Source organism: Loxodonta africana, chromosome 3 (genome assembly GCF_030014295.1).
Source record: "Loxodonta africana isolate mLoxAfr1 chromosome 3, mLoxAfr1.hap2, whole genome shotgun sequence".
In the NCBI taxonomy this organism is placed as follows: Eukaryota; Metazoa; Chordata; class Mammalia; order Proboscidea; family Elephantidae; genus Loxodonta; species Loxodonta africana.
Genome location: NC_087344.1, coordinates 157482044 through 157553924, shown reverse-complemented (window position 1 = coordinate 157553924; position 71881 = coordinate 157482044). Strand labels below are relative to the sequence as shown.

At 45.2% G+C, this 71881-nt stretch overlaps 1 protein-coding gene and 1 pseudogene across 1 annotated transcript; both read left to right on the top strand.

Annotated features, from left to right (window-relative positions):
* The first annotated feature begins 23383 nt into the window (after positions 1-23383).
* Positions 23384-24431, top strand: LOC100657349 (acyl-CoA-binding protein-like; annotated as a pseudogene).
* Positions 24432-28410: 3979 nt separating this feature from the next.
* TENT5C (terminal nucleotidyltransferase 5C) lies at positions 28411-56976 on the top strand. Its single transcript, XM_003409616.4, has 2 exons — positions 28411-28526; positions 51389-56976. The coding sequence occupies exon 2, from the start codon at positions 51415-51417 to the stop codon at positions 52588-52590; it is 1176 nt and encodes a 391-aa protein (XP_003409664.1). The 5' UTR covers positions 28411-28526; positions 51389-51414; the 3' UTR covers positions 52591-56976.
* Positions 56977-71881: the final 14905 nt, after the last annotated feature.

The window sequence follows — 71881 nt, the reverse complement described above, 5'->3', positions numbered from 1 at the left end:
TTGAATTTTGCTCTACATTTTTCTCCAGCTCTGTGCAGAACCCTCTATTGTGATCCTTGTCAGAGCAGTCAGTGGTGGTAGCTGGGCACCATCTAGTTGTGCTGGACTCAGCCTGGTGGAGTCTGAGGTACTTGTGGTCCACTAGTCCTTTGGACGAATATTTCCCGTCTTTGGTTTTCTTGGTTCTCCCTTGCTCCAGACAGGGTGGGACCAGTGGAGTATCTCACATGGCCACTCACGTGCTTTTAAGACTCCAGACACCACTCACCAAAGTAGAATGTAGAATGTTTTCTTTATAAACTATATTATGCCAGTTGAGCTAAATGTTCCCTGAGACCATGGCCCCCAGCCCTCAGCCCAGTAACTTGATCCCTCAGGGAGTTTGCATGTGTCTATGAAGCTTCTATGACCTTGCTTCTTCAAGTTGTGCGGACTTTCCCAGTATTGTGTACTGTCTTTCCCTTCATCATAGTTGTCACTTATCTATCGCCTAGTTAGCATTTTTCCCTCCCACCCCTACCCTCCTTAGTAGCCATCAAAGATTGTTTCAGTGTTTAAACCTTTTCATGAGTTTTTATAATAGTGGTCTCATACAGTATTTATCTTTTTGTGATTGACCTATTTCACTCAGCATAATGCCCTCTAAATTCATCCATGTTGTGGGATGTTCCACAGAGTCATTATGGTTCTTTATTGTTGCACAGTATTCCATTGTGTGTATGTACCATAGTTTGTTTATCCTTTCATCTGTTCATGGGCATCTAGGTTGTTTCCATCTTTTTGCTATTGTGAATAATGCTGCAATGAACATGGGTGTGCATATGTCTATTTGTGTGATGGCTTTTATTTCTCTAGGATATATTCCTAGGAGTGGAATTGCTGGATCGTATTGTATTTCTATTTCTGGCTTTTTAAGGAAGCACGATATTCTTTTCCAAAATGTTTGTTCCATTTTGCATTTCCGCCAGCAGTGCACAAGAATTCCAATCTCCCCCCCACCGCAGCCTCTCCAATATTTGTCATTTTCTGTTTTTTTGATTCCTGCTAGTAGTGTCGGGGGGAGATGGTATCTTACTGTAATTTTGATTTAAATTTCTCTAATGGGTTTTTTAATGGCTAGTGATGGTGAGTATTTCCTCGTGTCTGTTAGCCACCTGAATGTCTTCTTTGGTGAAGTGTCTGTGCATGTCCTTTGTCCATTTTTTCATTGGATTATTTCTTTTTGTTGTGGAAGTGTTGGATTTTCCTGTAGATTTTAGAGATTAGAACTTTGTCAGATTTATCATAGCCCCAAATTTTTCCCAGTCTGTAATTTTTCTTTTTACTCTTTTGGTGAAGTCTTTTGATGAGTATAAGTGTTTAATTTTTAGAAGATCCCAGTTATATAGCTTATCTTCTGATGTTTGCGTATCTTTAGTTATCATTTGTATCCTATTTATGCCATGTATTAGGGTCTCTATTGTGGACTCTGTTTTTTTCTTCTATGATCTTTATAGTTTTGGGTTTTATATTTAGGTCTTTGATCCATTTTGAATTAGTTTTTGTGTGTGGTGTAAGGTATGGATCCTGTTTCATTTTTTTATGGGTGGACATCCAGTTTTGCCAGTACCACTTGTTAAAAAGACGGTCTTTTCCACATTTAATGCACTTTGGGCCTTTGTTGAAGTTCAGGTGACTATAGGTGGATGGATTTACATCTGTGTTCTCGATTCTGTTCCATTATTCAATGTGTCTGTCATTATATCAGGACCAGGCTGTTTTGACTACTGTAGCTGTAAAGTAGGTTCTGAGGTCTGATACTGCGAGTCCTCCTACTTTATTACTTCTTCTTCAATCGCTAACACGCACCTTTTCTGATTTTAAACCATGCAGTATTCCCTTGTTCCATTCTAAAGACTGCATCTTAGTCTATGTACAGGTTCCTCATGAGCACAATTAAGTGTTCTGGAATTCCCATTCTTTGCAATATTATCCATAATGTGTTATGACCCACATAGCCGAATGTTTTCCAGACTAAGACAGGGTAGGAAGAAGGGCTTAGCAATGTACTTTTGAAAAAAAACTGGTCACAGAAAACCTTATGGATAGCAGTGGAACACTGTCTGATATAGTGCTGGAAGATGAGCCTCTTGGTTGGAAGGCACTCAGAATACGACTGGGGAAGAGCTGCCTCCTCAAAGTAGAGTTGTGGTATTTCTTTTATAGCAGCACTAGATAACTAAGACAGCCTTCTATGCCAGGAATGACAAATTGAAGAGAAACAATGTTACATTCATCACCGAAAGGAACATTTCAAGATCTACTCTGAAGTACGATATTGCCAGAGATACAATTTTTGTAAGTAAAAGTCACCCTTTTTGAGTGTACGTCTTGATGAGTTTGGACCAGTATGTACAATTGCATAACCACCACCACCACAATCAAGATATAGAACATCTTCACCAGTCCAAGAAGTTCCCTCAGGTATTTACACGGTTTGCTCCTCAACTCCTTCAGATCTTTGTTTATATCACCACTGGCATTTCCCTCGTTCCTGTTTTATTTTTCTCCTTAGCACTTACCATTTCCAAACATCTTATAAACTCTCCACCCAAAACTAATGATGCAAACAGGTAATGCATTCGGGTCCCCCCAGAGGTGCCAGGGAAGAAAGGCCTGACAATCTACTGCCCCCAAAAATCGGCCATTGAAATCCCGACAGAACACAGTTTTACTGAGTGGCCACAAGGGTCTATGGAGCACAGTTTTACTGAGTGGCCACGAGGGTCTATGGAGCACAGTTTTGCTGAGTGGCCACGATGGTTACCATGACTTCAGGTTGACTGGATGGCAACTGGTTTGGGTTTTTTTGGTACCCAAAACATGAACACCATGAAAGCAGTGGTTTTTGTCTATTTTGTGTGCTGTTGATCCCTGGTGCTTCATGATGGGCTCACAGTTAAGCACCTGAAAGAAAGAGAACAGCAATGTGGGGGCAGTGGCTGTGGGAACACTGAGGGGTGCCTGTACCTCACTCACCTGGGGGAGTACATGGAGAAGAGACCTCAGAGAAGAATGAAGGATGCATCTGGGAGCTGAGGTTTGGTGGGATGTGGGCACAGGGGAGTGGTGAGTGTGGCTGGAGCAAAGGCCAGATCTGGTCTTCTGAGCTGTGAGAGTTTCCTTACATTTAACTCCCTGCCTTGTTCCCCAAAGCCACCTCCTTTAGAGGAGGAGCGATATGGGAGAGCTTTATTACATGGGCGTCTGATCTGTGTGCTAACAGGGACTATCTGGGTGCATCTTGATGGCAAGGCTTGAAGAAGGACAGCCCCAGAGGCTGGATACTAGGAGGAAGGGTGACAGTGGTTGAGAGTGAGCCTTGGCGTGGTGGGTCAGACAGGATGGGACTCAAGTGAGGGCAGACAGTTGGTGACAGTGGTGATGATAGAAAGCATGTGGAGGGTCAGTCGTCTGGGGTCCGGGAGGCCAGGGCAGCAGGCAGTGAACTGACAGACTTGGAGCTGCTGCCCACCTGCAGGTGCTGCCATGCATGAGGGTCCCAATGGAGTTGGGCTGGGCTGGGGCAATGCAGGATTTCCTTTGGACATAGAGTTTCAGTGCTGGTGAGATCCCTAGCTTGTAAGCATCGCCCCTGGGCTGTCCTTTCTCCCAGAGACCCATGGAGTATGGGTCATACCTGGCTGGTTTTCTCCTCCAGGGCCTCTCTTCTGTCTGCCCCTAGCCTGCAAGTGCTCACCTCTCAGCTCTGGCCAAGCTCTGCTTTTCCACTATTCATACTGCTGGCACTTCAGATCTCCACTCTTCCTTCCGGGAGGTCTTTCTCGCTGCAAGGGTGCTAGTGAGTGGCTTCTGAGTCTCTTGGAGGCTTCCTGCTGACTCAACCTTCCCAAGGGCTGTATGTCCTGACAGCCTCCATGAGGTTGTGTGATGTTTGGGACCTTGATGTTTATCTTGCTGTCCATCTTAGATGCCTAGCCTCACGGTACACTTGGGCTGGGGATTAGATTTGCCTTGCCAGGGAGGCAGGAAGGATTAATCAAAAAGTTCTTTTTTTTTCCCCTTTCAGCAAACCTTAGCTAAGCCTTCACCAAGTGCCAAGTCCTGTGACAGGAGCTGGAGATATGGAGATGGTTAAGACACACTACACTCCTTGCCATGAATAGAGCAAGGGAAGACAACACGTAAGCCAATAACACAACACAGAGAAATACATAGGTACAGAGGCAAAGGGTGTGATAGTCTATGGGAAGGAGTGTTCACCGGAGACCTCCTGGAGGAGGTAAGATTCGAGCTGGGTTTTGAAAGACAAATAGGAGTTCACTCATGGCACGTAGTAGTGAAGGTTGGCAGCACATTGCAGGAAGAAGAAATAGCCTTTGCAGGGCCTGGGAGGATTGAAGGTACCTGATCGTTGATAAAGCCTTTGCTAGTTTGCTGGGATGGACAAAAGCAGCTCCTGGGAGCAAAGCATTCATCTTAGAGAACAGCCCTGGGCACTGACTACTTTGCAGCCTCAAACTATGCCTGCTTGACATTCCTTGGAGTTCCTCAGTTTACCATCCTTTTCCCAAGTCCTTCTCTTCTCTTTCCCTTGATCTCCTCTGCCTCTGTCTAAGTTTGCTGCTTTTGTGGGTGCAAGGAAGAAGCCTTGGTGACACAGTGGTTAAGCACTCAGCTGCTAACTGAAAGGTCAGCTGTTTAAATCCACCAGCCACTCCTCAGGAGAAAGTTGTGGCAGTCCGCTCCTGTAAAGACTACAATATTATCAACTGGCACAACATAGTTAACAAATAAAATGTTCTACACTTTGCTTTGGTGAGTAGCGTGTGAGGTCTTAAAAGCTTGTGAGTGGCCATCTAGGATACTCCACTGGTCTCACCCTGTCTGGAGCAAGGGAGAATGAAGAAAGCCAAAGACACAAGGGAAGATTAGTCTATAAGGACTAATGGACCACAACCGCCACGGCCTCCACCAGACTGAATCCAGCACAACTAGATGGTGCCCAGCTACCACCACCAACTGTTCTGATAGGGATCAGAAGAGAGGGTCCTAGACAGAGCTGGAGAAAAATGTAGAACAAAATTCTAACTTAAAATAAATAAATAAATAAGACCAGACTTATTGGTCTGGCAGAGACTGGAGAAACCCCAAGAGTATGGCCCCTGAATACTGTTTTAGTTCAACACTGAAGTCACTTCTGAGGCTTACGCTTCAGCCAAAGATAAAATAAAGAAAAAAAAAAAGAAAAAGATTGCAGCTTTGGCAACCATATGGGGTAGCTCTACTCTGTCCTATAGGGTTGCTATGAGTTGGAAATTGATTCAATGGGCAACGCATGAGTACAAGGCATTATGGGACTTTCTCAGCCACACAACAGGGCCTGCAGCTGGGAAGAGGCTCCAGTAGATGACACTGAGAGGTGGATGAGATGTAGGTTAAGGATCCCAGGAGGCAGTCAATGCTTAGAGGTCTGTGGGTGCAGGATCCCAGCCGTAAGGAAGGAAAGCAAGCTCCCTCCCTGCTATCTGATCATTAAGTGGGGCCTCAGACAGGGCTGTACCTCAGAGAGGCCTTTGAGCACCAGGAGGGTGACCGGTCAGTGTAAGAAATGAAGGCATCGGCTAGGGATGCCTGGCCCTGGGGGTAGCCTGGAGCTTAGGGCACAATCTGGGAGGCTGGCGCTGGATGGCGAGACTGAACCTGTTGCTAGAGGTTCTCCCCTGACATAATCAGCTGAGAACCTGGGTGAGGCAGGGACAGGTAGGAGGGGAAACAAGCTCAATCATCTCATGGAGGGGGTGTATTACACGGGGTAGTGAGTAAGAGGGGAAGTCACCTCAGTCACTGCCCAGTTACTTCCTGGTGAAGGGTAACATGGCTCAGGTGGGACATGGCCACTCACCCTCCTTAGTGGGGAGGTGTGGCCCCTACATTGTGAACCACCTCCAAGGGGCCGGCTGTGTGCCTGCTTCTCCTGTTCCACTTACCACAGACATACCACTTTCCGTCTGGGGGCCCCAGCTTTCTCCTGGCTGAGAGGCTGGTCACCACCCAGTTGGCATCCCTTGCTGGCTCTTGAGACAAATATCTGAAGGGCCTCTCCCTGGTCAATCAACTTCGGCTGTGTGGCAGATCTTTATGAAACAAATTATGGTGACCTCTGGGTAAGGAACCACACTTTCATACATCTCCTCAAATGGGTGTTGAAGCCTCGACGGGTGTGACAAGGCTAAAGTTTCACATTAATTGTTGTTGTTAGCTGCCATCAAGTCAGACTCTGACTCATGGTGATCCCCTGTACAGTAGACTGAACTACTACATGGTCCTGTGCCATCCCTATGATCTGTTGTAAATTGGACTGTTGTGATCCATAGAGTTTTCACTGGCTGACTTTCAGAAGTCACTTGCCAGGCCTTTCTTTCTAGTCTGTCTTAGTCTGGAAGCCCCAATGAAATCTGTTCAGCATCATAGCAACACGCAGACCTCCACTGATGGACGAGTGGTGTCTGTGCATGAGATACACTGGGGCAGGAGTGGAATCTGGGTCTCCTGCATAAAAACAAAAAACAAAAACCCATTGCCGTTGAGTCTGACTCATAACAACCCTAGAGAAGAGAGTATATCTGCCCCATAGGGTTTCCAAGGCTGTAATCTTTATCGAAGCAGATTGCCACGCATCTCTCCTGCAGAGCAGCTGGTGGGTGCAAACCACTGACCTTTTGGTTAGCAGCTGAGTGTTTAACCACTTCATCACCAGGACACCTTATTAATAAAAAAACTAGAAACACTTAATATTAATTTGGAGTTTTCCATGTACCAGGCACTGTGCTACATGTTTTGAAGACATTGCCTCACTGAGGCTTCCTACCAGCTCTTTGTGGTAGATGTTGTCATCATCCCTATTTTATGGATGAGAAACCAAGGAAGGCATTGGGAAGTTAAGCAACATGTTCAAGGCCACACAAGCTCTGCTTCTCACCACTGCACAAAGCAGCCTCTGACTTGGAGACTGCGGAAACAGAGCCCTGTCTACACTTTCTACTCACCCTGCCTACGCTTTCTATCCACCCTGCCCGCCTTCTCCCCTGTCCCATCTGTATCCCCTTCTGCCCTCCCTCTACTCCCTGTTTTCACTCCAGCAGTTTGGTGATGGGGCGGACTGGGTCATTGTTTGGTGGGTGGGTGGGTGGGGAGAAGAGTTCTGCTCTGAGCTAAGCCCTCTTGGTTCTCCCCTCTCCCCTCCCCCAACCAAGCATCAGTGGGGCCTGGGCATCTGTAAACTGGGTTGGGCCTCCTGGGGCTGAGAAGCCTCCCAGGGCTGAGTCACAGAGGATTTCCTTGGGATTAGTGATCCTCTGAGTCCCAGGGTACCTGGTTGTGGTTGAGGCTGTCGGCTCTTCTAGCCAAGCATTAATCCTAGTGAAATACTTGGTATTTCCAGTCATTCCGGCTGGAATTAAACTTAAATTAAGTCCAAAAAAGTACAGCCAGGAGAATGTAAGGAACTCGCCAAAGAAACCAGGCATGCGGCCTGCTCACATCTCAGGAACTGTGGGCCTTCGCACCCTGTGCCCGCAACGCAGAGAAGGGGGACAAGGGACAGAACAGTCTGCTGCACTCCCAGGCATCCTTCCCACCTGACCCCACCTCCCTGGGGTGCAGCCATAATCTGTCTCGTGGTCAGATAACAGACATCTAGCCTGGGATGTCAGAAGACCTGGACTCCAGTCTTGACTCTGCTGTCGTTATTAGTCCCTTTGCCCAGGGTCACACAATTATAGTTGGTGGCAAAGAAGCAGCACAACTAACTTAGTGTTTAGGAGTGTGGGCCCTGGAGCCAGTGTGCCTAAACCTGACTCCAGTGCCCACTGTGTGGCCACTCACTGTGACCCCTCTGTGCTCTTCAGTTTCCTTGTGGGAATGAGAATAGGTACCTCACTGGATGGTTGCATTAAATGGCTAATACAAGTAAAGAGCTTAGAACCGTGGGGGGCATACAGTAAGCCCCACTGTGTGGTAGCTATTATTATTCTCTGGCCCTCAGTTTCCTCACCTATAAGATAGGGGCTGGGTGCGGGACTTGACCACCATGGACACTCTTCATGCTGGTCTTCTCGGGTGGTGGGTGCCGCATGGAGTCCACAGTGGACAAGGCCCTGCATTCAGGAGGACACTCCTTCCTACACAAGGAGGTGTGCAGAGTAAGGCCCGGGAGACATACCCCTCCCCATTCCACCTCCCTTTCCCCAAAAGGCAGTGCAGGTGGTGAAGGAACCCAGGCCTGGTGGTCAGACAAGCACGTGAGTCCTGGCTCTACCAGGGGAGGAGCTGGCTAGACAGGCAGCATTGCGTTTTCCATGAGCCACACTCCGACCCAATGGTTGTGCATATGTGGAGGGTGTATATGTGTGTGTATATGTCGAGTGTGCATGTGTGCGTGTGAATATGTATGCATGTGTGAACATGTGTGTGAGTGTATGTGTGTGTTGGGACTGGATGCTGGGCCCAGAGAACCAGCCCATCTTGGCTGTTTGTGAGAGTGCAGATGGGACTGTGCCCCACCCCCTCATCTCACACTTGGGATAAGTTGTTTGAGTGGGCAGTGGAAGTAACCCAAATGGAAAAAGGAGGGATGGAGAAGATGAGAGTGGAAAGTGATAGAGAAAAACAAGTGTTTTGACCAAAGAAATCCAACAAGATTCGGAATGGACAATCTGAGGAATGAAGAATGGTCAGTCGCTCTGTGGGAGACATTATACTCCAAGCTCTGGGGTTATTATATCCCCCATTTTACAGCAAGGAAACTAAAGTTGTTAGTGGTGGGGCCAGGATTCACTTGCTTGTCTGGACACCAGACCTGGGCTCCTTCACCATGTGCACCGCTTCTTGGAGAATGGGAGGCAGGAATAGGGATGGGTATGTCAGCTGGCCCTCACTCTGCACAGCTCCTTGTGTAGGAAGGAGAAGATTGGCCAGGCAATGGGGGATGTCCGAGGAGGCAACTGGCCAGTCTGTGGCCATCCAATGTTTTCTACCTGACTGAGAAGGCTTCTGCTCCAAGGTGGGATGTCGTCAGCATCAGATACTGAAGAGGGAGACTCCAAAGTGCTGGCTGACAATACCCATGCCTGCTGTAGAGGAGGAACTACCCAGAAGAGAGCCCCAGAGCCTCTAGGAACCAGGAAGGAAGTGTATGGACAGAAAAGGGCCTCAGCCTAGACACCAAAACCAAAAATCCATTGCCGTCAAGTTGTTTCCAACTCATAGTGGTCTTATAGGGCAGAGCAGAACTGCCCCATAGGGTTTCCAAGGAGCGGCTGGTAGATTTGAACTTCCAACCTTTTGTTTAGCAGCCAAGCTCTTAGCCACTGTGCTACCAGGGCTCCAAGTATATTTATATTCCAGTTCGAAGAGGTGTATCTTTGGGCAAGCCAAGTCATCTTTCTGAGCCTACTTTGCTCACCTGTCAAATGGGTCCTCCTTCCTGCCTATCCTACCTTGTGGGAAGAGGCAGTGTGGTATACATAACAGTGTAGCTTTTGACACCGCAGAAATAAGCCCCAGCCCCAACCCTTGGCAGCTGCGTGATTTAGAGCAAGTCATTTAACCTCTTAGCCTTCATTTTTTTCTTATATGTCTCTACCCTGTAAGATCGTTGTGGGGACTAACTCAAATGCTGCTAATAAAACTCTTAGAATGGCACCTGGTACACAGAAAGAGGCTTAGTGAATATAAATTACTATTGATATCGCTATTGTTTTATTATGTTGTTACAAGAACAAAATGAACTTGCACAGAGGAGACTACAAAGCTGTTAGAAAGATCTGCCAGAAGGGAGGTAGATTGTATTATTATTTGCAATTATACATGTCCTCCTCCCCTATGAGAGCAACACACATTCCCATGCAGTTGACTTTGAATTTGACCATGTGGCATGCTTCAGCCCATGGAATGTGAATGGGTATGATGCACAGCAGGTCTTAGCAAAAGCTGTGAAATACATCAAGAGAGTTTCCACCATCACAGTTGCTTTTCCCTCTGCCATAAGAATGATCTGACCGAAAAGGGACAGTTCCTTCAGCTTTGGTTCTAGGATAAGAAGTCATGGGTCAGAGCCACAGGAGCCATAGCTGACCCACAGCCCCTGATGTGTGACAGGAGCGGAAAGTTAATGTTCACTGTTGTAAGCCACAGAGATTTTGGGGTTGCTTGTTACCACAGCCAAACTGACACATATTGACAGTATTAAGAACAAACATCTTCAAGGAGGTATCCTATGACTTACTGGAGAGAAGGGGAGGCAGGTCTTGGAAGCCGAAGTCAAGGAAGGGATTGGAGTAGACAGAAAACACAAACACAATAAAATTAGAAACACAAAGAAACTCTCAACATTGTCTGTACTTTATCTTGGTAAGTCATTGTAATAATTAGCAGGCCTCTGGCAGCTAGCTATCTTTCCTCCCACAGGGTCTCTTCACCCCCACCCTTGTCCCAGGAGCTCCTCTCTCACTCCTGGCCTTGATTTCTAGGTCGTTCTTGTTGAGAAAGGCCAAAAAGCCCTTTGCATTGGCTTCTTTTTTGTTTGCTTTCACTTGTGCCATCCTGTTGTGGACAAGAAGGAAGCACGCCAACATCAGCACCCGCCACAGACCAAGGGAAACATTTCCCGGTCCCGGTTGGATGTGGTCCCCTTCCTGTGGGTCTTCTTTCCAGAGCCAGGTTGGTAAACTTGGGGAGCAAATGGCTCATTACCACACTCTGTCCAGCCCAGAAGAGGTTTTTCTTAGAGAGGACTAAAGAGAGAGGGGCTGAGGATCCTGCTGTACTGCCTAACCTCTGAGGGTCACAAATTACCACAAAGGTGCTGCCAGATGCTGCCATCTTGCTTTTTGGGAGAGGGGCTACACATAGATTTAGACTTCACTGGGCCTGGAATGTTTTCCACTCAGAGTGCTTTCCATCCAGGAGGCAAATAAAACATCTGGGTCCCACAGTTCCCTTTTTCCCTGCCAGCCACCCCACTCCCAGGATTCCAGGCATTTATTCCATGGTTTATCCATTTTCTTTCCATACCATCTAGCTGAGCTTTGGCTGCTTTAATCTTCCCTCCCATCCAGGGAGCCGCTCACAGCCTCTCTCCCCTTGTGTCTGCTCCTGGCCCTGACAGGAATTTTCCTGTGGTTTTTGTTGGTCTCCAATCCTGTAATTTACCACCCAGCGCTTACAGGCTTTTGTTGCACTGAAGACTTTCCTAGCAAATCTTGGTCCAGTGTGGAGAAAACTGTGGTGAAGCTGCCTCTGTAGCCTAACAGCACCCCAGTGGCTGGCAGCTCATGGCAGCTTGCACCTTGTCAAGGTGCTTTCAGGGTGCAAGGGCCAGAGGCACACTAGGATAGCCTCAGGTGTTGCCAGCATGTTATGCAGAACTGGAAGAAGCTTGGAAGCCACCTCAGCAGATGTTGTGGAAAACTCCCACCTGGTTCTTCACCCTTCAGCACACAGCAGTCTGTGGGACCTCAGAAGCCACCATTCTCTCTGCTCTGGTATCTTTTTCATCCTTGTGACTAAGTTTCTCTCTGCTGCTGCTTCATACCTGCCACCACCAGTTCCCCTCTCCTCATTTATTTCTGCTTGCTCATGACACCTAGTGCTTTGTGGCCTCTGCTTACAACTGCCTCTCGTGGTGTCTCTCAGCCTCTGCTCTACTCCACTGACTGGGACCATCTCTGTGTGGCTACTACAGAAACTCCTCCAGAGTGAATGTGATTGGGGCAGTTGTTTCTCTCTGGCGTCTCATTCTAGATGGACAGATTTTTGTCTCAGGCCACCTCACAGGTCTCTGGTGTCCTGATGACCAGCCTATAGACGACTCAATAAGTCATGGCCAGCATTGCATGGGTGCATGACCCAAAGCATGGCTCCAGTGGATGTATCTTCACATGGTGTCTTCCCCCGCGCAACTCTGTTTCGTATCTGTGCTCCTCTTTTATAAGACACAACTCAGAAGAGATGAGGACCCTCCCTACTTTGGTGTGACCTTATTAGCTTAGCTAATAACATCTTTGAAGGTCACATTCATAGGAACAGGGATTAGGAATTCAACATAAGTTTTGGGGGGACATAATTGAATCCATAATATCCTTCTAACTCTCTGGTTCTCTCCCTGTGACCCTACAGATGCAGAGAGGAATGAGACAGCAGCTCTCGGTCTGGTGGAGAGATCAGACTCTAGGAACAGTTCAATCATAACAGCAGTGTTTGTTAAATCAGATTGTGTCACTCCTTTGCTTAAATTCCTCCAGTGGTTTCCATTATGTACCAAGAGCCACATCAAGCCTGCGTGTGGTTTGCAAATGCCTGTATCACCCAGCCCCTGCTGACTTCTTCAATCTTCTCTCAAGCCACACTCCCCCTTGCCCACCCTACTCCAACAACCCTGGTGTTTCAGTTCCTCACAGTGAACCAAACTCTATCTCCTCAGTTAATTTACAAGCTCCATAATTGATCCCCATGGAGCCTGCCTGAGGTGATGCTTAGCAAGTGTGGGAGATCAGTAGGTATTTTCAAGTGGCTGAGTGGACCCTGTACGAGTTGATATGCCTGGAGGTAAGAAGTCATTAGGCACATGTGGGGCACAGGGAGGAGGTGGGCATGACCAGGTTGAAGTGTCAGAAGACAGTGTTGGGAAACCAGGCTGGGTCAGACAGTGGAGGCTTTGAATGCCAGACCTGAAGTCTGGCCCTGATCCTGTAACCTGCAGCAAGGGGCTAGAATGTCTAGAACGTGTTCAGGAGCATGAATGATTCAGGAGGAGGCCACTGGCAGCTGCTGGTGGAACAGATTGGAGTGTGAGGAATGTGGAAGCTGGAATACAGGTCGAGAGGCTTTGGAAGTACTCTAGGCCAGGCAAAGTAAGAATGTGGACTAGGGTGGGGGCTGTGAGAATGGACAGGTATGGAGTCCTGGTGGAGGAGGGGGACCAGTAGAACTTGCTGGTGGAGAGGAGAAGGAATCAAGGGCGATGATTGATACACGGAACCCAAGGAAGACAGAGACTTAGGGCCTTAGAGTCTCCCCATGGGTGCCAAACCCTGGTCTCTAGAGGGTAGGGGAAGTGCAAGACCCCAGGCCCTGGAGTAGGGGACAGATTATCAGACCAGGAACACAGGATGGCGGCCATTTCCATGCAGAGTGGGCTTTACCATCCAACAGACCTGGCTCAGTTCCCATCCCAGTCACTTACTAGCTTGCTGAATTTGATTACTTAATATCTCTGTGCCTCAGTTTCCTTAATTATCACAAGGGAAAAATAATGGTCCTACCTCATGGGGTAGTTGTGGTGATTGCCTAAGATAGTGCAGGTAAAGAGCCCAGCACAATGCCAACTTACAGCAGTCCTTGGTTACATAGTAACAATTCTTTTGTAATTCATACCATTTAAAATAATAGTATATGAATTACACAGACTTAGAAGGACTCCTGGAGTCCTGGTGGTAAAGTGATTAACAGCTCAGCTGCTAACCAAAAGGTCAGCACTTTGAATCTACGAGCTGCTCCTTGGAAACCCTATGGGGCAGTTCTGCTCTGTCCTATAGGGTTGCTATGAGTTGGAATCAACTCGACAGCAATGGTTTTTTGTTTTGTTTTTAAGGACTCATGCTTGGGAATTTATGGAAAAGAGCCCAATTTGCTGAATGAGAACTCCCAAATGAGTGTGAGCTGGGACTTGGGAACACTCTGGGGCCTGTGACTGGGTTATCAAGAAGGTCACTAAGGCCTCTCAGACCAGCATGGCTGAAGGACCGGGGTAGACCAAGCCTGCTGGTGGTACACTCGACTCAGCTGAGAGGAACTGGGGACAGAGGTGACAGAATTGGCATGGGGAGCTGCTGCGAAGGCCTGTGCTCTGATTCAGGTCTCCCTGTTCCTGGGTAATGCTTCTGACAAAACATGATGGGAAGCGGCAGTTTAGGCCACTGCCCACAGCGTGGACTCAGTTGGGCTGAAGACTCTAGTGACCCTGGTGCTCCATGTCTGCAGGCTGTGCAGTGGTTCAGCCATGCTGAATGACTCAGGTGGCAGTTTTTAACAACGGGAGACACGTTTCAGGCTCTCCAGTAAGTGGAACATTTCTCATACCTCTGCAGAGCGTCTCTGCTGCGTTCTGATTTCTAGAACATGGGGCTTGCCTTGCAGCGGGTGCTGAATCCCATTACATTTCATTTGTATGACGCCAGCGTTTGGAAAGGGAGTGACACCTCTGACTCAGAACGGAGGGCAAGCCTGGGCCCTGCTGTTTACAAGCAGCAACTCAGCTTCTCTGGGCTTCTGTCTGCTCCTGTGAAAAACAGGGCTAATGCTTGTCAGGCCTTTATCCAAAAGCTCAGTAAACATACGCTATTTATTAAAATTAATTTAAAAGCTTTCACGCTTTTTATCACATTTCACAATAAAGCTGTGATATGGACAAGGCAGTTATTTTATCCACATCTGACAGAGGAAACAAAGGTTCAGAGAGGTTATGTAACTGGCTCGATGGCATGCAAGCCCAGGTCTTTGCAGAAGTTTGTGTTCTATCCCCTAGGGCAAAGTTTCCCAAAGTGCCCCTCCGGCTGCCTAAGACTGATTTAGAAGGTATGTAGTGGGTCCAGGAGTTGATCTTTTTAACAAGCACCCCAGGTGATTCTTACCGTGGCCACTTGATGAGCATCTACAGAGCTGGTAGGCCGGAGGACAGAGGCTCTGCCCATAGCCTGCGGCTCCTAGCTGAAGCTGATACACCAAGTCCCTCAGGAAAAAAGGAACAAAACAGGTCGTGCTGTGTAAACAGTGGAAAGTTCTCAAAAGAGAAGTCTGCTGCCTTCCAGGCCACAGCATTAAGCTCTAAGAAAGGAGGTGGAAAGGGGTGTGCCCAGAGCTGACCAGGAGGTGTCTGGGGAACGCCCTATGCCTTCACAAAGGCATTGCTCTTCAATGGAGTGCCAGCTCTGCAGCCACACGGCCTGGGTTCACATCCTGGCTCCTGGGCTCACTAGCCGTGTAGCTTTAACAAGTGATTAAGTCTTTCTTGACTCAGTTTTTTTTGTTGTTGTTGTTTCCATATGAAATGATAGCGACTACCTGCAGGAAATAGCCCTTTGGTACAGCTCCCAGCACATAGTGAGCACTCAATAATTGTCATTTGCTGTTATTAATAATGGAAACCCTGGTGTGCTAAGGCTGCTAACCAAAAGGTCAGCAGTTCAAATCCATCAGGTACTCACTGGAAACTCTATGGGGCAGTTCTACTCTGTCCTATTGGAATTCACTCGATGGCAATGGGTTTTTACTTTTTGCTTTTTTTTAGGTTTGGTTATTAGTAGGGGTTCAGATAACTAATGTGCTCAGCTACTAATTCAAAGGTTGGAGATTCGAGTCCACCCAGAGGTGCCTTGGAGGAAAGGCCTGGTGATCTATTTCCAAAGAACCAGCCATTGAAAACTCTACGGAGCACAGTTCTACCATGACACACATGGGTTCCCCATGAGTTGGAGTTGACTTAGTAGGAACCGGTGGTTTATTATTACTGTCGCTACCATCAACTCTGGCGACCTTTCCTTGTTTTCAATCACTATTTCTCAATAGCTTATGGCCAGCAAGAAACCGGCACAAGAAAGAGTGTGGAGAGGAGGCAAACCCAACAGAAGAGTCAGGCCAGTTTTGATCGAAAAGTCCTATACACACTCCCTCAGAGGCTCTTGTCACATCAGGGGGAGGCCAAAGACTCCAGGACGACAAAGCTAGCATGCCAAAGAACTGTTTGTTCTAGAAGCCCACAGCTTCTCATACATGTTTTAGCCAATTCAACTGTATTTTCTGATACTTAGCAACCAAGGGCATCTGATATAGTTAAACATCTGATATAGTTATTTTTTCCAATTCAAATAATGTCACAGAGAAAAGTAGGACTGTCAGGTTGACCAAAGTGTCAAATCTGATGGTTTAAGGACAAGCCTGGTTTCACATCATCTTCCCTCAAGTCAACTGTCCAAATGATTGGCCCAAAGTCATCCTATCCCACTTCCCACACAGGATTTCCTATAATGGTTTTGTTTTTTCTTTCCAAATAAAACTCACCCTCTTTGTGTTACTGCACAGTGACCAAGCAATGGAAATTTCAGCTTCAACAATTGAAGTTTCTCAAATGGCAAGGAAAACTGAGCCTGGAAGGGAAGCATGATTGTGGAGATGGCACAGGACCGAGCACCATTTTGTTCTGGTGTACATGGGGTCACCATGAGCCGGAGCTGACTTAACAGCAGCAAACAACAGCGACAACAAGGGAAGCACCACACACATCACAATGATCACTGAAGCTCCAGTTCCCTGGAGCAGGTTGAAGGGCAGGGCCTACCTATTACCATGCTTTGATTCTGCATAGTGGTTGGGAGGATGGACTCTGAGATCACACTAAAAAAAAAAGATCACACTAGCTGGGTTTAAATTCCAACTCCAAAGAGCTTTTGTTTATGCGAGGCATATCTACTGATATTTATTACATTAGAAATGCAAACTGAGAAGGTAATAATACATGAGAATACACAGCACACATTGTCCATTAGTCTTGGAGTGATGTCATCATTATACATCATGTAACCTCTGGAACACTCCATCGTACGCTCACGAGAGAATGAGAATTAAAAATGCTAATAACGACTTAGTATTATTAAGGATGTAGTTTTGGTCCTGGACTCACTGTAGTAGAACAGACTCTGAAAACATAGGCTTTGGAATCCAACTGCCTGGATTCAAATTCTGGCTTCATTGCTTAGTAGTGTGTGTCCCAGAGTAAGTTACTTAAACTTCCTGTGCCTCAGTTTCTTCAGCTACAAAAAGGGGATAATCATAATGATCTACCTCACAGGGTTGTTGGGAGATTAAGTAATATAAATACCTATTAAGCACATAGAACAGAGCTGGTATATATAGTAAACATTACCTATTATTAATAAATATCAATTATTACAAGCCTATAATCCTACCTATTATTAATAAATCACTATTATTAGAATTCTGTGCCTTCCTCATGCACCTGCCCATGGAGGCTGGCATTGTCCTAGTTTCCTAGGGCTGCTGTAACAGAAATCCCACAAGTGGATGGCTTCAAGACAGAAATTTATTTTCTCACAGTTCTGGAGGATGAAAGTCCAAATCAGGGTTTAGCCAGGTGGATTCCTTCCTTGTTGGTAGCCCTAGGCTTTCCTTGGTTCCTTCTCAATCTTCACACAGCATTTGTCTTCTCCCCAGCGTGTGCGTGCGTGTGTGTGCGTGTCCATGTGTGTATGTGTATGTGTCTAATCTGTTCTTTTTTGAATAACCCAGAAGTAATTAGATTTAGAACCCATCATAATTGAAGTATGTTATTAATTAATATAACAAAAAAACCCTATTTCCAAACAGAATTACATACACAGGCATAGAGGTTAAGATTCTAACACATTTTTTGGGGGGGAGATTAATCCATAACAGGTGTTGTACCCCTAAGCCCTCTATGAGGCTGTAATCCCTGGAGGTCAAGGGCTATGCCAATCTTCTTTGATTCCTCCTTGGTGTCCAGCACTGTGTCTTACATCATAAGAGGGGCCCAAGTTAGTTTACTGATTAACCTATTCTGCTTCAACTTAGCAGATAATAGAAGTCAGAGCTAGCAGCTAGGGGTCTTACCTCACTGTGTTGAGTGTAACATCATGTAGAAACAGTTCACTACCCTCATTTGTGTGGTCAAGGAGAGAGTTAACTTAAGACAGAACATTGCATATCCTAAAATTGGAAAAATTTAAAACCAATTGTTGCATCCCTAAAATGCACATAGGAAGTATGCTGGACAGTCACCATTTGCCCTTCCAGCCCTCTCTCCCATCTCCCTGCTCTGCATCCCAGGAGGTTGGCTTCTATAGATTGCATCCACCTGACCTGTGGTTCGGCTCAGCCAAGGGGAGGCTCAGGCAGGAGATCAGAGGGCAGGAAGAGTAGAAGTCAGGTCTTTTCCTCTGGCTCCCTCCCTGCTGGCAGTTGATCGATGATGTCTGCCTCAGCTTCTGTCCCGCAGCCCCCTCCTAGCTACAGAGAATTTCTCCAGCTTCTGGTAAGCTGCCTCTTCTGCTCCCTTCAGGCAGAGGATAGCAATGGAGGTTCCCCATGCCCTGCTAGGTTTCCTGTAACCTTGCCTACAACTCGGTAAATACTCCGTTCATTAAACTCTTCTCAATAACCCTGTTGGAGTATGCCATCTGTTTCCTTTAACTGATAGAATAGACTGTGTGTGAGTGCACACACACACATGCACACGTACACAAGACTGGAAGAATAACCACAGAAGTTTCAACAGAATCATTGCTGTGGGATTGCTTGTGTACATTTTAATTTTTTTTTTTTTAACAATACAACATGTAGGATTTATATAAGAAAATTGTTTAAGAAAGTTTCTCAGATTTTAAAATCCAATTGATTCTATCTACGAGGATCAGGCTCAGGGGAGACTAGAAGTCCTCAGATCCAGATCTTTTGGTGGCAGATCTGGGCCCAGACCCAGGTTGGTGGAAAGGGAACTAAAGACACTGGCCACTATCCCCTGGCTCGGATGTCATGGGGATTAATGAGATAAGCACCTCTGTAGCTTGGAATTTTTCACTTGATTGAAAAGAAAATAAGAACCCATTATCATTCCTTGGCTTTGGAAGGGCCCCTTTAACTTTCGGCTGCCCGGAATCTTGCTGCCAGCCCGACTCTGCTAGAACTACACCAGATGCAGAGTAGAAGCCAGAGAGCAAGTCCACGGGAGACAGGAGAATAGCTCAGCCTAGTAGCCTTCACTCTCCAGTCTGCGGAGAACCATCTGGGGGTGTGGTAAAGTGCAGATTCTGATTCGGTAGGGCTGAGGTGGAGCCCAGGAACCTGCATTTTAAAGAACCCCCCCCCACACACACACCCACACATTGCAAGGAACAGAGGCACCTGGGCCATTGGGCTTTGGGTGCGAGTGTTGCCTCCTTTGGACTCCCATCCCTAACACCCAGCGAGCAGGGTCAGGGCTGAAGAAGGGGAGGAGGAGAGAAGGATGCGAACTGGGAGGCTGAGAGGGGAGGCCTGAACCTACCCGGGCATCACCCAGGAGGAAACCCACAACGGGACCTTGAAGCCTGCCCGGGTGATTAGTGTTCCGGAAACCGCGAGGACCCACTGGAGGCTTTGACCGATGCCGTGTTCTTTTCCATTTCTTCTCTGATTACATTGATCCTGTACTTTTGCTGATGTTGTGACAGTCTAATTATAGACTTCTCTGCTGCTGAGCAAACAGTCGTCCCTCTCGGTAAATCCGCCTGTTACACAAGCGCCGGCTCTGGGACACTGTCATTATCTGCAGCCAATCCCATGACGCACCGAGGGCGGGCACAGCCGCACACCCTCCGCTCCTGGACTCTCACTGCTAGAGCTGAGGCGCTGGACATGAGCCACGCCGGAGGCCCCAGCAGTGAAGTGACTGATGCCACACAGATAGTAGGGGTTAGAGCTAGGATGGAACCTGGAACTGGGAGTGGGGTGGGGTAGGGGTGCTACTATCCAAGGCCTCTTTCTTTCTTATTTTCTTTTGTCCATCAAACATCCATTGAGTGCCTATTTCAAGAATTTTGAAGAGGAAAAGTCCCACCTGGCCACTTGCAGAGAGTAATGGTAGGGTGGTGCCAGCTGGACTGCCTCTGAGAAGCCTCTGTGGAGTCCATTTTCCTGGCCCTCAGAAACTTTCTGCATCTGTGTGCCAGAGCTTGCTGAGCTAGAAGGTGCTGACTCATGCAGACAAAGCTCACAAGAGACTGATGTCTAAGACTGGAAGGGAGTCTCCTGTTTTGGCCATCCTGCATCTGAACCTCCTTCCTCTGTTTGGAAAATCTGCTGCCTAAAGAGGTAGAGCCCACTTCCCAGTGCTGAAGCTGAAACTATTAGCCAATCTGCTTCCCAGCCTTCTTTGCGACCAGCGCTTGGGCACGTGGTCTAGGTTCTGTGGATCAGATGCTCCCATTTCAGATTTTGAATCAGAAACCAGTAATGGGAAGAAGCAGTGACACCAAGACTCTGATTATCAACAGGGGGCAACAGTGTGTGTGTGGTGGGGGGAACAGTTTACAGCCAGGTGAGGTAGCTGCGATAAGATCCACTCTCTATGTCTATGGTGACTTCACTGGGTCTTCCCTGGACCAGCTCTGCAGTGTGATTTTTAGGCCTTATTCCTGGTAGCAGAGCAAATTAGCAAGTTCTCAGCTATCCTGCTGATTCTGTGGGATCCCCAATACCTTTTTAATAAATTCCTCTTTGCTTAAATTAGCCATCTTTTTTTTTTTTTTTTAAATTGCTTGAAACTGCAAAGATTGGAAGACCCTGGTGTGGATGAACACTGAGAATGACACCTGTCAGGTGAGTTAGTTGGTCCTGGCAGTTGGGGTATCGCATCCTCTTCCTTTGGGAAGCTATGAGAGAATGCCAGGAGTCTCTTCCCAAGCAGCAACGGAGCAGGCACTGTGGCAGGCTGATGAGAGAGGCATTCGGGCCTGAATGTAAGGAAGGTTCAGAGTGGGCCTAGCAGTTGGTCAAGAGGTATGAAGTGATCAATCAATGATTTGCACTTCATGGAATCCCTTTTCCCTGAAGGGAAATTTGAAAAGCTTTTATCCTTGGATAAGAAATCTGGGTCCCCAAAAGTGAAGGCAGCCACAGAAAATGCTGAAAATGTATCCTCCTCTGCTCTCATATAACTTGCTTGCTAAGCTGTCCTGATAAGTGGAGAAGAGGGTACAAGTTTGGTGAAAAGAAAAATCCTAAGGGGGCAACTACTTTCACAATCCTTTATTAGCTCATTTAATTGGCGCAGAACTCCATGAAGTAGGAAGGTTAGTTACTATAAATCATTCCCAATTTTGGATTAGGAAACTGAAGCTCAGAGAAGGTAAGCCATTTGTCCGACATTGCACTTTGTCCTGGGACAGGGAAATGAGCCCTCTGACAACTCTGCCTCCTTCCTTCAATGGTGAAGTGTTAGAAAGATGGGTAGGAAAAGAGTCTAGAGACATCTAGATCAGAGGAATGAAGTCAGCACTGCTTATCTCTGGCCTCTTCCTTTCTATGGCAGTGGCACCCTGACTCCTGCCCCTCTGGGCCCCTATTACCCCTTCAAGCTGCCCAGGTGGCCCAGCACCTCCACTGCCACGTTACACTTGACACTGCCTGCCATATCAGTCCCAACAATGCAGCCCACACCCTCCTCTTGAGCTTGCCTGCCATATCAGTCCCAACAATGCAGCCCACACCCTCCTCCCTCCCCATCAAATTTGACTAGTTCTAGGTTCCATTTGGGGAAACCCTGGTGGCGTAGTGGTTAAGCGCTATGGTGGCTAACCAAAGGGTTGGCAGTTCGAATCTGCCAGGCGCTCCTTGGAAACTCTATGGGGCAGTTCTACTCTGTCGTATAGGGTCGCTATGAGTCGGAATCGACTCAACAGCACTGGGGTGGGTGAGGTTCCATTCCCTCTGGGCCTTGCTGTAAATAAAACTTACACCTTCTTAGGGTTTTCAATGGCTGATTTTTCAGAAGTAGATTGCCAGGCCTTTCTTCCAAGTGGGTGGACTCTAAATGCCAGCTGAGCTTAACTGTATGCATCACCCAAGGACTCCTATACCTTCTTACTCCAAACCTAGCTCTCCTGCCACCAAAGGAAAGTATTTGCCTGAAGAAGACTGAGAGGAGACAGGGATTTACTGGCAAGAGTTCTAGGTGGGAATTGGAAAGCCAAGACATGACTTGGCTCCATCAGAGATTCATTAGGATGCAGACAATGCCACTATGGTGGTTTTTAAAATATATCCATGAATGATTAGATGTTCCTTTCTTTATGAGGTAGAGCTTCATTTCCTATCCTTTGAGTGTGGTCTGGACTTAGTGGCTCATTTCTAGTAAAAAGAGTAAGGTGGAAGTGATGATATGTTACTTCTGGGACTTGGCCATAAGAAGACACCAAGGCTTCCTCCTTGCCCTATCTTGGATCACTTACTCTGAGGGAAGCCAGCTGCCATATGGTAAGGTTATCAAGCATCCTTGTGGAGAGGCCCACGTGGGGAGGAACTGATGCCCCTAGCCAAAAACAATGTGAGTAGCCATTTTGGAAGTAGATCTTCAGATGACTGTAGCCATGGCTGACATCTTTACCATAACTTCATGAGACCCTGAACAAGAAGAACCCAGCTAAGCTATTCCCAGATTCTTGACCCTCAGAAACTGTGTGAATAATAATTTTTTGTTGCTTTAAGCTGCTAAGTTTTGGCGGTAATTTGTTACATAGCAATAGAGAAATTATACAATCTCATATTATTTTGGAAACCCTGGTGGTGTAGTGGTTAATAGCTATGGCTCCTAGCCAAGAGGTCAGGAGCTCAAATCCACCGGGCACCCCATGGAAACCCTATGGGGCAGTTCTACTCTGTCCTATAGGGTCGCTGTGAGTTGGAATTGACTTGACCACAGTGGGTTTTTGGTATATTTCTATTTGCCTCTCTCCTAATTATAAGATGTAGACAATAATATTAGCTTTGCAATATTAAAAGCTAAAACAAAACAAAAAAATACAACCATAAAAATACTTGAAGACCTTTGGAAAAACATTATTATAAGCCATTTTAAGACCCACCAGGATGGCCAAAATAGTTTGGACAAAAATAAAGACAGATAATAACGAATGTTACTGAGACAACTGAAACTCTCAAACACTGCTCGTGGGAATGTAAATTAGTAAAATCACTTTAGAAAAGTGTTTGGCAATATTTACTAAAGCTATGCATACTTATACCCTGTTGTCATTAGGTGCCATGGAGTTGATTTCGACTTTTAGCGACCCTATGGGACGGAGTAGAACTGCCCCATAGGGTTTCCAAGGAGCAGCTGGTAGATTTGAACTGCCGACCTTTTGTTTAGCAGCCGAGCTCTTAACCATTTAGCTACCAGGGCTCCTCTCATACCCTAGGAAGCAGCAATTCCATTCCTGGGGAGATACTCAAAAGATATGTTCAAGAATGTTCATAGCAACAGTATTCATAATAGCCTCCAACTGGAACCAATCCACATGTCCCTTCATAATTGAATGGATAAATTGTTTTACTGATTCATTGAAATACTATTCAGCGATGAGAATGAACAATACCTTCATGCTTATGTTCATAGGCATAATGTTGAGCAGAAGAAATCCAGCACAAAATAGTTCACACCGTAGGACTTCTTTATATACATTACAAAAGGAGGCAAAACTTATCTGTGGTGCTAGCAGTCAGGATAGTAGTTACTTCTGACGGGGTAGTGACTGGAATGGGGAAGAGGGAGGCTTCTTGTGGGGGGTGGGAGGAGGACTGCCAGGTTCTCTTTTTTGATCTGTGTGGGATGACACAGGTTTGTTCAGTCTGTGAAGTCACTGAGCTTGGTGCTTGTGGTTTGTGCAGTTCTCTTTATTTATGTCACTTTTCAATAAAAACTTGAATCATTTTAAGAGATAAGATGGTCCTATCTTAAGCTGTATCTTCCTTCTCGTTGCTTCTGTGGGCTCTGTGGAATCCTTGCCACCCTGACGGCACATCTCAGGCTGAGTCTGACAGAGCCGCCAAAGATGTTAAACACCTTAAGACCAAACCAGCCGATGGTGAGATGTTGTTCATCTACAGCCGCTACAAATAAGCCACTGTGGGCGTCATACACACAGAGCAGTCTGGGATGTTGGATTTCAAAGGCAAGGCCTGGTGGGATGCCTGGAATGAGCTGAAAGGGACCACCAAGGAAGATGCTGCAAAAGATTATATAGACCAAGTAGAAGAGCTAAAGAAAAAATACAGAATATAAGAGACTGGATGTAGATTTCAGCCAAATGTTTGACCCAAACAGACGTAGCACCTTGTTTTTTCTAATACTTCAGGTGAAGTTCACTCACCAGTTAACCCAGTTCCTTGGACTGTCTGAAATATGGCTTTCACAGGTTATGAGCAGAAATGGTTACTGACTTGCGCTGTGTAGTTTTTATTTGTAGATCAATTAAAAGTGCATTTGTTACTTTGGGAAAAAAGAAAAATAAGACATTTAGAGGAAGGCATTATATAATTGTGATCTACCTTGATATAAAACAAAACAAAAACTCAAGGCTTAAACTGATAAATCAGGGGATAGTCAGACACTATACAAAAGGTTTTTCTTGCCTTCCAAAAGGATTAATGGTACATTTTCTTTGTTTTCCTGGTGTATCTAAAGTAAGATTCTATTGAGACATAGAACTTTTTTAGGGTCATTGCTGAAGTGGGGCATGCCTGCACTTTTAAAAATATTTCCTACTTCTGGTCTCCCCTTCCTCAGCTCTCCTAGGTCTAAATCAGTGACTCACTCAGAATGCAAAGAAGGTCTTAAAATTTTTTGATTGGATGTGTTCCAACAGAGGCTGGAATTTGGCAAGAAAGAGGCATAATCTTGGAACGGACAGTTTTAATATCTGGCTCCATGTCCAACGGGCAGGATCTGATGACTTCCTGAGACTACTTCCAGCTCCAAGATGCAACAGTTTTATGGAGGTAGAAAGAACCAGGGCTTTGAACCAGTTTGTTCCAGTTCATTTGGGTTCAAACCCCTGCTGAGAATTTGCATTTCGAATAAGCTCCCAGGCGATGCTAATGCTTGCTGGTTAGGAACCAATTCTGAGAACTCTAGTAGAGCAGCGGTTCTCAAATTTTATTATACATAAGAATCACCTGGGGAGCTTGTTAAACTGTAGATTCTGATTCAGTATATCTGGGGTGGAAATGCAAATTCTCAGGAGGGGTCCAAACAGATTAGTAGGGGCTCGTTCTGGTTCAAACCCCTGGGAAGAATACTGTGTTTTTTATTAAAAAAATGACTGAAACAAAACTCTAAAAAAGTAATGCCCCAATAATAAAAAAACAGGCCTAAGGAAAAAATATATAAATATATGAGTAAATAATTTTTTTGATTCTTGCCCACACCTCTCCTCCCTACCAGAGAATTACCTAACAGGAAGTGGAACAAAATTTCACCTAAGTGAAGGTGGGACCACACCATGCTAGATCAAAGGTAATTCTAGGTACGAATCTCTATCCTGTGTTCTCCCCTGAGGCCACAGGGCTAATGGCATCCGTGCATGAGGTACTGAAAAAGTAGACGTGGTCAGAGGGCCAAAGTAATGTGACAATGTAATGCATTTATTTTATTATCATCATATGCCTGGGATTTTTCTGGACCATCTGGATTTTAAGTAACCAGTCACTTTGTTCTCTTAACTAAACTTTTCATTCAACAAATATTTATTCACTCCTTTAACAAAAGTACTTGCCAATAATGCTGAATTAATTGGATGTCCAGATGGGAAAAAATAAACCTTGACTCCAAACTGTACAAAAATTAATTTGAGATGAACCATAGACCTAAATGTGAAAGTTAAAACAATCAAGCTCCTAGGAGGCAGTGTAGGAGAACGTATGTATGGCCTTAAAACCCAAACCAAACCCAGTGCCCTCAAGTCAATTCCGACTCATAGTGACCCTATAGGACAGAGTAGAACTGTCCCATAGTGTTTCCAAGGAGCGCCTGGCGGATTCAAACTGCCGACCCTTTAGTTAGCAGCCGTAGCACTTCACCACTAAGCCACCAGGGTTTCCATGTATGGCCTTAGGATAGGCAAAATTTTCTTAAATGGACACAAAAAGCACTAATTATAAAAGATTAATAAATTGAACTTGTTTAAAATTAAGGATTTCTGTTCAGCATAAAGGCGGCATGAGCTGAATGAAAAGTAAACCATAGATTAGGGGAAGAAGGTATTTGTAATTGTAATACATATATTTGACAAAGGACTCATATCCAGAATATAAAAGGATCTCCCACAGATTAAGACAGATAACCCTCCAAAATGGGCAAATGACTTGAGCAAGCACCTCTCAAAAAAGGAATACCAAAATGGCCAATAACCATATGAAAAGGTGCTCAACATCATTAGTCTTCAGAGAAATGCAAATTTAAATCACAATGACACACACACTTTTCACTTTTTAAAATTAGAAGGCTGACCATACCGATACTGGCATAAATGCAGATCAACCAGAAATCGCGTATCACTGGTTGGAAGATAAATTGGTATACTATCTTGGAAACTGTTCGGCAGTATACTTAAACCTAAACGTGAATATACTCTAAACCAAAAACCAAACCCATTGCTGTCGAGTTGATTCCGGCTCACAGCGACCCTATAGAACACAGTAGAAATGCCCCACAGGGTTTCCAAGGATGATAGATCTGAACTGCTGACCTTTTGATTGGCAGCCGAGCTCTTAACCACAACACCACCAGGGGTCATAGAGAGTATATACCCTATGATCCAGCAATTGTAATCCTGGGTATATATCCAACATAAATGAATGCTATGTCCACCAAAGGACACGTATAAGAATGTTTGTATCTTCATTCACGATAGGCAAAAACTTGAAAAAGCCCAAATATCTACCAACAGTAGAATCACTACATAAATTGTCAAATATTTATATTAGGAAATAATACATGGCAGTGAAAAAGAATAAACCACTGTTACACACAACAACATAGATGAATTTCATAGACATATGGCTGAGAGAAAGCAGACACAAAAGAACACACACTGTGCTATTTCATCTATAACAAGTCCAAACACTGGTAAAATTAATCTATGACAATAGAGGTCAGATCAGTGGTTGCCCTTGTGGGATACCGAATGGGAGGGGGTATGAGGGAACTGGGAATATTCTATATCTTTATCTGGGTGCGAATTATATTTAAAAATTCTTCGTTCTGTAAACTTAAGATTTATGCACTTTCCTAAATGCTATACTTTGAAAACAAAAAGTAAAAAGTAATTAGCAGACTATATATCCTGATTTCAGGACAAACAATAGGGTCACTGTGGCTTTCCATTAATGTTCCGGGAGAACCTCCTGGGGCAGGCATATATTTGAGAATTGTTTATAGCCTGACAGACACTGAGAACCACACTTAATGCAGGCAGGGAAGGAAAGAGGGAGGGGTAAGCAAATACTTCATTTGGGAAGTAACTTTTTCCCCAGCACCCAGTAGAGGCTGGCACAAAGTAGAAGCTCAGTAATGTTTATTGATAAATAACAATAGCTATTATTTGGTATAACATTTGACACACACTTTACTTCAAGCACTGCACTAATGAATAGCTTTCCATGCATTTCCTTATTTAATCCTTATATAGCCCTACATCAGTATTCCATTTTAGTACCATTCTACAGAGAGGAGATGAAGGTTTCTGGAGGGCTAAATTATTTGCCTTATGGATAGCTGGTGCCCTGATGGCGCAGTGGTTAAGAGCTTGGCTGCTAACCAAAAGGTTGGCGATTTGAATTCACGAGACGCTCCTTGGAAACCCTTTGGGGCACTGCTACTCTGTCGTATATATATATAAAAAAAAAAGTCGTATAGGGTCACTATAAATCGGAATCCAGTCGACGGCAACTTTTTTTTTTTTTGGTTTTACAGATAGTTAAGAGGTGAATGGAGATCGGGATCCAGGTTAGTCTGAATTCAGAATCTGGGCTATGAAATGAATGGATGGTGTCCAATTCCCGCCTGCTTGTTACATAACTTACACGACTGAGCCTTTTGACACATTCGGAGTAGGACTGAAGCAGTCGTGGTTGCGGAGATGGGCAATGAACTCCCCGAGGCACTTAGCGTCACTAACTGCATACAGGTGGTATTTGCGGAGAGAACAAAGTGCACCAGCCTTTGCTTGAGGAACCAGAAAAGTTTCCCGAGCCCAGAAACCAGAGGTCTTTTCCGACTGCAAAGGCACACGCTGGAGGTAGGCGTGGGGGTTTCACTCCCCATTCCTGGAGGTAGGGAGGAACAGCGTGAAAAGCCCCGGAGAAAGAGAAGAAAAACAGGCGTGCAAGGGTGCGGGAAAGATGAAGAAAAGTTTAGGGGAAAAGTTGTACGATAGGAAAGACAGAAAAGAGCGTAGTGAAAAGATTAAAAAAAGCGCGCCCTGGCAACCCCAGGTTAGGGGAAGGGCTACACAGCCCCCTCTATTGCGCCTGCGCAGTGCTACCTCGTTATACACCCCGCCCCCTGGCCCTTTTAGCCGCTGAAGATTTACTCGTCTCTCGGCAACCATTCACCAGAGGAGCCAATCAGAGGGCACCGTTCGCCCCGCCTTCGCCCGTCTGCGCCCTGCGGAAGGAGCCGGTCGGGGTTGGCCCCGCCTCGCTCCCCCGGCTGTCCCGGGAGGGCAGGCTTAGGGGCGGGGGCAGGGGCGTGGTCAGGCCGTATAAGAACGGAGGGGGCGGCGGCAGGACCGCTCACTCAGTGCCGCTGCCCTGGGGCTGTAGTGACCGCGCCGCTCCTGCCGGGGGGCTGCCCACGCCAAGGTCCTGCCTCTGTCGCCTCCTCTTCCGCCGCCCAGGTGAGTCCACGGCTCCCTCCTCTACAGGTGCCAGGATGCGGCGCCCCCAGTGAGCCACGCACTCTGCCCTCGGGGGTCTGTACCCGCCGAGCTGCGCTCTAGTATTTGCCAACACTTTTGGGGGCGCTGGGGCCGGAGGAGAGGTGCAGACAGGTGCCCGGACCCGGTGCTCGGTTCCCCTCCGTCTCTCGCGGCGACTCCCTCCCTATACGCACCCCGCCCGGGTGGGCCAGGCGAGACGCTCCGAGACAGAGCTACAACTTTCCAGAGACTTCTGCTGGCGCTTGGCAAACTTCAGCGAGTTCCTGCTGCGTGCGTTTCTCGGGCTGCGCGCTGGCCGGGCTCAGGGGGGGCGGCCGAAGAGTGCATGATGGGGCCCTTGATCTCCTTACCGGGGCCAGACGGCGCCCCCACCACGTTGTCCTTGGCTTGCCGTCCCTCGGGCCTGCCCCTGCGCTCCCGCGGGCGCGCACGCCCCCTCCCGCCCGCGGAGAGAGCGCGGATTCGAGTCCGGCGGTTTCAGGAGGCGCAGTTGGAGACGCAGCAGTCAGGGGGTTCCCACAGGACCGCTACTTGTATCAGACCCGGGAAGGGGGAGGTGCTCTTCTTAGGCTCGGTGCCAAGGCCTGGGTTTTGAAGGGGTTGGTGGAAAGCCCTAACTTTTCTTGGACTCACAGTCGACTGTGGACGCCGTAAACAGCAAAGTGACCCAAGCGGGTGCCCGTGCACTGTGCGTCTCTCGGAAACTTCTCGGGAATACGGTGTCTGTGAAACCTCGTTCCTCCCCTTTTAGGGATGAAACTTGCTTACCTTTTAGGCTAAAAGCCATGACGAGTAAGTTGACTCGGATAGCGGTGCCCGCTGGTGGCTTAGGCGCGGCGGCCCGGGAGGTGTCGCAGTCTGCAGGCAGAGGAGGGAGTGGGGTGGGAGGGGAGTCAGAGGAGGGCGAGGAACCTGTCGCGTGCAGGTTGGTACCCTGTACACCTAAACACAGAACCCTGGCAAGTGAGAAAACGAAACTGTGCTACCGCTGAGTAACGGAGGACTTCTGGATAAATGCCTGGAGAGTTTCTTTTGACAACCCGTGTGGACGCATCCTCAGTGGAACTGACTGTTAGGGTTGGACCCCGCAGGAGGGGTGACCTCAGCTCCCCCCGCCCCTCCCCCCCCCCGGCTTCTGTGTAGAACCTTCCTTGTTTTAAATTGGAATCTGCTTCCTTTTTAACTTTGTGTGTGTTTCATAGAGGTGTAACATGCAACTACGAAGTGCATATAATAAGTACTCTGATAAACAGAAGCCCTGGTGGTGTAGTGGTTAAATGCTACAGCTGCTAACCAAAAGATCAGCAGTTCGAAGCCACCAGGCGCTCCTTGGAAACTGTGGGGCAGTTCTACTCTGTCCTATAGGGTCGCTGTGAATTGGAATCGACTCAACCACAATGGGTTTGTTTGTTTGTTTGTTTGTTTTTTGGTTTTTCCTTATGATAAAGTTTTAATGAAGGCTAGTTCTGTATGCAGTCATTTGTATTGTGACATCTTGGTTATTCGGTATTTGGTAGTAGATTAGGAGTCTGAAGCACCCACGAAATAAAGTTATGATTATTATATCCTTATAAAGTAGCCTCCTGGCTTAGCCCAGGTGCCTTCTGGGGAGGGTGGCTGTTGTTGCCTATGCTAACCTTTTAACGTGAGTAACTTGGCAAGGAAGCAAGCCAGGCAGCCCTGAAGGTGGTGTAAGTGCTTACTAAGAATTGTGCTGTCGTAAATCCCCAGCGGTATTACTGACAGAGTGAGGCCAGAGACATTAGACTCTTCAATTGTGAGGGTAAGAGGTAGTCAGAGAACGCTAACTTTTCTGAAGCCTGCTGAGCTGGATGGCAGTGGTTCTCTCCTTTGATACTCTTGTTCCTGGTTTGGAGTCAAGCTTATTTTACTTTTGTATCTAAACTTAAGTTTTAGAGTATGTATTAAATCCTGGTGGCGTAGTGGTTAAAGACCTGTAGCTGTTAACCCAAAGGTCTGCAGTTCGAATCCATCAGGCGTTCCTTGGAAACCCTATGGGGCAGTCCTGCTCTGTCCTTTAGGGTCGCTATGAATTGGAATCAACTCAACAGCAACTGATTTGTTTGTTTTTTTAATATTCTCTGTAAGGAGTTTTAGAAAGTAGACTTGTATATAATTGTTCTGGTGGTTGGGGGGGGGGTCCCATAATATCAAAGTTATTTGTTTTTTTACTGCCTCAGGGCCTCTAAATTGTTGCCAAAACCTATTGGCGTTGAGTCAATTCTGACTCATAGCGACCCTATAGGACAGAGTAGAACTGCCCCCATAGGGTCCCCAAGGCTGTAATCTTTATGAAAGCAGACTGCCACATCTTTCTTCTACAGAGTGGCTGGAAGGTTTGAAAGCCAACCTTTAGGTTGGCAGCCGAGTGCATAACCACTGCACCGCTAGGGCTTCTTTTACCAAAAACAAAGGTCCCTAATTTTATAAGTAACTTTAGTGTGTGTACATAGAGCAAACAGCGACACTCTATGTTGAGTTTCTTCCACAATGCCTGCCTTGTATCCACAGGTTAAGTTGGTGTGTAACTCTGAGGGAGAGGATTTGGCTCTTGGGCCGTTGTCAAAATGAATGTGACTTAATTGACTGAAGAAACCAGTGACTCTCCCTGCTTGGTTTCTTCAGCCCTATTGTGAGTACAAGAAGCTCACAGAATCTCACCCTGTTTCAGGAGCCCTCCCCCACCCACCCCTATCTCCCTGTAGTGCCCACTGTTAGCCTGTATCCCCCAGTGTTCAAGGCCAAGCCAGATATGCACATTTTGCACTACCCATCAGAGAACAGGGTTCCGGGTGCTTCTGAAAGTCCACGTAACAGCCCAGCAGTAAAGATAACTTGAAAATGGAGTACAGTGCCCTTGTTCTCACAATGTGATTAACTGGCCACATTTAACACATACTTAGAAAACTGCAATTTTTTTTTTTTTTGACTGGTATTAGTAGTAACTTGACTTCACCTTCCATGTTTGACATGCTGAGTGCCTGGAGGCCATCACTGAAGAATGGCAACCCAGGAGCTCTGAAATAGTGAAGGGATATGTTAAACCTCTTTATGGTAAGTAGGAAACTGGAGGAGATCTGGTGTCGCAAGGGTTAAGCGCTTGGCTGCTAAGCAAAAGGTTGGCAGTTTGAACCTACCAGCCTTGCTGTGGGAGAAAAGGCCTGGCCATCTGCACCCATAAAGGTTACAGCCTCGGAAACCCTATGGGACAGTTCTTCTCTGTGCTGTAGGGTCACTATGAGTCAGAATTGACTCGACTGCACAACAACAACAGAAATTGGGGAAGCCCCAAGACTAGCTTCAAGAGTTGTTGAAATTGTGTCTTTGTGTTTGGATTTCTTGGTCTCCCACCTGACTCTGGGCTGTTTTATTATTGTATGTAGTGTGTGTGTGTGCATTTGGGGGTTGAAGTGGTACAATGCAGTCTGAAGTGTTAAGTGGAATAAAACATTACTCTAGTTAGATAAGATCCATGGCTTTTTTTGTGTATGCGTTTTTGTGAGTTAACAAGGCAATATAGAAAAAAACCCTTTCTGCCAGCTCGCTGCCTTGACTGTAGTACATTAAATTGGCATAAGCTGTATTGTAATGAAGCAGACACTTCTGTGTTTAAAAAAAAAAAAAAATCCATGTTTGTTTAAAGCTGCTTGGGTACAGCAGTAAGTGCATATCTCTTGTGATCTTTCTGGCACATATGGCCTCTCAAGTTTTTCCCCCTTTCACTATGTGCATTATAAGGAAACTTGGATTTGAAATTTAAATGGCCTTGAAGCATTTTTTTATAGCCCAGCTCTGTAAGAAAGCCTTATAAATTGTTAAGAATTAATAGATTTTATACAGCTGGCCCCAGCAGCCTCTTCCGGAACTGCAGAACTTCTTGAAACAACAGGAAAAAACTAATATGGAGACAAAGAATTGGGTTTCACGGATGTTAAGCAGCTCTCCAGGTAGGATGTTTTTTAGCCTGAGCATTCTGGAGTCTTGGTCACTAAACTACGTAGAGTGTTTATTTCTCGGATAACAGTGATTGAGTCAGTAAGTAGTTAAGTGCTTCCTAGGCAGTAGTTGGTGCCAGGTGCAGAGGAGGCCAAGGCAGTGGTATGTGAAAAGGCCTGTGGAAGTACTCTGGATGGGGAAGAGGTGCTGGGTCAGCTTCATCATGTACTCTGCCCGTTACCTTTGATTTTGACTCATGGTGACCCTATAGGACAGAGTAGAACTGTCCCATAGGGTTTCCAAGGCTATCATCTTTATGAAAGCAAACTGGCTGGTGGGTTCAAACTGCCAACCTTTCAGTTGGCAGCCGAGCACTTAACCACTGTGGCACCAGGGCTTGTTTCATAGTATACCCTAGGCACCCCCTTTTCTCTTGTTTCTCTCAGCCACTAGCATGTGAGCCCTAGGAAGGCAGGGACCTGTGTTCATTGTTGAAACTCCAGCACCTGGAGCAGGGCCTGGCACATGGACGTGCTCCTGTTATTTGGTTACAATGCTCTGCTGGCATCTAACTGCATTTCCTCTCAAAGAGGATTGTTGTTATTAGTTGCTGTTGAGTTGATTCTGACTTATGGCCACCCCATGTGTGCAGAGCAGAACTGCTCCATAGGGTTTTCAAGGCCTGTCTTTTGAGGCGTCTCTGGGTGGTTCGAACCACCGACCTTTTTGGCTGGTAGTCAAGTGCTTAATGATTTGTGCTACTCCAAGTGGGCGTCCTCCTGGTGGGCCAGGGCATTGGAGCTTGTTGGATCAAAAGCTCCCAGCATAAAATGCAGGGCAGTTTCTGGGCCTTACTTTTAAAGGGAGGCCTCAGGGGTAAAGGTTTGGCGCTGAGGGGCAGCTGACTGCTAATTGACCAACAGCTGAAACTCCCCAGAGGGAGCTGCAGACCTGCTCCCTTCAACTTCCCACCCTTCCGATCCTTCCATCCACTCTGACATCACCCTCTCCTGGCTCAGCCTTTCTCTATGTTCACTCAGTTGCTAATCCTGCTGATTCTTTTTTTTTTTTTTTTAATTGTTTCCCACTGTCATCACTAACCTGCTTTAGGGCCCTATAGACAGCAACTTGATTATAGCAATAGCTGAGCAGGTCTTCCTGCTTTTGGCCAATTCTATCTACTGTCCTGTGCATCTCAAACAGAGTACTTGGATGGTACAAATAGTTAACATGCTCAGCTGCTAACAGAAAGATCGGAGGTTCGAGTCCACCCAGAAGCTCCTTGGAAGAAAGGCCTGGTGCTCTGTGCAATTCCAAAAAATCAGCCATTGAAAACCCTGTAGGGCACAGTTCTACTCTGACACACATGGGGTTGCCAGGAGTCAGAATCAACTTGATGGAACAGCATTTCACAGGAGCTCCCTATTCCTCTACAAGCTGAGCTCCTTTTTAAGACCTGTGTCTTTTGACCTTCTCTGTATGCTCACTCGTGGCCAGTCTTCCTAACTGCCCCACCTTGCCTCACAGAATGCATACTCAAATATTTGAGCAAATGAATGCTAGTCCTTCTCATCAAACTTTAGTTTAATCCTTTTTAAGGCCTTTCCCTGAGGCTCCTGACTGATCTTACCCCGTCTGAGGACTCCCTCACCGCACAACTCTCGCCTTCAGTACTGCTTTACATTTCCGCCTTGTACCTTATTTTCTAGGTTTTTTTTAAATCTTCATTGGATGAACACAAAAAAGCCCCGTATCTGTCAGTGTATTTAACCCTCTGTAAAAACATTTTGAGAAGAACCTATCCTTGAATCTTGAACTGCCCCCACCCCCTTGTGTTAACCCTGTGCTTCTCTCAGCTTGCTCAGCGCTTGCTAGGATGAGAGAAGAGGTGTTACCCAACATCCGCCTCACCTGGCTGCCTGCCCTTTTATCCCTGAGTGCTGTTTGTCATAGCTAGAGATGGGGATTAGAACCATGCAGCTGGCCGATGGCCTTTTCTCCGGAAGTCCTGTCCTTCACATGGAGTCGCTCTGTGTGGTGGCTCCAGTAGGAAGAGCACTGATCAGACATAGAGATGAAATGGACACTAACTGAGCACCTGCCCTGTGCCTGCCCAGGGTCTTGCCCAGGGTCGCTCAGCTAGGAACTAGCACTGCCTTTTTCTCCAGTGCTCAGACCCTTTCTGGTCTTCGTATGTACCTCCCCCTGCCTCTTATGCTGCCTTTAGTTGTTGGGAGACTTGGGTTCTGGTCCTGGCAGAGGCTCTACCTTTTCAAGGCTTTGGATGCTGTCCAGTAGAAGTATAATGTGAGCCACCTATGTAATTTTAAGTTTTGCGTAGTCATATTGGAGCCCTGGAGGCGCAGTGGTTAAGAACTTAGCTGCTAACCAAAAGTTCGGCAGCTTGAATCCCCCGGCTGCTCCTCGGGGCAGTTCTACTCTGCCCTATAGGGTTCTGTGAGTTAGAATCAACTCAGTGGCAATAGGTTTGGGTTTTGGGTAGTAGTCATGTTAATAAGAACATAAACAGGTGAACTCATTTTAATAGTAGTTTTTCTTTAACCCACCATATAAATATTACCACCTCAACATGTAGTCAGTGTAAAAAATGTTAATGAGATCTCGCACGTCTTTTCTTTGTACTGAGTCTTTGAAATCCAGTGTACATGTTACACTTAGCAGCACATCTCAATCTGGACTAACAGCATTTCGAGTACTCAGCGGCTACATGGCTACCATATTGGTCAACACAGGTCTAGACCATTGGAGAAAATGTTTCACTCTCAAATTCTGATTCTACACATGTGGTAGGCAAGAGTTGTTGTTGTTAGGTGCCGTCCAGTCAGTTCTGACTCATAGCGACCCTATAGGACAGAGTAGAACTGCCTCATAGGATTTTCAAGAGTGGCTGGTAGATTTGAACTGCCGACAAAAAATTAAAAAAAAAAAAAAACTAGTGCCAGAAGTTAGCAATCCTAAATTATGGAAGAGGGGTGTGAGCTAGAATATAAGTTCTGCAAGGACAGGGATCTTCGTCTGTTGCTTTCTGATGTGTCACCGGCTTCTAGAACAGTGCTTGGAACATAGTAGGCACTTATTTTAATGAATGAAAGGAAATGCCGTCATGGTGGATGACTTACTGATAATCATTAACCCTGTGAGTGAGATCTGGCACCAAAACACAGGATGTTTGGTCCCTAGTCCCATGCTTATTCTTTTTGTTTTTCATCATTTCTTAGAGAATAATCATAAGGTAGTAGAATTTCAGAGAATTGTGGATGCAGACATCAGAGGCTGACAGGGGACCAGGATTCCAGCTTGCATTTTCTCTTATCAGTGGTTTGAATGAAAATACAGAGGCCAACAGGGGACCAGGATTCCAGCTTGCATTTTCACTTATCAGTGGTTTGAATGAAAATACAAGAGGAAATAATTTCAGTAAAAGGTGCTTATGAGGTACCAAATGATGATAACACATTAATTACTTAATATGTGTTAATGATAATCATCCCAGTGGGCTGTATCCCCGGGCTCCACAGATGAAGGAATGCCAAAGAGAAGGTGGTTTGATCACCTCAGGCACAGTTCCTGCAGAAATAGATACCATCCATTCCATGGTCTTGCTCCTTCCCTTCAATCCCACCCACTTTTCTGCATGCCCCCCACCCCATTTCTATTACTGAGCATTTATAAAGTGTCAGAGAGGGACCACTGAGCTGGTGATGTTTCACTTAGGCTGCTGCCATGCTCAGTACCTGGGGGTCAAGTACCCGCTGTGTGAATGTTAACTCTGTGTGAAGGACCCAGGCAAACCTAAAACCTTGATAGAACTGGTCACGTCCTTTGCGTTATTCATTAGAATCTGCACTGAGACGCAAGTGAGCCCAACCTTAGATATATTTGAATGAGAGTGTGTATGTGTATACAGTGTGATAAGTGCTGTATTTGAGCAAAAAAGTGTTGCTTGTCCCTTTCCTGATAAGGCCCAGGGATGCTGCTGGCGACTAGGCAGGAGTTTAGCTGACTGAGGTGTTCATTTTGTACAACTGACAACCGTTCACAGCTCTAAGCAGGAGAGTTAGATCCTAAAGTGGCCTGTGGAAGAAACCTTTGAGAAAAACTGGAAGCTAAAGCTCTTAAACCCTGTGGGAGGTATGAAAACTTGATCATTCTCAAACAGTACACAGTCTCCTCCTAGGAATCAATTGTATTTTTCTCAGTGTAGTCAGTCTCTAAAACAAAGATCAGCTCTGTTTGGGGATCTCTTTAAATTAGTTCAGACCAGTAACATCTCTGATTTAGAAAGAAGCGTGTTCCGGGTGGGAGGGTGGGGGCTACCAGATAGCAAAAAGGATTACAGGTAGTCTTCACCTAATGATGGGGTTCTGTTCTGACAACTTCGTCCTGAAGTTGGTTCTGATGTGAATTGAATACCCTCCCCTTTTTTTCCCTTATCATTGCCTTTTAATATCAGTATATTTATAAATCTGATATTTATTTGCCTTTGGGGGTTGGAAACATTACATACAAATTTACAGATATGTTTTAATACATACATACTACGTAAAAAAATACACAAATCATAAAAATTTACTCCAACGATGAAGAAGAGTTGGATGACGTTGGGATTTTGTCAGTTGTGGAAATAGCTCCACTTGTGGAAGGTTCTGGATTATCCCTGGGATGGGGAATGGTGTTTCTAGTTAGAAAATTAGTGAGTTGTCTGTATGGTCATTTTCTTTTTTCTTCATATGTTTTGTGGCAACGTCGTAACTGCATGCCGAATCTGCCTATCGACTTTAGCAAGGCGATCAGCATTTGTGTCCATGTTTTCAAGCAACTGAAGCCCCTGCTTTAGTTTACAAAAAATTCCAGCTAATCCTTTCACTGTCAAAAAAAATTTTTTTTGACAACTTCTCTCCTTCTTTCTCATTATTTCTTTTTTCAGCATTTCTTTCCTCTTCAAAATCCATTAAGTCCAAATCCATTCAGTCCTGATCTGTCAGTTCCCCTTCTTCATGATCTATGAACTGTTCACATCAGCAATATCAAGTTCCAAATTCAGCATTCTTGCCATATGGATGATTTTTCCGCCAGTGTCTTCCATCGTATTGATCAGATGCTTGGAGCATGTTCACATAACTCAGCCATTTTTTCCATATCCCCTGCATGCATTTCCCTGTAACTTCCTCCCAGGAAGGTGCAACGTTGCAGCTACACTGGTGGTCATCAGTGCAGTTTGTGGTAACTCGAATACGTTGTAAGTCGGAAACTGCCTATATTTCCAGTTCAATTTGTGTATGTAGCATTTAATAATGCTAATACCTTGGAAGTATCAAGGTTTCTATGCCTAGCTTCCATCTAAAGGTGTATATAGTCTGACCTTGTTAATTACCTTTGCAACAATTTCAGGGTGTTCCTTTAAGCACTTGAACTTCTGTGGTGTCGCTGTTGTAATGTCTGGGCTGGTATTTTGATTCTGTTCCATACTGTTTTGCAGCCACAGCATTAGTTCTTCCAGCGTTATCTCCCCAACCACACTTGCTTGAGCATCCCATTTTGAAAGATGGAAGGAACGTTCTGGTTGGAGGCTTCTTAGGGAGGGGTCTGTGGACAGAGCCCAGCCGTTGATAAGGATTAAGACTGTACGTTGGCATTAGTGGGAAGTGAGAACTTGTGAAGGCCCCTCAAATTCTAAAAGCCTTACATAAAGCAAGGCAGCACTGTGTCCGTGGCTGCTTCTATTTCCACTGTCTGATGCAGTTGTCCTTTAGCCCAGGTGCAGGCAAGCATCCCAGCTGCGGTGGGAATCTCACCAAATTTTTTGGCTCCAGTAAATATAAGTGTCAAATTGCTGGAAGGATGCCAATAACCCTGAGAAAAATAGAGACTTCCGCCTGAATGTGATCGAGCCAAGGGTGAGAAAAGACCATCTGTATGGTTTGCTGTGCCACCGACTTAGGACTGTTGCGCTGGGCACAGCTTCGTGGCATGGGGCAGTTATTTCTCCAAACTGAGGTACAACATGGGTATTTGAGTGCGCAACTGTATAAAATCACTTCTTAGAAAAGTTAACATGGAATATATTTTACCATCCTTCTAAAAGATAAAGTATTATCTGGTCTGTTGCCTCAGAATGGTCTGCCAATCTTATTTGATGTGCATTAAACACACTTGTGTGCCTCAGTTACCTAACTTTGTAATGTGTTTGGGGGTGGGGAGGAGTCTCCAGAATGTGCCCTCCTGGTGAAGGGCTGACAGTCAGCAGTCAGAAGGCTTCCTCAGGCTGTCCCCTGGTCCTAGATAACTCCTGGTCTTCACTCCCCAAGGAATTCAAGGAATAAGGGAGGATGTGTCCCCGGAAGGCTGAATCCACTTTGACCCTGGCTTTTCCCTTTTCTGTGCATTTATCTGCTGCTGTGTATATTGGGGCAGTTCTACTCTGTCCTATAGGGTCGTTATGAGTTGGAATTGACTCGAGGGCACTGGGTTTGGTTTTGTGTATATCAAGTCCGTGGAGCGTTTAAAGCGCCTGGCTCTTTCCATGTGGGTGAAGGCATCTCAAGGTTCAAACCCTGTGCAGGTGGGGGAAGTGACAGGTGTCCAGTCTTCAAGTGCAGCACTTGTGCATTCATCAGTCACCCGAGGCTGTTTGTGTTTTCAGCTGTTTCCCTTCCAGCTCACCTTCCAGCCCTAGCCCTGGGGGTGGTGTCACGTCTTGCATACTTCCGTGACTTCTCTATGGAGCTCCAATTGGGCTATCTGTTTCTCCGATCTGAGAAAATTGTGCTTTTGCCTGCAGGGAGTGTCCTGTTCTGTTGCTTTATCAGCAGATACGGCCTCCTGATCTCCTGGCCACCTGAGTGGATCCTCTTCCCCCCACGAAAAGAAGAACCCCCAAAATTCATTGCTGTAAAGTCAATTCGGACTCAGAGTAACCCTATAGGACAGGGCAGAACTGCCCCATAGGGTTTCCAAGGAGTTGCGGGTTGATTTGAACTATTGACCTTTTGGTTGGCAGCTGAGGTGTTAATCAGTACGTCACCAGGGCCCTGAGCGAATCCCAGAAGTTCTTTACTGTATGAGCAGAGCAGTGTGCCTTGGTTTCCCTAGGCTGGTCTCCATCAGTCCATTCCTAAAATCTCCCTCCTCTGTGTCGTTATTTTTTCTGCTTATGCTGGTCCAGCAAGTTACTGCCTAACATCTTCTATTCTTGGGTTCTTTCTCCTTTCTGAACCTGCTTTCTCTAAAATCACCAGTGGCTTGCAACCTAGTCAGCATATTGAGCTCCCTCTGAGGAAGCTGGGATCATAGACCTTCATCTCCCACCCATTGTTCCTTTAAAACAAACATTATCATAACTATTAGTCATTTCTATATATGATTTCATTCAATTCTGGTTTCTCCAGCCATCCTGGATACACCTCCAGATCCATAATGATTTGGGCGGGGGTGGAGGGGAGGGGAGGGCTTCTGTACTAACAGTTTTTTAAAATTATTTTTATTTATTTTTTTATTATACTTTAGATGAAGGTTTACAGAACAGGCTAGTTTCCCATTAAACAGTACATATATTGTTTTATGACATTGGTTAACAACCCCACAACATGTCAACACTCTCCCTTCCCTAACCTCAGGTCCCCTATTACCAGCTTTCCTGTCCCCTTCTGCCTTCTAGTCCTTGCCCCAGGGCTGGTGTGACCCTTTGGTCTTGTTTTGTTTTATGGGCTTGTCCAATCTTTGGGTGAAGGGTGAACCTCAGGAGTGACTTCATTACTGAGCTGAAAGGGTGTCCGGGGGCCATGCTCTCAGGGTTTCTCCAGTCTGTAAGGCCAGCAAGTCTGGTCTTTATTTTTAAATAGAGTTAGAATTTTGTTCTGCATTTTTCTCCATCTCTGTCCAGGACCCTCATTGTGATCCCTGTGTACTGACAGTTTATAAATACTTTAGTTCTAAATGCTTCTGCCTTGCTTTCAGCAGTTGCCATCTGGCCTTAGCCCATTCAGGCGGCCTTATCCTATCTAGCCAAACTTCTTTACCACAATTTTAAAAAACATTCATGCCTTCCTTCCCTTTCTTACTTCCCTTCCAGTGCCTGAGCTTCTACCTCCTCTTCAACCTCCCAACCCCACCCACATTACTCACCTTCGAGGTGGTGGTGGTGCTTGTTGCCCTTGAGTTGATCCCGACTCACTGCGGCCCCATGCATGCAGAGCAGAACTCTACTTCCAGAAGCAGATCCCCAAGCCTGTTTTCTGAGGCATCTCTGAATGGGTTTGAACTGCCAACCTTTTAGCTAGTAGTCACATGCTTAACTGTTTGTGCCACCCAGAGACTTCCTCTTAAATCCCATTTCTGCCACCAGCGGTACATCCTTGGGCAATTTACTTGTCTTCTTTGTTCCCTAGTTTCCTCACTGTGCGGGGGCAATAATGGTATCTGCCTTACTGAGTTGCTGGAAGGATCACACAGGTTAATTCAGATAAAGCTCTTATAGCACCAACTCACAGCTCAAATGTTAACAGCCTGGCTTGGGACATTCCCAAAGAGACTTTGGTGACTCAGTTAGGACACCTGGCTAATATCTAGTCATATTTGGTGTCCCCGGGCCATGGCTGAGGCTACTACTATAGACATTGCCCATGGAGGAAGTGGGTACCAGAGCTTCTGAGGAAGTAAAATTAACCCTGCAGGGCAAGGATATAGGGAGGAGTAGAGAGTTGTTTACTTTAACAGCTGTTGTGTGTCCTCAGTGAGAAGTGAGATTTCCCACACCGTGGCCAATGAATCACCCTTCCTGGTTTCTCTGTGAGGGACTCCTCTAAGCCACCTTCATGTCCTTGAAGATGCAAGGTGACTAGACTCATGTCTTTAGCTTAGTTGGAATCTGTACTTAGGCAGACAGCAAAGCGTGGTTAACTCAAGCTTTGCTATCTTTGGCATGTGTGGTGGGACGGGCGATGGGAAAGATAAGCTGTCACAGTTATATAGTTAACAGAAGGTTGCTTTCTCTCTCTCTTTTTTTTTTTTTTTTATAAGAGCCAATAAAATCTTTGTTTTAGAGCTATTGACTTTAGTAGCAGCAAAGGCTAGCCATCCTAGTGCACGTGTGGGTTTGTAGCCTGTGCTTATACCGCGCACCCCACCAGACTGGCAGAACTTGAGCTTGGTAGAGGGACTTGCCCATTCCCCGAGTTAGAATACTAGCTCTGGAGTTGAGGACCTGGGGTCAGTTTTTTCTGAACCTTATTTCTTAATCTGTGAAAGAGGGACAGAAGTAATTTCCTCAGAGAGTTTGTGGAGAATCAAATGGGAATTGATGTAAAGTGGCTCACAAGTACTCACTAAGTACTCTTGCTTCTAGACACACCTCTACACTTTCATTTTACTTGCAAGAGAGAAACAGGCCCGGAAGTTGTGGCTCTCATTCACTTAGCTTGCTAAGAGAAGAGGTGGGATAGGATATTATGAAGCGTGTTGTCATCCACTTTAATCCGATTTAATTTTGTAGGCATTTATATGCAGTGAAATAGTCTCTTTTGGCCTAGTTTCCTCTATTGTACATGGAGGAGAAGAGTCAGTGTGGAAGATGCCAGCCACAGCCGCATGGACCCCCCTCTTCCAGGAGCCAGGGACAGTGGGTGGCTTTGTTCTGTATATACACTTCTCTTAGAGTCTGTCACCAGGCTTGGACTATTGCCCATGGATGGGATCTCTTACCCTTAGCTGGAAAGTTTTACTAGGAATGATACAAGCTTTTGAGCTAAAACATCCAGTAGCAGTGAAAGGGCATTTTGTAATCAAAGGAATGCTGAAAAGTGTTTGAATTTCTTTTGTATTCTTAAACCAACATAGGGACAGAGGAAGAAGGTACTCTCCTAGTTGGCTCTGTTCTGGATGGAGGGCTTCAGCAGCTAAGAGTCCTGGCTCTAGCTGAGTAATCGTCAACTTCAAGGCTCAGTGTTTCCATGAAACCTCACATGAACCTTAGGAATTCTCAGTCTAAAACAGATTCTAACTTTAATTCTACCCCAAGTTGACAGATTTTAAAATTTGTGGATTCATATGCACATGTACCTTTATAGCTTTCATATAAAATATCAACAGATCTAGATTTAAGTACACACTGTGTTTAGCTTCATGGATGTAAATCTCCACATCGAGGTCTTTGGACAGTTTCTGTGTTTAATAACCAGCTGCCATTGAGTTGACTTCAACTCATGGTGACCTCATGAGTGTCAGAGTAGAACTGTGTTCCACAGGGTTTTCAATGGCTGAGTTTTCGGAAGTAGATCACCTCTGGGTGGCGTCAAACCTCCCACCTTTCAGTTAGCAGTCTAGCACAGTAACCGTTTGCGTCACCCGGGGACTCACTGTGTCTCATAAACCAAAACCAAACCCATTGCCATCGAGTCAATTCTGACTCATAGCAGCCCTATAGGACAGTAGAGCTGCCCTACGGGGAGGGTTTCCAAGGAGCGGCTGGTGGTTTCAAAGTGCCAACCTTCTGGTTAGCAGCCAAGCTCTTAACCACTGCGTCACCAGGGCTCCCACTGTGTCCCATAAAAAACCAAAACCCACTGCTGTTGAGTCGATTCTGACTCATAGCAACCCTATAGGGCAGAGTAGATCTGCCCCCATAGATTTTCCAAGGAGCGCCTGGTAGACTCGAACTGCCAACCTTTTGGTTAGCAACCAGTAGCACTTAATCAGTACACCACCAGGGTTTCCACTGTGTCTCATACCAGGGACAAAATAGGAATCAATTCTGATTTGACCTAAACCCTTGCCCATAAGACCTACATGCAGTTGTTAGGAATACTCTTGGTACCCTCATCTCTAACTCGTTCACCTGCCTCTTCTGCTTGCCCACCTTGAAACTCTTTGCTCTTTCATAGACTGTCACCTTTGTTTCTAGAGTTAATTGAATAATCTGAGGATATAGATATACTGGGAAGCAGAATTAGAAATAGCTGTATTTTCAATCAGGGCTCAAGTGAAAGTTTTCAAACCAACCTGCCTTGACTGGCTCTGTTCCAGGCAGTGGGGAAAGCAGAGGTAAGTTAGACAGGACCTTGTCCTCAGGGAGCTTGGTTTAATCTCCTGGCCTAGTTTGCCCCCTTCCACCCCTTTTGCTGCCATCTCTGTTCCCCAAGCATATTCCTTCAGTATGTGTTCCACCCCTCTACTGTAGCCAGGTGACAAGAAAAAGGGAATTCTGGACACCTAAGGTAGACTCATCATTTTTTTTTTTTTTTTAAGGTAGACTCATAGACTCATCAGGAGTTGGACTCCTTTAGAAGGCAGAGTAGCTTGAACTGAGTGAGCGTTTGGTCACCCAATTTGTAAAAAGATGCCTTAATTTTCACTCCAGTTGAGAAATCATGGTTCCCACTTTTTCCGGTTTCCACTGTGCAAAATGCAATGAACGCATCTGTTTCTTAAACAGTAAAAGGAAGTCGAACACTTCAGTTTAATTTTACTAGACTTCAAATTTATTTTTTTACTAGTTACCATTTTATCAATCCTGCTAACTAAAATTTGCCTTTGACCAGGGCCGCTTTTGAGCTGGGAATTTGTGTTTCACCTGGGGATTATATCAGTGTTCATTTAAAGTGGTCAAGTAAAACTAAAAATGATCACAGTAAGCTCTGTTTGTTATCTAAGCCCCAAGGCCCTAGAACTTGGGTGATACCAATGTATAGGCTTACCTCGTTAGAAAGGCCCCAAATAAGTCATTGGTCCCTATTAGAAAGGAGTTCTTCATTCCCCTTCCCTCACTTATTCAGACAATTTCAAATACGAAATGCACATTTCAGGTTACTTAATGCTTGTCTAAGTAACTTGAAATGTGCGTTTTATATTTGGAAGTATTTGAATTGGTAAGGGAAAAATGAGAAGTTCCTTTCTAATAGGAACCAGTGATTTAATTTTGGGCCTTTCTAATGAGCTAAGCCTGTATTTGAGCTTTCAGTTGCTTGAGCTCCTCTGTATCTAAATCACAGTAAATGGGGAGAACTAAAAACTCTACGGTAGACCTGATACTTGTCATGTCTTGCACCAAACCCATTGCTGTCGAGTCGATTCCAACTCATAGCAACCCTATAGGACAGAGTAGAACTGCCCCATAGGGTTTCCAAAGAGTGGCTGGTGGATTCAAACTGCTGACCTTTTGGTTCGCAGCTGAGCTCCTAACCACTGTGCCACCAAGCCCCCTGTGCCTTGCACAGTGTTTTTATATAGACTTTTTTCCCCCAAAAGTTAACTTTGTCATTCATACATATGTGGGAAGAGTTGTTATGGAAGATGCCAGCTACAAAAAACAGGCATCTTGAATTCCTGAAAAAGGGTTTAGCTTATTGTATTTATTAAGGCTCTTACAACTGTACCCAATAATCAGCATACCAGTCTCAAGTGGGTAGCTATAAGAGATCTGAAATGAGAAATAGCAGTTCTGTAAAAGTGCAAGAAGTGTTTGTTTTTTTTAAATTTTATTTATTTTGTTGTTGAGAATATACACAGCAAAACATACACCAATTCAGTTTCCACACGGAAAATTCAGTGACACTGATTTCATTCTTGAAGTTATGCAGCCATTCGCACCTTCCTTTTCTGAGTTGTTCCTCCCCACTTAAGGTAAACTCACTAAGGTTCCTATCTAATCTTCAGAGTTGGCGATTGTCAGTTTTATTCCATTTAAATAGTTCTTAGAAGAGCATAATGCTGAAGGTAGACCTTTTTTACTAGTTAAGCCAAACTATTGTTTGGTTTTAAGATGACTTCAGGGGATACTTTTGGTTTAAGGTTTAAATATTATCTCAGGGTAATAGTTTCAGGGGTTCATCCAGCCTGCATGGCTCCAGAATGTCTGGAATCCATGAGAATTTGAAATTCCATTCTGTATTTTCCTCCTTTTGATCAGGATTCTTCTATAGAATCTTTGATCTAAATGTTCAGTAACGGTAGCTAAGCACCATCCAGTTCTTCTGGTCTCATGGCAAAGGAGGCAGTTGTTTATGTAGGCATTTAGCCACACATTCCATTTCCTCCTCCTGTTCCTGACTCTCCTTCTGTTGCTCTAGGAGATAGAGACCAGTTGTGCCTTGAATGGCCACTTGCAAGCTTTTAAGACCCCTGGCGCTGTGCAGCAAACTAGGAGGTAGAAAAGAAGCACTGAACAAGTTATTAGGCCAGTTAACTGTGATGTCCCATGAAACCATGAACCTAAACCTCCATACCAGCAACCAAATTCCATGAGGTGTTTGGTTGTACATATGCAATCTGAGCTGCTACTTTTTTTTTCTTTTTTGTCTATTACATGACTTGTTTTGATAACAAACAGAATGGGATAGATGGAGGTACCTTTTCCATTATTTGGAGAATTTTTTGGGGGGAGGGTGGAGAGTTAAACCCTGGACATCTTCTCTAAAGCTGTACATGAGTAGAAGCTTGACTAATAACCCTTCTAGAGGAAAAGCAGCTCTTCCTCCTGCACCCATCCACACAGATACCAACCTTCAAGGCTTGGAGAGGAAGCTTCCCAGTGTGGGTGATTTTTGGCACATGGCTATGGAGGTGGTTGGGAGGGAAGGAAAGGGATTGATGCAGTTAAACAAGGTTGCAGATGCATGGAAGGCTTATAGGGAGGAAGATTTTAGAATATGGATCATGAGATTTTAAGTTTTTTCGGTTAATGCATGCATAGCTTGCAAATTCAAAAAGGCACAAATTAAGCAAGCGTTCTTCCTCCCGTCGCCCAACCTGGACATGGTATTTGGTGTAGACTGAATTCTTTCTTCTGTGTCCTGCCAGAGATTTTTATATGTTTGTGTAGGAATAGATTTTTGGTTTCACGTAGTTTTGCATTTGCTTTTCTATGAATGAATCTTGAAGAGCATTTCACATTCATACAGAGAGAGCTGCCGCTGTTATTTTAGATAACTGCATAATAGTCTGTTCTACAGATGTATCAATTCATTTAACTGTCTTCTACAAATGAATACTTGCAAGTATATCCATGGGATAAAATTCAAACTGGCACAAATGGTTAAGCATTCAGCTACTCTAGCCAAAAGGTTAGCGGTTTGAACCCACCCAGAGGTGCCTTGGAAGACAGTCCTGGCAGTCTGTTTCCAAAAGGTCACAGCCTTGAAAACCCTATGGAGCAGTTCTAGTCTGCACAATGTGGCCACCGTGAGTTGGAACTGACTCGACGGCGACTAAGAACAACAAACAGACTTCCTTGAAGTAGAATTGCTACATCAAAGGGTATGGTCACTTAACACTGAGAATCCCACTTGTTCTCCAGAGAGAGCCTTCCAGCAGAGTACCAGAGATGTCTCCGTCCTCACACCTTTGTCAGCAGCAATGCCCAGTGGACCTTTTGATATTGTCCAATCTGATAGCAGAAAATAATACTTTGAGGTTTAATTTGCCTATCTCTTGAGTGAGGTTGAATATGGTATGTGTGAATTCATGTCCTTTGCCCATTCTTCTGTTGGGATTCTAGTTTCTCAGATTTGTAGTAGCTCTTTATTTATTCAGGAAATGAGTCTGCCTGATATGAACAAATATTTTCCTAGTTTTGTCTTCTGACTTTGGACTTCATTGTAATATTTTTACCATGTAGATATTTTTTATTTTTATTTAGTCAAATATGTACATTTTTTGTGGCTTTTAGGTTTTATATAATCTAGAAAGGACTGCCTACTCTGTGTGTGTGTATATGTACAATTTTTTTTTTTTTTTTTTAGTACTCTCATGGTTTCATCTTTTTATACCTAAACCTTTAATCTCTTCATCTAGATCTTAGTTAGGTGTGAAATAGGGAGCCAACTTGATTTTTCCCTCTAGATGACTATCTACTTGTCTCAGTTTTTTTCCCTTTGTTGTTTTGAAATGCTTCCTTTAATATATACGAAAACCCCTTATATATTTGGTTTTATTTCTAGATTTTAAAAATTCTGTTCATCTGATTTTCTCTCTTTTGTGCCAGTACCACACTGTTTCAATTATCGTGGCTTCATAATCTCTTATGGGGCTGGTATACCTCACTTCTATTTTTTTTTTATAACATTTCTGTCCCTTCCCCCATATAAACGAAACCTGAAGAATTCTCAGTCTCAGATTGTGACATTGGATTTATCATAAGTTCACAGTTAAAAATATCTATATAAATTCTTAGACATATGTACGCCCCCCTCCCGCCACCACATAGGAAGAAGTCATAGCTCTTATCAGATTCTTAATGAGCTTAGATGCCCCTCCTCTAGAATTACTGTTGTGGAAGTAGGAGTCCTGGCTCTTAACTTTAGATGACTTTCTTAACAATAACAACCACCACAGCAGAAGAGTTAAAAGTCATCCCTACAGTTACTGCTCTGTTGAGGTGCCTAGCAGAGATTTTCTTAAAATCGTTACTTCTATCCAAAGTACTGATTGTGCTGGGACTTCTCCGTGGCTCTGTGACTTCTTCTACCTGTATTGTAAACATGTACTGTGAAAGTACAACAGGTGATTCATAGGCTAAAGCAAATTGTTTTTCATAGGGTGGATCAACATATCTGACACAAATCTTATGTCACCAAATCATAGATAACCTAGTGGTGTTTCAGAACAAAGCTAGAACTCAAAATTTCTGTAATCACTGGAATTTAATTGTGTAGAGCCTTATACAGTCAGCACAGCAGCACCCTAGGCTCATCATAAAAGAGGCCACAAAGAAGTACTGAAGAGTATACAGAGCACAGGAAAAAGGAAATTCTGTCCCAAACCTGACTGGAACCAAATGCCAGCCACAATATACATGAATTATTTCCTCACAGATTTTGTTTGGTTTGCTTAAGTTAGGAAAGTTTTTGTGCGGTGATCTATATAGCCTAGGGCTCTTTAACCCTGTCCAAAGAGATTTGAAGGGAAACTTTTCTCCCTAGTAACAAGTATTTATCTCTAGCAAGTAAGGGCGCACTCATTCCAGGCTAGCCTTCCTTGAATTGGCTTGGATCATGTGATCATACTTCCTGTTGCTAGCTAAGCAAATTTACAGTCCCTTAGTGGTACAAATGGTTTGTGCTTGACTTCTAACCTAAAGGTTGCCAGTTCGAACCCACCAGCAGTGTAGCAGCAGAAAGCCCTAGCAAGCTACTTCCGTAAAGATTACAACCAAGAAAGCCCTATGGGACAGTTCTACTCTGTAACACGTGGGGTCACCATGGGCCAGATTCAACTCAACGGCACCGGGTTTAACCTAGATATTGGGGTCCCTTGCGATACAAATGATTAATGTACTTGGCTGCTAACAAAAAGGTTGGTGGTTTGAGTCCATCAGAGGTGCCTTGGAAGAAAGACCTAGTGATCTCCTTCCGAAAAATATCCATGAAAACCCTGTGGAGTACAGTTTTACTGACACATGGGGTTTCAATGAGTTGGAGTCAACTCGATGGCAGCGGGTTTTAACGTAGATACTAAAGGGTCTTCATGATCTGCTTGAGGAGAGTATCATGGTGGCTGGACTGGACGTCTTGCCAGGTCCCAGCTGCCTGCTGCTTCTGCCCCTCAGCCCCACTGACAGCTAAAAATACCTTTCTGTTGGCTTATGGCCATCTTAAGTGAAAATTTAAGCGAGTTCTTCTGTGTCCTTTCTGTTTACCCCAATCAAGGGACACCCCTTTTTTCGCCTTTATGTTTTCTTTATACCACTCAGACTGAATACACCACACACTGCCTTGTATTCTTGACATCTTGTGTTTTCACCCACCTCCTTTTTGGGGAGCTCCTGGGAAGCTGTCTCTGTGTGCCCAGCAGCACCCCGTCACTAACAACCATCCCACAGATATGAGAGATGTGGATAAAGCAAGGATCCCTGGCACCACTGCAGGGCCAGAAATCTAAGTTGGAGACCCAGGAGAGTGCGTGCCAGCACGCATTCAAAAGCAGCAGCTTTCAAACAATGAAAGTGCAGAAGTCATTAGGATTGGTTTTGTGTGTGTGTGTAGCAAGTCAGAAAGGCAGAGCGGGGTGGGAAAACTGCTCACTTAAATGTTCACTGAAGTTGGCCACAAGCCAACAGAAAGATATTTAGCTGTCTGTGAGGTTGAGGGGGCAAAGCAGCAGTCAGCTAGGACCTGGCAAGGATGGTGCCTTGACCTTTTCCTTCAGCTCTTTGTATCCATCTAGCTAATAATCAACCCATGTGGATCTATAGCACCTTGGCTTTTAAATATATCAGTATTTGTTTTTACATATGGATTTAGGGATCCATTGCGTTCCACCCTTTGACAAGCATAACTTGTTTGAAAATTAACTTGGAGACTTTGTGGTTGAAGCAGGTGAAGTGTGAGAAGTGACGCTTTTTTCCCCAGGCCTTGGTCTTAATCTTTTTCTCCATAGGTAGCTCGGAGGTACTATTTTCTCAAAATACAGTTGAAAGATCACCCTGCCCTGAGGAAGTTTCCTACATTCCTGCATGCTTGCTGAGAAGAACAGTTCAACTACCTAACCTGGGAATTTTGTTATATAATTCTACCCTGGATAGCGGAAGTACTGGTCATATAAGCGAAGGGAACGTGATTTTTTTTTGTCTCCTCTTCTGGAAAATGCTGCTTCTTCAGCTCTCACAGCCTCTTTCCCTGGCCACCAGCATGGACCCAGAGATGGTACCTGACCAAGGTTGGCCAATGAGAACCTTACCCCTAGTTGTTTACCCCAAGTCCAGGGAGAGCAAGTTTGCATCCTTCTCTGAGGCAGAGCTGGAGGTTTGAATCAAGAAGCTTTCTGGTACATTTCCTTTTTCCACTTAGTTTGAGTTGACGTTCTGTCACTTGCAGCAAAAAGTCACACCCCTACTTACACCCTTCAGTTGGCTTTCTGTTCCCCAAGAATGTAAGCTCCATGAGAGCAGGACTGTGAGAGACATGAATTCTTGCTAAAAGTGTGCTCTACTGCAGCAGGAGTGGTCTGACTCACTTCTCGGTGTGGCTATAGCCCAGAGGTGAGAATTTCTTAATCACGGAGTGAAGAAAGTCTTTTTTTGTGGGTCTTGTGTTCTGTGTGTAGATGTGGTAGCTTAGTTAATGTCAACTAGTTCAAAATATGGTTGGGAGCAAAAATCAGGAGAAATAATTTTTGTAGAAAACAGGGAAAATTAGCAAGACATAAATCAAAAAACACCCTATTGGATGGAGTAGAAGTGCCTCATAGGGTTTCCAAGGATGTAATCTTTGTGGGAGCTGACTGCCACATCTTTCTCCCGCAGAGCAAGTGGTGGGTTCAAATCGCCAGTCTTTTGGTTAGCAGCCAAGCACTTAACCATTGCGCCAAGACATATGGGTCTGTGGCTAATGTTGTGTTTAGGTTACTTGGGTTAAATTTGTCTGTTTTTCTTACATAACAGAAACCATACCCACTTGACTTCCCCCGCCACTACATAAGCAAAACACGCAAAAAACCGAAACACCAACCCCCCCCACCCGTAAAGGTATAAAGTTATCAAAATTGATGTAGAGTAAAAGTTTTTATATTTATTTTGTACAATTCTTTAGGTATTTAACTCATTTAATCCTCACAGTGGGAGTTCTTGGGTTGTGCAAATGGTTACCACGCTTGGCTACTAACCAAAAGGTTAGAGGTTTGCATCCACCCAGAGGTACTTTGGAAGAAAGGCCTGGCAATCTACATCCCAAAAATCAACCATTGAAAACTCTATGGAGCACAGTTCTTCTCTGACACACATGGAGTTTTCATGAGTCAGAGTTGACTCGATAAGAAAATTGTTCTGAGATAAATCAACAGCTTCTCTAAGTCACATGAGCTGTTTTGCTTGTAAAAATGAATCCTAACTCTGTTTCTCACCCCTCAACTTTCAGTTTCCCTGGCAAGAACAACCCCCAAGATGGCAGACGAGAGCAGCAGTACCAGGGAGTGTGTGTCCTTCAGCGTGCTGAACTGGGATCAGGTTAGCCGGCTGCATGAGGTCCTGACTGAGGTTGTCCCAATCCATGGACGAGGCAACTTTCCAACCTTGGAGATAACCCTGAAGGACATTGTTCAGACTGTCCGCAGCCGGCTGGAGGAGGCGGGCATCAAAGTGCAGGACGTGCGGCTGAATGGCTCTGCAGCTGGCCACGTCTTGGTCAAAGACAATGGCTTGGGTTACAAAGACCTGGACCTCATCTTTCATGTGGCCCTTCCAACAGAGGCAGAATTTCAACTGGTTAGAGACGTGGTTCTGTGTTCCCTTCTGAACTTCCTGCCGGAGGGGGTGAGCAAGCTCAAAATCAGTCCAGTCACTCTTAAGGAGGCTTATGTCCAGAAGCTGGTGAAGGTCTGCACGGACACTGACCGCTGGAGCCTGATCTCCCTCTCCAACAACAACGGGAGGAACGTGGAGTTGAAATTTGTCGACTCCATCCGGCGCCAGTTTGAGTTTAGTGTGGACTCTTTTCAAATCATTCTGGATTCTTTGCTTTTTTTCTATGACGACTCCAATAACTCCATTTCTGAGCACTTCCACCCCACAGTGATTGGAGAGAGCATGTATGGGGACTTTGAGGAAGCCTTTGACCACCTGCAGAACAGACTGATTGCCACCAAGAACCCTGAAGAAATTAGGGGCGGGGGACTTCTCAAGTACAGCAACCTCCTTGTGCGGGACTTCAGGCCCACAGACCAGGAAGAAATCAAAACTCTAGAGCGTTACATGTGCTCCAGGTTCTTCATCGACTTCCCGGACATCCTTGAACAGCAAAGGAAGCTGGAGACCTACCTTCAAAACCACTTTGCAGAAGAAGAGAGAAGCAAGTACGACTACCTCATGATCCTTCGCAGGGTGGTGAATGAGAGCACCGTGTGCCTTATGGGGCACGAACGAAGGCAGACCCTGAACCTCATCTCCCTCCTAGCCTTGCGTGTGCTGGCAGAACAAAACATCATCCCCAACGCCACCAACGTCACCTGTTACTACCAGCCAGCTCCTTATGTCAGTGATGGCAACTTCAACAACTATTATGTTGCCCATCCTCCGGTTACCTACAGCCAGCCTTATCCTACCTGGCTGCCCTGTAACTAAACTTGAGACCTGAAGGTTCCCACAGTGGGAACCCCAACAGGGCAAGGGCTCTCAGGTAGGGGAGCCTCCTTCTAGATGTAGGTGTTTGGCTTTTAAAGGGGAACTCAGCTCTGATTCTGCTTTTTTTTTTTCTTTGTGTACCCATGGGAATGGGTCTACAGTATATCATGAGCCAACCCTAAAGGGGCCCATATTCCAGTGCCACTTTGGAAAATGCTATAGGAAGAATGGCCTATCCACATCTTTCCAAAATAGACAGTAACATGTCACGTCCCAACATTAGCACGTGGGGATTGGGCTCTGTGCAATAATCGAGATTGGGGAAAAGCTTGGGCAATACATGAGAAGTGTTAGGCTGATTGTCTTCCTTCTCACTTGAGCCTGGAGTCGGCTGTGTTGGGGTTCTCAGCAGTTAAATGAAAGTTGCGCTGATAGTCTATTATATCAATTTCAGTCAGGCAGAAAATGGTAAGCATGAGGGTGCACAGGTGATTAATTTTTTTGTTCAAGGGACTTATGTTTAGCCCATCAGCAGAGCTGAGGGTTTCCTTCATCCATAAACCGAAGCCAGTAGCTGGAGAATTGAGATCTGGCAAGAAGTGGTTTGTGGCTTAGATGCTGTGCTGTCACAAGGGATTGTGTGAAATTGCTGAGAAAAAAAAAAAAAAATGACCTAAGTTTCCTGAAATGTAACTTGAAAACAAAATAAAATGTGGAACCTAATGTTAAAGTAGAATTTTGGTGGTGGTGGGGTGATTGTAAATAGGAAATGTGAATGTTCACTTTTTTTTTTTCCTTTAGAGCGAGGAATTCTTATCGGATGACTTTTCTTTTCCCCCTTCATCAGCTCTTTTCATGGCTGACTTTTGTGTTTGCTCAAGGATTGTGCTGAGTCTAGAATCACTATGGTAACTGACATGAGGGTCTTCCCATGTTTTGAATGGAAACCCATTTTGGTCACATTCCAAGTATGACTTGCCTTTTTATTTTTTAATGAAAAGTATGATTCCCCTCTCCCTCCCCCTCCTCCTCCCCCCCTGATATTTTCTGACAGCAAATGAATTCTGGGATTTCTGCAGACCCGGATGACCTGTGGAATTACCTGTTCTGTGGGCAGAGTTCTTTGGCTTAAAATCACTAACCTGTTGCCTCTGGGCTTGTGTGAAGGTGGAGGTGTAGCATTAAGTCTGGCCTTGTGTCCATCAGAGCAACCAAGGCACTTTGGAATGATGAATTCCAGCATATATGGGAAGAATTGAGTGACTGACTGATCTTCCTACTTCTGGTAGATTTGATCATGCTTGCTTGTTCTTTTTGAAGGAAAACATTGTTCTTCTCTAGCCTAAAGCAAGCTTAGTTAAGTGGGAGAGATCTAAGCTACTATTTTTCCCAGTAGACATAGATAAGGGATTTTGTGTGTTGAAACATTTTGTGGGATCTCTTAGAAAGCTTAGAAAGCATCACTTTAGGGTGTCAAGGGCAAAGACACTTCATATTGCCAGCTTGGTTTTTAAAGTTATTATAATCAAATCCGTGCTTCTGATTTTGACTTTCTTCTTTGGCCGTAAAAATCCCAAACCCTGACTGGTTGCTTTCTCCTTGCTTTAAGCAATGAAGTTATCTGAATGCAGAAATGCTTAGTAGAAAATGAGTGGTTACTCTTTTTTCTAAAGGTGTATGTTTAGGTTTCTTCTGGAATGCGATGTCTTGGTCCTCTTTAATGAAGGCTGATCAGAAGTGACTGAAATCCAAGACTTGGCTGGTATCCATGTTGTGTGACTTGAGGTGAATAAAAGCCACTTGTTAGTACAGCAGCTCCTGTGTCCCTGTGAACCTTAGTTATGTTTGAATTCACTGGCTTTGAGGCAAGGCCAGCTCTACATTGTGAGGGGGCTGGGAGCATTTCAGTGTTCAGTGGGGGAGTAAATCCCAATGAAGAGTGAATGCCAACCTCAAAACTACCTGGTCATCCATGACCTTAAAAAAAGCTGCCATTGTGGCCAAATGGCAACATGTTTGCACAAAAAATGACAGATCTTGGCAGATTTGTTTAACCAAAGCTTTGAAATGTGATGAAGCTGTCGACATAAGCACTTGCTAGCTTCTTACAGACATCAGTGTTGTTTCTACTTAGGAGGCTTGGGGGATCAGGGTAAAGAGGCACTGGATGAAGATAAGATCAGAACTGCACCAAGTAATTAAATTTCCAGTTTGTCCTTGAAGTTGTTTCTGTTTTATGTATTTCTCCTATCTAGTCATTTTTTTTTTTTCAGTCATAGTCCTTGTCAAAGGAGACACAGAAATTGCCAGAAATTTCCAGCCCCCCACTTCTTTACCACTATTACAGGGTGGCCACCCTACCATAATGGGACTTGGTAAGAGTCTTGGTAGAATGTCTTTACCATCTTGTTAAAGATGGTGAAGTCTCTTCTCCTGAGCTTTTATTCAGCTCAACTATTTTTGTAGTTTCAGAGTAGACGTGTGTTCTGGAACCATCGGGTAAAAGGCTGCCTGCAGCTCAGACACGATTGCAGTAGCCAAAGCTGCACCTTTTCAAAACACAACTCCTGCTCTAGTGATCTCCACCTACTCTACCTGCCTTTTGCCAGTCTCGGAATAGACCAGGTAACTTGAAGTTCAGATGTCCGAGAATTCCAGCTAAAACTTGCCTTTTATGCTTCTCACAGAAGCACCAGGGCACTCTGAACTTGTACTGAGTCCAGTGGTTCCCCTTTTGTGTGTTTTGAGTAACATGAAACTCGGCAGTACCAGAGGGCACTAAAGTTCAAGTGCAAGTTCTTGTCTAAATTTAAGTAGCCTCTCCTTTACTTCAGGATTCTGCATGGTTTTCTGATTGTTTTTACAAGTATGCGGCCTGTTAGTCCAGCCTGCTTCCTGGAATCAGGTTGAAGAGTAGTGAGATTAAAATGGTACCATTTCCCCTTGTTTTGGCAGAAGGGCACTCACTAAATTCCTGGACTTGAACTTCGGTCCCACCCTTAAATCTTACACTGGCAGTAAGACTCTGTTCCTCACTCACAACTTCAACTTTTGAAACTAGCTCAGTGTCACTGACACCTTCATATTAGAGTTCTTGGTCACCGACTGCACGTGGGATGTGACATGGCCCAACCAGGGAGGACTTGGTGGATGGGGAGAGTTGGATAGATGCTGGTTCATGTAGACGGAACAGATGTCGTTTGGCATTCAAACCGCCTCCTTTCCCCAGTTTGATCTTTCCCTGGGGTTTGAGTCACAGCAAGCTGTATATGAACCTGAGTTTGATGGTGGTACATTAATAATCAGATTGCTAAAGTTTTGACTCTGTCCTTGAACTTCCCCTCTAGCACTAACCCCTTACCTTCATGGTAGGTTAGAATTTTAACTAGTACTGCTTTGTTAAAGTTGGGGAAATGGTGCCACTCGAAAGCAACTTGGCTTTAGGAATAACTCCTTTCTAGTTAACTTTCTAGTTCTGGTGCCTTGTTTTAGGATGCAACTAGATTCTTAGCTCGACCGTCCTCTTCTAGAGAGTGAATTATAGTTATCTAATTGTTGAAAAAGAAACTCTTTCACTCACTGGGATCATTTCTTCCTGGGTATCTGTGTAGGGCTCTGCACTAGGGGCAGTCCTCTGGGTGGATTCTGTTAAGTTGAGAGAACTTCAAGTTTCCAAGATGAGATTCATATCTGTAACCTGGCAGAGACCAAAATGTCATAGCTGGTGTTATATCTCAATTCAGCCAATTAAGTTCAGAGGACCAAGGGAGGTGTGTAGGGGAGGTACTAAAAACAAAAAGCCTGTCAACTTTTCAGAATTATTTATGAAGACTTGTAAGATGAGGATCAGGAAGGAAAAGGGCTATTTCGTGAGTTCAAGTGCCTAAATCTCATTTACCTATCACTTTAAGAAAAATAGTTTAAGTGTAAGCTGAAGAAAACACTTGGAGTTTTGCCTGGGCTAGCGAGAGTTGGTGCAAATCCTCATGTGTGTTTGCAGAGGAAGGTGAGATCATCCACTAAAGAGGAAGTAGTTAAAAATCGGGACCTGTGGGCTTTGTAAATTCTGTAAAAATTCAAGTGTTTTTTTTTTTTTTTTAAATGGATAAAACTCTACTTAATTTTCTAAAGCAGCCATTGGTTTCCAGATTAGTATAGATGAAAAGTAAGACATGATTAGACTAAATTGGAAGCATTTTCATCATTCTGTACTCGTGTATATTCTTTTCTTAGCAGTGCCTAGGATGTAGGGGGGTTCCTCTTTGTCAGCTATCACTAACCTTCTTACTTGATGCCAATGAAATCACTTGTCAATGCAAGATGTGTTAGAACTTGATGAAATAAAAGCTTTGAGTTTGAGAAATAAAAATGTATTAAAAAAAAAAACTTGTCAGTTATGTTCATTTCCTTTTTCTCCTCAATGGTGAGTTTATTCTAGGTTACGAGAAACATGTCTAATGGTGGTGGACAGTTGTTAACATTATCAACATCACATGCTTCCCTGAAATACTGCGCTTTCTCTGGACTGGGGATAAGAATGTGTGTGTAGTTACATTGGGGGCCATCATTCTCTTACTATTTGGAATCTTCTCTGAAGCTCTTGTCTAATTTAAACTGAGCTGTTCTTAATCACAACTTTCCGGCTTATACTTATGGTGGGTGTTGTACTTTTTACCTGATCTGTCTTAACTGGCGCCTTTTCTGATTCAGAAGCCCTGGTGGTACAGTAGTTAAGAGCTCGGCTGCTAACCAAAAGGTTGGTAGTTCGAATCCACCAGCTGCTCCTTGGAAACCCTATGGGCCAGTTCTACTCTGTCCTATAGGGTCACCATGAGTTGGACTCGATTGGACAGCAAAGGGTTGTCTGATTCAGTACTAAAGGCCAGGCTCTCTTGAACTTGACCTTGGCCTCAAACTCTTTTTCAATAAGGGAACCAAAATAACTCCAACCATACTATATACAGCTACTGTCATGGTGTCTTTACGTTTTTAAAGAATTATTAGTGAGCTAGTGATATTTGAATAGTTGATGTTTCGAGGGTATAAAGAGATACTATAGACCTTGCATGGTGACCAACTCTCTTCTGATTCCTTTGATCTAGTTCACAATATCCCTGCCCAGCACTAGGCTATTGGTTTTATTCCCCCATCACCTACTTTATTCTTGTATGAAAAATGCCACAGGTGCACCATTACTACTACTCAACATACACACCTTTCTAAGCCCTCATCTCTTGGCCCTCATGCTGACTCAGCCCCACCACTTCCATGACCTCTCTCTGTGCTGAATTTCTTTAACTCTTATTGTACCCTCTGTAACTATTGTCAAGAAAATTGTCTTTCACTGTGTAGAATCCTTATTCCCCTTGACTTCAACGTCTCTGCTCCTTAAACCTTTCAATCTGAGGATGAGTGTTCTCTGGAGTCCAGTAGGTGTGTGGAGTCCAAGATTCCTTTCTTGTAGCATGTATTCAGTCAGCATTTCTTCTGAAGCCTCGACCACCAGCTCACACCATCTATGCTGCATCTTTCCTCCTTCCTTCATCCTGGCATTGTCAACGTCCATGTAAGTAGTCTCTTTAGCCTGATAGTTAACTACCTCTGGTCTAACCTCCTACTCACATTTGCAGACTTTGTCTGGATCTAGAGCTGCTGATGAATGTTGGAATGACTTCTCCCTCCCATTACAAGAATTGGGATCAATCGAAGAGCAATTTTATGGTATCATCATTCCTGTGAGCCATCTCCAAGATCCTTTTCCTCCTTGTTTGTACCACATAGACCTTTTGAAGTGTTCCTTGACTCTAGCTTCTTGGTTTAGCCTTCAGCTCTTGCTCAAGCTATATCCTCAATCTTGTCATTTGTCTCTATCTTTCTTGACTCGTCTAAGGGCTCTTTCTAAAACAGATGTATCTATACCCCTTGGATACATTAAAACCTGCTTAAGACCTCCTTGTGCAGGGGTAGATGTCAGACTGAACACAACAATGTTTGGAGTTGTTCACAGCTTGCTCCAGTCTACCTTTCTAGCCTCTTACCAATTTCTGCCAAGCTGGCCTATTTCTAATTCTAGAGCACATGATTCCTTCCATACACCCCCACCATGCAGTCAGCTTTTAAATACCCAGCTATAATGTCACCCCTTCTCTCATTTTCTCTGGCTTCCCAGGCCCCTGCACCTGCCACCTCCCTCTTCCCGTTATTTCTGTTAGTGTACTTTCTGGGTTGCATTAGCCTTCACCTGCCTTTTTCTGCTACATTGTGAGCACCTGTATGTTTTCTTTGCCTCTGCCTGCCTCCCACGTAACTGGCATAGAGTTGGTGCTTCAAGTACTAAACTTGGTGTTTTCTTTTATCAGTGAAGGACATGGACTCAGTTCATTAACAACTAGTGGCTGAATTCTGGATGTTTACCTAGATGTGTTGTAATGCCTCACTCTGGTGCCAGGAAACAGTTTCAGGCATTGTCCAGATCAATATTTACATGCAGAACAAATGGTGTGGAAAGTGGAGCTCAGTTCCCTGGAATGAGAAGTCATAACCTGCACACTGAAATGCTATTAAACAAGGTTGATACAAAGACTGCAAACGTCTTCCTAACTCCCCACCCACTCAAATCCTCCAACAGCTTTACTCTTCTGGTGTTTTAGTAGAACTTCCCTTGTGTTGTCTCCCAGTGCTAATTCCTCAACATGGAAGTGACACTCTGGTTGCCACCCAGTATGTCTGGGATTCCAGAAGTCCATTTTTACACTACGGGGAAATGTACACAGTACATCCTTGGTTGTAATTTGGGATTGATATCTGCTGGAAGATGCTGAGAGCGTTTACAGAACCTGAGAGAGTTTATCAGATAACCTCTGGGAAGAAACAAAGGATGAAGCTTCAGTATGATGGTACCACTCTACCACCTTACGTTGGTGTGTTACTTCTTCCTCTTGTGGTGCTTTCAGCTTCTTACGTACCTTATGGCAGATGGAATGGAAAGCAAGTTAAGGGTAGATCCCAGACTGGGATGTGGTAAGCGGGATAGCATAGTGGAGAGTGTCTGGTCCACTGCCCCCTTTAAGCTGAGGGGCATTGGTAAGGTCAAATGACTCCCCTCTGCCCCAGGTGACAGCAGCAGAGCTGGGACAAGATTGCCTCCTGGCCCTGTGCTTTCTCCTGCACCACAGGGCCATGTCCCTCCTCTGGGGGTGAATGTTATCTAGGATAATGTGCTGCCCTGGCAGCAGATGGACCATATACACTTTAGCATCTTGGCTGGCTGCCCTGTCTTAATCAGATTTCTGTGAGTGCTGCCAAAAATCCAGGTGTTTGGAGATAAGCTGGGCCATGTCTGGAGGCTGGGTCTCATACCTTTCCTTACTGGCTCAGAGCGATGTAGCCTTCCTGTTCTGGCCATGACTGGATTGCAAGACTCTTCGTAGGTCTCTCAACCTCAGGGCTTTTATCAAAACAGTTCGTCACCCAGGAGCTGTTTACTGTAGGAAGTTTCTTAAAAGAAAGATTCTAGGGGAAGGAAGATACGAGATTCAAGAGTCACCTGCCTTTCAGATACCTGGGAAGGAGGTGTCAGGCTGGAGTGTGTGTGTGTGTGTGTGTGTGTGTGTGAAGAAAGAGATATGGAGACAGGCAGCCTGACAGTGACTTTGACTAGACTCAAACAATTTTTGTCCATTCCTTCACTAGGGGTAGTGTATAAGCCTTTGCTCAAGGAGTCTGTTGGAAATTAGAGCCATGAGAAAATGGGATGACAACTCCCAAGTTCACATTCCATTGACTGTTAGCTTGTGGTAGGCGGTTAGGAGAGTTCCCATTGTACAGACCAGGAGCCAGAGGCTTAGCACTTCTGAGTTGCCCAAGGTTGCAAGCCTTGGGGTGAGACTAGGAGGCAGAGCCTGTGCACAAAGATCTCCTGATTCCAAGGCCCCGTTCTTTCCACTGTTATAACCCTGAAGGCACTCTGTAAACCATAAATCACCAGGCAAATGTTAATTGCTATGCCAGCCCCCTTAGAGAGGGCCTAAGAGGTGTTGAGTTGCCTGGTAATAGATCCGCTTCCATTTCTACAGGAAAGGAATTTGTGGCACAGGCCAGCAGCTTTTCTCAGACAACACTCCCTTTGTGAATCAGGTGTGGGGGGAACCTCCTGTGAGCTCGCTAACAGGCTTGGGGACTACTCACGGAGTGCTAGGCCCTGTGCTTTGTGGTCAGTTGCCATCAAGCCAATTCTGAGCAAAGCCAAAGCCAAACCCACTGCCGTTGAGTTGATTCTGACTCATAGGGACCCTATAGGACAGAGTAGAACTGCCCCATAGAGTTTCCAAGGAGTGCCTGGCAGATTCGAGCTGCTGACCTCTTGGTTAGTAGCCATAGCACTTAACCACTACGCCACCAGGGTTTCCCTATTCTAAGCATCAGCATTTAATCTCCCAACAACTCTGAGAATGTTTATGTTTACAGGTGAGGAAACCAAAATGTCACACAGCTGGTAATTGGCAGAGCCAGGACCTAGCCATGGGGTGTCTGACTTGGAGGCTCAGGCTTTTAACCACTTCGTTGTATCTCATTTTGCCTTCATCCTGTATTTTACAGGGTGGTACATGAAAGAAGTACCCATATTCATTGCTGTCGAGTCGATTCCGACTCAAAGTGACCTTGTAGGACAGAGTAGAGCTGCCCCATAGGGTTTCCAAGGCTGTAATCTTTACAGAATCAGACTGCCACATCTTTCTCTTGCAGAGCGGCTTGAACCACTGACCTTTTGGTTAGCAGCTGAGCGCTTTACCACTGTGCCACCAGGGCTCCTTGGAAGAGGCACAGGAGAGCTGATATCCTGCCTTTATTCTGACAGGAGCCTTGAAGAGGAATGAGCGCTCCTCCCTGGCCTGCGTAAACAGTGTTAAACAGACCAAAGCAACTGATTAAAAACAAAAATCAAGCCAACTGATTAAGTAAAAAAAAAAAAAACTGATTAAGTAGGGTGCCTATAATCGACTGTGGTTGGCATAAATGTTTCAACTGCAATGGACATTGAAACAGCATCTTTAGTTTTCTTAAACAAGAAGCCATATGTTTAAACTCCCTGCAGGCTGGAGAGAAGGGTGGGGTGTGGGAAGGACTTTTGCAGAAGTCAGGAAGCCAGCTCACCCATAGCTATGGAACAATGAAACCGAGAAGGGAGGGGACTCAGAAAACTAATAGCAAAACCTGAAGCAGTTCTTGGAGTCAAACACCTGCAGATTTTCATGCACTAAATATAGTGGAAGTTGGGTCATCTTATCCTTAAGTAAACACTACAGCTAGGCAGCCTTTTATGAAAAGGATCTTTACATTGGCTCACGAAACCCTGGGCTGGGAGGAGCAGCATTTGAGCAGCTCTGAATGGCCTGCTAGCAGCCTCCTGCTCCTCCACCACCCTTTGCTATCTCAGGGTCCCATTCAGAATGTCCTTCTGTGGTTTGTGCGTTATTGTCCTTGTCCCCTCCTCCCACCTCAGTGTGAAGGGTCAGTTTCCTTGGCCTTCATATGATTTAAATGTGGTTGGGAGGGGAGCCCTCTTGCTCTCTCAAGCTCTGGCAGCAGAGCCAGCTTTACAGCAGGCTTATTTTCCATCCTCCTTTAGATATTACTGAAAGGAAAACGATTCTTTCTTTGACTTTGCCTTTTGCATGTTGACTGCTGCTGAATTGAGCACAGCCCCTATTTCAGGAAATGTTAAACCAGAGGCTTGTGGCTGCAGTGCTCTGCTCTGAGGCCCCAAGGGCGATGCTTACAGCCTCTTGTCTGAGTGCCAGTTCTGTACCCAGCCCTGTGCGAGGGATCCGAGAGGAGAGCTGGCTTCAGAGAGGCAGGAGTGCAGGAGACAAGAGCAAAGAGTTTGGAGCCAGAAGTTCAGACACAGCGTGTTCCTCTGACTCTCCCTGCGATCCAGAAACCACCCCAAGCCCAGCTTTCCTCAGTGGTGTAATGTGCTTGATGACGATACAGGCTGTGAGGGCTGGCTGAGAGCTAGTCAAACAAGTATTTTAAAGCCCAAGCTCGTACCAAGTGCTCATAAACGGTATTACTTGCTATCCTTTGCCCTCCAGAAGTTTACAATCTGCTTGGGAAGTTAAGAGAAACTCTTAAAGTGGTATTTAAAACACTAACATGTGCAGAAGTCCCTGGGTGGTGCAAACAGTTAATGCACTGGGCTGCTCACTGAAAGGCTGGAGGTTCAAATCCACCTAGAGGTACCTCAGAAGAAAGGCCTGGTAAACTGCATCTGAAAAATCAGTCATTGAAAACCATAGGGACCACAGTTCAACTCTGACACACATGGGGTCCAAAAACTAAAAAAACCAAACCCATTGTCATTCAGTCGATTCCAACTCATAGCGACACATGGGGTCACCCAGCATCAAAATTGCCTCCACGCCAATAGGTTTACTAGTTTAACATATGTGTGCCATGGATTTTTCACCCTGTTGGGCATAAGGAAATAAATAACAGCACTAACTACAACTTATTGAGACCTACTATGGCTATGCTAATACTCACAACAAGCCTGAAAGTTAAATAATAGTAGTCTCTCCCCCTACTTCATGCTCCATGTAATAGATGAGAAACCCAGGCTCACAGAGGTTAAGGAACTTGCTGTAGTCCACACAACTGCTGGGTGGTGGATTGGCCTGGGCTCAACAGTTGAACCCTGGAGCCAAGATGGTGTGGACTATGCCCAGATGCTATGGAACATGCCCAGGTGACATGGTCCATCCGCAGCTGCTGGGCTAGGAGCCAGGGGCACCATCCATTGCTCTGCCCTAGCAGACAGCAACATTGCCCATTGGCCTCTGGGTTGCAATATCATCATAATTCCCACTAGACAACCAGTTAGCCTCACTCCTGAGGAAAGTGTTGCCAACTCATGCAGTTCCCCAGAACTCTGGACCTACTTCCCCCACCCCTGTGCCAAAGGTAAGCAGAGAATGAAAGACACTGTTCTGGATGACTGTAGTGAACCCACTAGACAATAAAGTCATTTTGTCCTCTCACTGAACAATTTTCCTGTAGCAGGAATTAGAATCTACACGTTGTGAAAGCCCAGAACCCTCTTGCTCTGGCGTGGCAGGCTCTTTTGTAAATGTGTGACCGGCTGGTTTTGCTGGGATGTGCACATTTTTAATAATGGTGATGATCAACAAAAGAGGACTTTGCAATGAAGGGGGTGTTTCCTCTCTCCAAAGCTGCTGTTTCAGATGTTCCCCCACAGCCTGAGCCCCAGGGCCAGTCCCCACAGTCCCCCACTGGGGCCTGCCCCTCCGGACTCAGGACCAGGCAACTGCGGGAAAAATGAGGCTGGAAGGAGCTCAGGCTTTCCCTGGCTGGGATTTCACGGACACACATTCCTTAGCATGATTGTGTCTCCTGTGTGAGGCAGTGGCCTCCTGCACCCTGAGAGCATTTGGGGACTTCCAGCAGGGTCAGCAGTTCAGGATCTGTGGGAACAGGCAGGTAGAGAGACACAGCACAGCCGTGTGGGATCAACGTGGGCGTGTTCCTGACCCAACCACCAGGGAAACCATTAGATAAATAACTTATTGGGGACATTGTGAGGGTTTTTTCTAGATCAGGAGTCAGCAACCTTTTCCTGTAAAGGGCCAAATAGTAAATATTTTGGTCTCTACAGACATGCAGTCTCTGTCGTAATTCTTCAACTGTTTCATTGCAGTGTGAAAGCAGCCATAGACAATACATAAATGAATGGGCAGAACTGTGTTCCAATAAAACTTTATTTATGAACAGTGACGTTTGAATCTCATATAATTTTCATGTGCTGTGAATATTGTTATAATTGTGATTTTTTCCAACCATTTAACATGTAAAATCTGTTCTTAGTTTGTGGTCTGCACACAAACAGGCAGCAGGATAAATTTGGCCTGCTGGCTGTAGTTGGAGCCCTGGTGGTGCAGTGGTTAAGAACACAGGCTGCTAACCAAAAGGTTGGTAGTTTGAATCCACCAGCCACTCCTTGGAAACCCTATGGGGCAGTTCTACTGTGTTCTTAGAGTCACTATGAGTCAGGATCAACTCAACTGCGATGGGTTTGGTTTCTTTGGTTTCTGGCCATAGTTTGCCAACCCCTGTTCTAGGTGATGGGCTGCTTCAGAGCAGAGCACTCCTCCCTCTTTTCTTCCCCTCCCCCCATAGATTAGAGTATCCCTCAACAAGGTGGAATTGCTGAATGCCAGTCCTGTTACCTGTATATTACCTGCCTCCTTGCTATTCCCTACTGTAGCTTCTCAGGGTCTTGCTGTGGTTGTCTGTTACACCTGTTAGCTTGAGCTGCTGCCTCCGTGACTCTGAAGTTGAGCTTAAGGTCCCAGCCATGTGGGCATCACTGCTCTCTGGCCCCAGATGGCCCTTCTGGCCCACCTTCCACTATCCCTCTCACCTAGCTGGAGAAACCCTTCTCCCCATCAGGGTCACGATTTCTCCTTCTTTGTTTCCAGAAGGGGTGGATTCCCTGCCTTAGTTCTTCATGTTGTTAGCTGCCATCGAGTTGGCCCCCGACTCATGGTGACCCCATGCACAATGAGATTGGACAGTTGTGATCCACAGGATTTTAATTGGATAATTTTCAGAAGTGGATCACTAGGCCTTTCTTCCTAGTCTGTCTTAATCTAGGAGCTCCACTGAAACCTGTTCAGCATCATAGCAACATGCAAGTCTCCAGATGACAGATGAATGGTGGCTGTATGTGAGGTGCACTGGCCAGGAATTGAACCCTGGTCTCCCACAAAAGGTGAGAATTCAACCAATGAACCACTACTGCCCCGTTGGTTCCTCATAGAGCCCCCCCAGTATTACAACTCCTGCTGGGCAGACTCTTCCTGTTCCTTACAACTCCTCTCAAAGAACTTGGCACAATTTGCTTGGGACTTTCAAATCGTACCCCTCAGTGTTGAGTCAAAATGTATCCCTCCTGCCCATAATTCCCCAGAATCCTTAAGCAAGGCTTAGTGCATTGAATCTGACCTACCTCAGATGAGTTCTCTTTTCACCCAGTGCACTCCCCTAGGGGTAAGGCTAGCCCTCTATTCTGGCATGCTGGTAGCTGACTCTAAGACTCCAGATGCCTTTGCCATTTCTGCCAGGGGCACCTGGGGCTGTGTGAAAGTGACATAGCTGACTGAATCCCTGAGCTGGGGCATTCATCACAGCCTGGCCCACCTTGCTAAGGCCTCGCTGCTCCAGGATCTCAGTGTGTGCTTCTGCAGCAGGCTTGCAGGCTGTCAGACGTTCAGAGAAATGATGGCCACACATAAGGAATGCTCAAGAAGGATAGAGGTTCCAAGCATGAAGACTTATTTATGTTCTCCCTATGAGTCTAAGAAGGGATGAAGCGGGTTCTAAAGAAATCAGGGTTCCTGTGCAGACATTTCAGGTGTTCAAGGGATAAGATGAAGGAGAGGGCCTGTCTTAGGCTTCGTCCTTTAGAGAAGCAAAACAGTAAAGTGTATAAATATATACATCCCATTACCCATTGTCATCTGAGTCAATTCTGACTCATAGTGACCCTATAGGACAGAGTAGAAAAAATATATAGAGAGAGAGATTTATATCAAGGAAATGGCTCACAAGATTGTAGAGACTGGAACGTCCCAAGTCTGTGGGTCAAGATAGAGGCTTCTCCTGATTCACGTAGCCACAGGGACTGGTGAACCCAAGATTGGTAGGTTGAAGAGCAGAGCTCTTGCTCACACACTGTGAAGATCGATAATCCCAAGATCCACAGGCAAGACTGCAAGTAAGCTGCTAGTTCAAGTTCCAAGAACTGGAGGTCAGATGAACAGGAACCAGCTGCAGGATCTAGAACGAGCAAAAGCTCACAAGTCTTCCCAGAATATCCATTTATATTCAGTGTAGGTCACTCGCCAAAGAAAACTCCCTTTCAACTAATTGGCTACTCACAGCAGATCCCATCATGGAGGTGATGACATAATATCAAATCTCATCATGGAAGTGAACACAACATCATATGACTATCAAATCACTGAGAATTCATGGCCTGGCCAAGTTGACACACAACCTTAACCATCACAGGGCCCTAATGAGGGAGGCTTAACCCTGCCAAGAATAAAGTCAAGAAGGCTCAAGCCATGAAGGTGTCTGAAAAATATTAAGCTTCAATAAGAAGAGGAAAGGATAACCCTGCTGTGGGGGTGGGGGAGGGGGAGAGGGAAGAGAACCAGGCTATGCAGCGAGCCCAAATATTTGTCTGTCCTTGGCATATATCTTTTCTATTCAAGCAGGAAGGGGCAGTGAGAGTGGGATGTGAGTGAGGGCTATGGAGGTAGGCAGAATATGCATAGCCATTTCCCAACTCTGTGACCTTTGGCAAATTACTTAACTTCCATTTTTCCTTGGCTATAAAAACAGGGATGCTTACCTACCATGGTTAGTATGAGAATTAAAGGAGATAAAGTTAGTAAAGACCCTAGCACTATGTAGATGATTAATAAATAATACTATATCTGAATGTGTGTGTATCTATGTGTATCTCTCTCTCACTGTGTGTGTGTCTGTGATAAAAGAGAGTGATTCTTCAGTAAAGTTGTGGTCTTCATTTTGGGCTTCAGATCATCTGATTAAAATCACCTGAGGTGCTAGTTAAAAAATCAGATTCCCAGGATCCCACCCAATATTCTGATTCAATAGGTCTGGGATATTACCATCCCCGGGTGGCACCAATAACCAAATATGCTGGACTAATAACCAAAAGGTTGACGGTTTGAACCCATCAAGAGGCACCTCGGAAGAAAGTCCAGATGATCTGCTTTCAAAAGGCCACAGCCATGAATACCCTATGGGAGAGTTTTATTCTGCAACACATGAGATCGCTTAGTCGAAACTGAATGGATGGCAACTGGTTTTTTTTTTTTTTGTTTAGTTTGGTGTGGGACCGGGGAATCATCCCCAGATGATTCTCTTATGGCTGAGAGCTTCAGAACCATAGTCATAAGGGTTAAGAAGAGACATCTGACAGGAGCAGAGACAACCATAGATAGCTCTTAACCCGTTGCCAAACCCTTTGCCATCGAGTTGACTCTGATTTGTAGCAACCCTATAGGACAGAGTAGAGGTTTCCTAGGCTGTAATCTTCACAGTAGCAGATCATCAGTTCTGTCCTTCCATTAAGCCACTGGATGGGTTCGAACTGCCTACTTTTCAGATAGCAGCTGTTACAGATTAAATAGTGTCCCCCCAAAATATATGTCAACTTGGCTAGGCCATGATTCCCAGTACTGTGTGGTTGTCCTCCATTTTGTAATCTGACGTAGTTGTTCTACGTGTTGTAAATCCTAATCTCTGCTTGTGGTTAATGAGGCAAAATTAGGTTATGTTGAACACAATTAGGGTGGGATGCAACACCCTTATGTAGGTCACAGTCCTGATCCAATATAAGGGGAGTTTCCTGTATCACCTTTTATCTTACAAGAGATGAAAAGAGAGAGAAGCAAGCAGAGACATAGGGACCTCCTTACCACCCAGCAAGAAGAACCAGGAGCAGAGTGCATCTTTTGAACCTGGGGTCCCTGTGCGAGAAGCTCCTAGACCAGGAGAAGATTGATGATAAGAATCTTCCCCCAAACCTGACGGAGAGAAAGCCTTGCCCTGGAGCTGGTGCCCTGAATTCAGACATCTAGCCTCCTAAACTGTGAGAGGATAAACTTCTGTTTGTTAAAGCCATTCTTTTGTGATATTTCTGTTATAGCAGCCCTAGACATCTAAAAGAGCAACCAAGTGCTTAACCACTGCACCACCCTTAGGAGCTAGAAAACAGGTCCCAAGTCTCAGAAGATGACATCCCAGGGGACAGAAAACACTTGTCACAATTCTCAAAAGGGAGGGAAGGTGACCAGCAACTATAGATCAGTAAGCTTGAGGTCTACACTTAGAAATAGTTTGGATTTTTAGAGGGATGTCTGGGTTGGCTCGTGTCTTAGTCATTGTCTTAGTCACCTAGTGCTGCCGTAATAGAAATACTACAAGTGGATGGCTTTAACAAAGAGAAATTTGTTTCCTCACAGTACAGTGGGCTAAAAGTCCAGATTCAAGGTGTCAGCTCCAGGGGAAGGCTTTCTCTTTCTGTCTGCCCTGAAAGAAGGTCCTTGTCCCCAAGCTTCCCATGGTCGAGGAGCTTCTCAGGTGCAGGGACCCTGGGCCCAAAGGACGCGCTCTGCTCCTGGTGCTGCTTTCTTGGTGGTGTGAGGTCCCAAACTCTCTGCTAGCTTCCTTTTATCTCTTGAGACATAAAAGGTGGTGCAGGCCATAAAAAATACCCCAGGGAAAATCCCTTTACATTGGATCAGGGATGTAACCTGGTAAGGGTATTACAATCCCATCCTATTCCTCTTTAACATAAAATTACAATCACAAAATGGAGGAAAACCACAGACTACTGGGAATCACGGCCTAACCAAGTTAATACACACATTTTGGCGGGGGGGGGGGGCATCATTCAATCTGTGACAGCTCATTAACAGACCAGTTTTCCTGTCTTTTCCTTACATCGGGATGTGAGAAGACCATTTTTTATTGTTGTTTTCAGATGACTATTGTTAATACATTGCATTTTTACTTCAGATTTTGAATAGACCATTGTACCTGGGGAGGAACTGTGTACTGAATGATAACAAATCAAGGGGATTTGTGGTTTGTAGAAGAAAACTCATCCTAAAACTGAGCTCAAGAATTGATGTCCACCTAGAAGGTAGTGGCGAGAGATTTTCACTTCCCATAATAAAACCCCTAGTCTGAAAGACTTAACTCTGAAAGGAGAATTTTCTAGCTGAAAAGGTAAGTGACCAAGCAGCTTGTCCCTGCCCCTCTGGATTCTTCATTTCCGTTGCTTTGTCACTTTCACTGCCACCCCCCCAAAAATTAAAAAAAAAACCCAGTTGCTGTCAAGTCAGCTCTGACTCATAGCAATCTCGTAAGTGTCACAATAGAACTGCGCTCCACAGGGTTTTCAATGGCTGATTTTTCAGAAGTAGATTCCCAGGTCTTTCTTCTGAGACACCTCCGAGTGGACTCAAACCTCCTGCCTTCTGGTTAGTAGCCATGCTTGGGACCCACACTTACTAACATCCACTGCCCAGCACGAGCTCCTTGACCTCTTGACTCTTCCTGGATTCAGACCACAGAATCCAGGGACAGATTCCCTGTCGCTCTTTCTCCAGGAATTTTCCTTTCAATTTTTATATCGGTTGAGATACTTCCCAAGAAAGACTTTGTTGTTCAGGTGAGCCACACCCTGTCTGTTTTTCCTGCGCACTACTCAGCCACATTGTCTTTGTTGTTAGGTGCCTTCGAGTCAGTTCTGACTCATAGCAAGCCTACGTACCACAGAACGAAACACTGCCTGGTCCTACGCTGTTCTTACACTCCTTGCTATGCTTGAGCCCATTGTTGCAGCCACTGTGTCAAATCATCTCGTTGAGGGTCTTCCTCTTTTCCGCTGACCCTGTACTTTACCAAGCACGATGTCCTTCTCCAGGGACTGATCCCTCCTGACAATGTGTCCAAAGTATGTAAGATGCAGTCTCTCCATCCTTGCTTCTAAGAAGCATTCTGGCTGCACTTCTTCCAAGACAGATTTGTTCGTCCTTTTGGCAGTCCATGGTATACTCAGTATTCTTCGTCAACACCACATCAAAGGCCTCAATTCTCCTTCAGTCTTCCTTATTCATTGTCCAGCTTTCACATGCATATGATGCAATTGAAAATACTGTGGCTTGGGTAAGGGGCACCTTAGTCTTCAAGGTGACATAGCATTTATAAATCAAGGTTAGGTCATGCTAGTGACAGGAATATCACTCCCAGGCCCCTGTTTTGGGTGCTGTCATAGTGAGCTTACGTGACAGAGTACAACTATCCCATAGGGTTTCTTAGGATGTAATCTTTATGGAAGAAGATCACCAAGTCTTTCTCCCACGGAACCACTGAGTGACTTCTAGTCACCAACCTTTTGGTTAGCAGCTGAGTGCTTAACTGTTGCACCACCAGGACTCCTTTTAATTTTCCACCTCTACTCTGGAGCCCTGCTCCAATCAAGTCACTTGTTCCCCCAAACCTTCAATAGCTCCTTATTGTCTCTAGAACAAGGTTCATGATCCTCCACCATTGGCCTTAAATCAACTCCCAAGTCCACCTCCTGTTCCTTCCATGCCTACACCCTCCACTACAGCTTCCAGGGTGGTCAGAAGGGAAGATCGGGTGGTGAAGCACTCACTTTATCTGGGAAAACAGTTGCCAGTTTTCCACTGGCCTCATTTCACTCAAGGTGATGGCTGGCTTGGCAGGACATTGACAGTTCTGCTTCCTGTGTTTCTTGTCTCTTCAGCTTCTGCTTCCTGGTTCCTTGGCCTCTTGGCCCCTTGGGCCTCACTACCCAAGTCTTCCCTGCTGGACCAAGTGTTCCAAAGCTCTTCAGCTCCACCAGTGATTTCCTGGAAGCACCCCACTCCACCAGTAAACTGCAGCCGGAAGGCACTCAGCTCTCTCACTCTGTGGGTTGGCTCCAGAACTGTCTTACACTGGTCTTCTGCTGCTGCTGCCGTTTTTCTGTCTGTGCTGTCTCTAGTGTAATAGCTCTCCTCACTTCCTTCTGAGTCCTCACCAGAATTTTCTTTGATGTCCATAATTCCACCAACAGTTTCTTCAAGGCAATTTAGGCTTTTACTATTACTATTTTTTTTTTTTTTATTACTATTAGGCACTTTAAAACTCTTCCAGCCTCTATCCAATCACAGTTTCAAAACTACTTCCACATTTTAGGTATCTGTTAAGCAATACCCCACTCTTAGTACCAAATTCTATCTTAGTTATCTAGTGCTGCTGTAACAGAAATACCACAAGTGGATGGTTTTAACAAAGATAAATTTATTTTATCATAGTCTAGGAGGCCAGAAGTCCAAATTCAGGGTGCCAGCTCCAGGGGAAGCTTTTCCCTTTCTGTTGGCTCTAGAGGAAGGTCCTTGTCATCAATCTTCCCCTAGTCTGAGAGCTTCTCAGTGCAGGAACCTCGGGTCCACAGGATGCTCTGCTCCCAGGTCTGCTTTCTTGGTGGTAGGAGGTCCTCATGTCTCTCTGCTTGGTTCTCTCTTTTATACCTCAAAAAAGATTGGCTTAAGACACAACCTAATCTTGTAGCTTGAGTCCTGCCTCATTAACAAAACTGCCAATGATCCCACCTCGTTAACATCATAGATGTAGGATTTACAACACATAGGAAATCATA

What these genes read in the sequence shown, in the direction of transcription:
- TENT5C (XM_003409616.4), top strand. Translation starts at nt 51,415, where the DNA reads ATGGCAGACGAGAGCAGCAGTACCAGGGAGTGTGTGTCCTTCAGCGTG.